The sequence below is a fragment of the Primulina tabacum genome, chromosome 17, assembly GCF_025594145.1.
Source record: "Primulina tabacum isolate GXHZ01 chromosome 17, ASM2559414v2, whole genome shotgun sequence".
Lineage (NCBI taxonomy): Eukaryota > Viridiplantae > Streptophyta > Magnoliopsida > Lamiales > Gesneriaceae > Primulina > Primulina tabacum.
In genome coordinates, this window is record NC_134566.1 from 24,932,870 (window position 1) to 25,004,958 (window position 72,089).

The 72,089-nt window shown below is 36.4% G+C and overlaps 3 protein-coding genes, 2 long non-coding RNA genes and 1 pseudogene across 5 annotated transcripts; all 6 read right to left on the minus strand.

Moving 5' to 3' along the window:
• Positions 1–22,633: 22,633 nt before the first annotated feature.
• On the minus strand, positions 22,634–24,171 carry LOC142530599 (uncharacterized). Its single transcript, XM_075636424.1, has 3 exons — positions 23,960–24,171; positions 23,592–23,866; positions 22,634–23,421 (listed from the first exon to the last, which is right to left on the minus strand). Exons 1-3 carry the CDS (start codon positions 24,169–24,171, stop codon positions 22,634–22,636), a joined length of 1,275 nt encoding a protein of 424 aa, XP_075492539.1.
• A 4,612-nt stretch (positions 24,172–28,783) lies between these two features.
• LOC142530339 (sister chromatid cohesion 1 protein 3-like) lies at positions 28,784–33,953 on the minus strand. The gene is made up of 14 exons (XM_075636142.1): positions 33,704–33,953; positions 32,572–32,830; positions 32,449–32,495; positions 32,310–32,359; positions 32,160–32,224; positions 31,738–32,078; positions 31,540–31,657; positions 31,326–31,462; positions 30,793–31,235; positions 30,095–30,134; positions 29,943–30,024; positions 29,679–29,826; positions 29,100–29,231; positions 28,784–28,999 (listed from the first exon to the last, which is right to left on the minus strand). Exons 1-13 carry the CDS (start codon positions 33,825–33,827, stop codon positions 29,127–29,129), a joined length of 1,959 nt encoding a protein of 652 aa, XP_075492257.1. The 5' UTR covers positions 33,828–33,953; the 3' UTR covers positions 28,784–28,999; positions 29,100–29,126.
• A 1,572-nt stretch (positions 33,954–35,525) lies between these two features.
• Positions 35,526–38,123, minus strand: LOC142530340 (small ribosomal subunit protein cS22-like). Its single transcript, XM_075636143.1, has 4 exons — positions 37,732–38,123; positions 36,524–36,625; positions 36,148–36,447; positions 35,526–35,873 (listed from the first exon to the last, which is right to left on the minus strand). Exons 1-4 carry the CDS (start codon positions 38,035–38,037, stop codon positions 35,835–35,837), a joined length of 747 nt encoding a protein of 248 aa, XP_075492258.1. The 5' UTR covers positions 38,038–38,123; the 3' UTR covers positions 35,526–35,834.
• A 245-nt stretch (positions 38,124–38,368) lies between these two features.
• LOC142530600 (FT-interacting protein 1-like) lies at positions 38,369–58,343 on the minus strand (annotated as a pseudogene).
• On the minus strand, positions 39,521–40,535 carry LOC142530344 (uncharacterized). The gene is made up of 3 exons (XR_012816142.1): positions 40,360–40,535; positions 40,181–40,274; positions 39,521–40,046 (listed from the first exon to the last, which is right to left on the minus strand). It is a non-coding gene; the product is annotated as an uncharacterized LOC142530344 (long non-coding RNA).
• LOC142530342 (uncharacterized) lies at positions 46,286–47,112 on the minus strand. The gene is made up of 3 exons (XR_012816140.1): positions 47,024–47,112; positions 46,846–46,939; positions 46,286–46,711 (listed from the first exon to the last, which is right to left on the minus strand). It is a non-coding gene; the product is annotated as an uncharacterized LOC142530342 (long non-coding RNA).
• Positions 58,344–72,089: the final 13,746 nt, after the last annotated feature.

Genomic DNA, 72,089 nt, shown 5'->3' on the forward strand with positions numbered 1-72,089 from the left:
CCAACTGTAACGTACCGTACTCTTTACTACTTAAAATTTGTGGAATAATTAAAAATTTTCTTGAATACGAAAATAAAATCAATACGGTCGTCACCACATCATCCATTCATCAATATAAAAATCTAGTTTAAGGAAAAGCTTGCTCAGAACATCTCGCATCAAAACATAAAATCAGAGTATCAATATTTTCATGCTTAAAATCTTAAATATAGCGTGGGCGCTCCTCGGGTCTAGCCTTCTGCTCAGTCCAAGCCGGCTCCTTGGTCCCCACCCCTCGTCTCATCATGATCATCATCACCTGCATCGATCAAGTCTAGTGAGTCTAAAGACTCAACACGTATAAACTGAGAATAGCAAGTATTACATAATAAAATCGCATGCAACTTTAAAATAGAACGTGCATACTTGAAGCTTGGATTTGAAATGAGCTTGAACTTGCATACATACATAGACGTGCCATAACTTAAAAGCTTTCATAAACATGCTTGCATACTTGATCATACTTAACATACATTACTTCATTTTGCGTAGAGGATGTTTCAAAGCAAGTGACCCATACATAATAAACGTCTGATCAGACAAACCACAGTACTGGGCTGACAGGGACGTATCCAGTGCCACATACATGAGATCCCCGTTCATAATTTAACGGGCTGGTTGGTCCCCGTTCATAATTTAACGCTTTCCAACCATGATCTAACCCGTTCATAATTTAACGGGGTTGAAAGGTCCTCGGCCACGTTCACCGACTTCCAAACCCATTCAATTTGGTCACAAGACATTTAGCATACCTCAAAAACTTAAAATATTTTCTTGCACGTCAACATACTTACTTGGCGTTGAGGGATTCGTTGGACATCGATTGGGGTCGTTGCTGCTGCACATACTAACATGAAACTGCATACTTAACTTGCATAGCTTAGACGTATCAATCATACTTACTTACAAGTTCAATCAATTCCTTAGGACGTTCTAAAATTCCCTTGACTCGACTTTGTAAATCATTGTACAAAACCTTGACCTCAAACCTCAAAGCATACCATAATTTTCCCAAAATATGAAGGACACGGACCCCATCCCTACCTCCGTGTATGGGTCCGTATAGGTTCGGGTGAGAAGAACTCGAAAGGAAGGTGGACATGGACCCCGTGTCAGCGTCCGTCTGAGGGTCTGTCTAGACTCTGTAAAAAGACACCGAAAAGAAACAAAGGCACAGGACCCCGTGTAGAGGTCCGGGTAAGGGTCCGTGTACATGCACAAATTTGACACCAAGGAGAAAAAAAAGGCACGGACCCCGTGCCAGGGTCGTATGGGGGTCCGGCTAAGCACTGAAGGTCGAAACCTACGAGGAAAATCTTGACCCAATGTTACATTCTCCTCAAACAAATTCGATGGCTACGAATCGACACCGCAAGACACTTCCTAGGACACTAAGGAATTGTATCAAACCCAAGTGAACCATTAAAATTATTCCCGAGAGCAACGACAATCAATGACAACGACACAACCCAAAATTTGCCACTATTTACTTTCCTACGACTCTTGATTCAACTTATTGCCTATCGACACAAAACCAAACGTTAATAACCATCCCAACATCTTAAACAATGAACCTATAAGCAGCAACGATCACCCGTCGATCCCCAACGAAGCCTGCAACATTAAAACTTCAAGAACTCATCAACATCAATAATATCTGAAAACGGAGTTTGAGCAGTCCCACGAAAAACATCATAACTCACTCAATTTCTATCCGAATAACTCTAATTTAATATCAAATCGAAGATATCGAAAAGTTTTACATTTTTTTTATTGAAATTTTTCTCAAAATCACGCCGAAAATTCGCAGTTTTAACAAGAACAGTAAAAACGTGATTTAGATCTAAAAATTTTCCTTCAAAATCGATCCAAACAATTAACCGCTCAAACTATGAACATCATACATGAATTTTACGCATAAAACAACGCAACACATAATATGACATGATCGACGCAGCAAAAGAGAGGTTATACGTGCGTTTTGATGATAAACTTTACCGAAACGGCGATACCGATGCGGGAACGGAGCGAGGCTTGATCCAGGACGAACGTGGCGCGAGAATCTTGGAAGAAAACTCAACAAAACTTGCTGGAAATTGTTAGAGAAGGGGGCGGCTGCTATGGGGAGAAGAACCCTAAAATTTCTTTTCAAAAAAATCTGAATGAATGGAGGTATGTGTGCGTTGTGTAAAAAGCGTGAGTTTTAGTGTGTGTAATCATGTGTGTGTGCGTGCGTTTAGATATAAATTAAGGGGATTAATTTCATTAACTAAAATAATTAACATGCTAACCAATATACTAATTAAATGTTAACACCATTGACAAATAAAAAGGAAAACTATTCCTACTAATCTTAAATAAAATCCTCTACATTAAAATAAAGTGCACCCTTGACAACTTTAAAAGTTTTAAAGTGTTAAAACTCACTAAATAAACAAATTAGGCTTTAAAATACTAACTCTTCATAAATTAATTAAAATGCCCCACTCTTAACTCAAAAATAAAATGTCGCATTAAAATTGCCAAAATCGTCACCGGGTCTTTTCCTCAATCCCGCCTCGAATGATCGCCTGAAACATAAAACTCGAAAAATATTTTAACGTGCATCAACATAAACATGAATAATTTAAAATAATGCATTTTCATAAATCATGTATGGCTAAAACTCATTTAAAATTAATTAAATGATCTAATAATTAAACAGATGCATGGGTTATACGTGTACTGAATTTGGGCACTACAGCTCACTTTTTTGCACACACGCTTACAGCACACGTACACACATTTTTATTCAAATTTTTTCATGGACTGACACGTGTCCCGAATTTGAACAGTCAAGTACAAATGTACTATGCCCGCTTCAATTCAGTTTTCTTTCTTATGAATACAATCAGTTCCTAAAATCATACTAATTCCAGAGCTTATCTTTTACGAATTTCAGATCGTTTTATCTTTTGAAATGGCGAATCAAATCCCAGCTCACGTGTTGAACGCTATGGCCATTGATTTTGACTCAGTTTTATCAGTTCAAGAAGCTGAAGTTAAGAACGTCTTTCTGAAGATTGAATCTACTGGTCTCAGGATGTTTTTGGGACAATCTTCGCAGGAGATATACCCCAAGGGAGTAAATGAATTCTATCTGAAGGGGTTTGTCACTACTGATGGAAGTATCTCTGTAACTGTCAATGATCAGCTGTTGATCCTATCTGAAGAGGCCTTCGGAGAAATTTTCTCTTCGCCAACTGATGGGTACGTCAGCTTCTCTGAAGTCAAAACATCTGACATTGAGGAAATGCAATCTTTGTTGTCTGCTGATAGGCGGAAAATCAAAGTTTCCGATCCAAAGAAGAGCTGAAATCAGAAATTCAGTTATTAGCCGACATTGTGGCGAAGGGCATATTGGCTAAGGCAGGCTCTTATGCTGCCCTTACTCTTGAAAAATTCCAAGTGATGACCATCATCATGGGAGAGAAGAAAGCTAACTGGAGGCATATTATTTTCAATATTCTGAGGAATATGCTTCAATCTACCAAACAATCAAGAGGCTTTGCTATTCCAATTAGTTATCTTCTGAAACTAAAGGGATTGGTAGCTGACAATGCTGGAAAATCATCAAAGTTCAAGGTATTCACTGCCAAGAACATCTTGCCGCCAAAGACCAAACTGGACATTTCTCCCAAACAGTTTTTGAAAACCAAACAGGAGGTTGGGACGCAACCACCTGCTCCAACACCAGTCAAGAAGGCCAAAACTTTGGCCCAATTGAAGACTGCAAAACGAAAACTGATTATCAGTGAATCAGATTCGGAGAAAACTCCTTCTCCTAAGCTTGTCAAGAGACCGAGGACGCAAAGAACTAAACCAATAACAGCGGTGGAATTCATTCCAAATGAGAGATTGACTCAATCACCTGCCCAACAACCTATTCAGGTTATCCCTTTGCAGGTTGTTCCAACTGATGATTCAGTTACTGAAGAAAAGGCACCCGCTAAAGTAATAGCTCCCTTGACTCATGTAAATCGCCCTACCATTTTGCCTCCGGCCAGATATAAAGGCGTTATATTGAGGGAACAAGTGGACATCACTCACTCTGGTTTGGATATTCCTCACATTCTCACTACTGAAAAAGGAAAGGGCATGCTAGTTGAAGAGCCAAGACCATCTAATGCCATCCAAACTCACATTGACCTGGTTTGGGAATAGGTAAATGCATTTGCCACATCGAAACTAAAATCTTTTGATAGTTGGAAGAGTTTTAGGACTGAGATTTTTGCCAAAGAGCTGAAGCACAAATCCCAACGGAAAAAATTTATTAAACTTGAAGCGATTGTGTTGAATATAGTCAAAGCTGCTACTATTGCCCAGGCATTGGAGAGGCAAAAATATTTCTTTGATCAAATTCGAGCCAAAAAGCTGACTAGAATGGTTGAAAAGCCGAAATCCAACTACAATCCCATAGGTCCAACTGCATATCATGATAGAGCTGTGTTCACCCAACTGGACTCAGATCTTAGTGGCCTACAAAGGGAAATCAGATTTTGGGAACAGGATCAGGAATTGGTTCTTCCTGAAAAATCCTCATGTTCAAAAACAGAAGAAGATACATTCTCCTCCCAGCAGAAAGAGCCACCTCCACAACTGGTTGCTGAAGAACCTGTTCAGGATATGCCACAATCATCTGCTGATAAACACATGTATTCCGAGGCTGAATTAACTTTTGCCAATATTGATGAAATCATTCAGACAGTAGCCCTGTAATCTCAGCTAGAAGCAATAAATTCTGAATCAGTTGCTCCTTCAACTGAGAAACCAGAACAAGAGGTTCAGATATCATCTGAAGAACCAGTTGAGCCTCTTGTTGCTGAAGAATTAATTCAGCAAGAAATATCTGCTGAGACTGAAGAACAAACTGAAGTGCCCATCCAAACTTCAGAAAAAGAACTAACTGAATCGGAGGAAACTCAATTAATCATTGAAAGTTTTCCAACTGAAAAGCAAGCCCCATATTTGGTGCAAGAACAACAAGAGGCGCAAATTTTTGTAGTTACAACTCAAACTGCAGAAGAAGTCATTGAATCAGAAGTCCCTGATCTTACAACTGCTGAAACTGAAGTCCAGAACAGGATTCTAGTAATTTCTGATCAAGCCTCTAAAGATCAAACACAGGGAACATCTGATCAGTCACCTCATCTTCAATCCACAGAAATGGATCTTGTCCTTGAAGAAATCCAGAATATGCAGCAGATGATTACTGAAATCAAGAAAATTCAATCCAGACAATTGTCTCATACTGTCAAATTGGATTCTTCAATTGAATTTGATTCAGCAAAACTGAAAGACATTCAAGCAACCATGGAGTCTTTTACCCGAACTATGCTTGAGATGAATAATAATAGATGTCTAGCTCAAAGTCTCTATACAACTCAGGATATAATCAGTCAACGAGTTGAGCGATTGGAAACTACTGTTTCTAATAAAATGGAATTGCTGCAGACTTTTTTACAATATGCTGTCACAAGTATCTCCTCAGATGTCAAAATTCTTTCCACTGACGTTCGAAGATTATCTGTGAAGATAGATTTGTTTGACAAAAAGGGGGAAGAGATCAAAGAGATTCTAGAACAACAAAAGAAATATTCTCGTTGAAGAAAAATCTCTACAGATTCGTGTAGTCCATTATTCAGTTGATCAATCTCTTATTTTATCTCGTTGAAGAAAAATCTCTACAGATTCGTGTAGTCCATTATTCAGTTGATCAATCTCTTATTTTATCTACAATGAGTTCAGACGTTCAGTTATTATTTACTTAGTTTTGTCAAACACCATAAAGGGAGAAATTTTTGGAAACTAAATTCCGGCGTTTGACAAAATATGAACCAATTGATACGCGCAATTCAGTAACTGGACTTAACAACTGAAATCAGTTGATCTAATAAAGAAAACTGATCAGTTGGAAACCGATCAGTTGATACATTCAGCCGTATGCTTTTAAGCTAAGCATCCTTCAACTGAACATGTCTCGGGAAAGAACATTCAACCGACAAAGAGACATACAAGACTGCAACTGAATATGAAACGCCGCACTTCAATCAATACAGCTTAGAACAACGCATTTCGGTTAAAGCAGTTAAGACGCCGCATTACAATAAATGAAGCAAACAATGCCCAAGAAATAATGAAGTGGCAATCAACGGATACAAATATTCAAATATATCTCAAGTTACCGTTGGAAGGGAAGCTTATAAATATGACAGAAGAACAGTTGAATAAAAAAAAAAGATCACTCTATTCAAAGCTTGCTGTTACTCTGCCAAAATCTTAGCTCACTCTTACCTGGTTTATTCGTAGCAGTCAAGGCTACAATTTGAGCTCACTAGCACTTTGTAATAATCAGTTAAATTCGATAGTGCTAAGATCAGCAACGCACTAAGAACATTTTGTAATACTAAGAGTTTCAGCTTTTGGCAGTGATAAGTCCAAACTGAAGTGGGTCAGTAGAAATCTTGTATTCGATCAAAGTCTTTTAGTGGAAATCCTATCCTTGAGATAGAATGGATGACGTAGGAGTAATTGAAATCTCCGAACATCCAGAAACAATCCTTGTGTATTTTATTCCAGTTTTGTATTCTATCTTTCAGTCAGTTACTTTCCGCAACTACTTTAGTTTAACTGATTGTCATTGACCAGCAAGATTCCGAGCATCAATTTGTCACCAAACTGAACTCAAAATTCGAAAAGATCAGTTTTAAATGTGAGTGTTTATTCAACCCTCCTTCTAAACACTCTTGATACGTTAATCGATCCTATCATTACGCCTGAAAAATGAGGCGTCCTGGCAGTACCCTGAATGCTGTAAAATATGTTAAAATGTTTATTTCAAATGTTTATGAAATTTTATGATGAAATGATAACGCTAAAAGACGTGTTGCATGCTTGATTTAAAAGAAAAATGATTTATATGTATATTCATGAATTTTTATAAGTGATGAAAATATGAAACGTTGGAGGAGGTGAAGTTATTGTGACTAATACAATGATAGAATGATATGATTGGAGATAACGTGAGGGAAAAAGCCACAGAGAGAGCCCGTTTCCATGAGAAGGCCCTAAAGGGAGCCTGACGATCGTATTTCCATTGACATGATATGATAGGCCAAGGCTCAGTTGACGGATGAGAGTGTCGCTGATGTCCCCACCGCTCAGTACTGTGGTTACACGTAGATGGATCTATCGACCTTCAGCTGATACGAAAGTCACAATTCACGATCCGAATTCAATAAAAGGGAAACGTATACGTATATGATGAAAAGAAAAATGTTTATGATGAAAGAAAAATTATTTATGTTTATGCATGTTCGTGAAAAGCTATTTTAAGTAAAAGTATTTTCACTGTTACATGTAAATGTATATGTAGTACTTGTTATCATGATTAAGATTTGCTGAATCAATAAACTCACTAGGTATGATCGATGTAGGTGAACTTGATGTTAATGGAAGATTTGATGGTTGAACTAGCTGAACTGAAGGTGCACACAACCCGAGGACCAGCACTAGTTTTTCGCAAATTAAATAAGTTTATGATTTCTTAAAGGTTTTATGATTTATGATTCTTTTGAGTGGTTTTGAGAGGATGTTAGAGTTTAGTCATTTTTGAAATATTGGTAGATTAGGTTGGTTGACGTTTTACGATTTTATATTTTTGAATTAGTTTCCTATGTATTTTTAAATAATAATTGTTTAAATGGTGCAAAAGTACTTTTAAAATATATATGTATGTGTATGGCACTTTGGCCGAATAATGTAGGAAGGAAAAAAAATTTCTAGTATATTTTAAAAAAAAACAAGTAGTGGACGTTTATCAACAGTGGGTGCTCACACCACATGATTGGGTCCATGGAACACCTCATTGACTATGTTGAAATAAGAAGTGGACGTGTAACCTATGGAGGTGGTGCAAAAAGAAAAATTGTCGGCAAGGGAACCTTAAATGTGGATGGACTTCCCAAACTTCACATTGTGCTTCATGTTGAGGGACTCAACTCAAACTTAATAAGCATTAGTCAACTGTGTGATGATGACTTACATGTTAAGTTTAACAAAAGTAACTGTGAAGTCTTTGATAATGTTAATGTCTGTATTATGACATGATCTAGATCTGCAGAAAACTGTAACCAACTAGGTGAATATCATGCTTACCGGAATAGCAAAGTGAGCGAGTTCGATCTATGGCATCAAAAATTGGGACATTCAAACTTCAAAACATTGAAGAATATTAGTAAGTATGATGCAGTACGAGGTATGCCCAATTTAAGCTCAGGAACTGTATACATTTGTGGACCATGTCAAAAAGGTAAGAAAACTCGTGTCGCACACCAAATGTTGCAACAGCTTGGGACAACATGGTGTTTTGAACTCTTACATATGGATCTCATGGGTCCAATGGAGATGGAGAGCCTAGGAGGTAAGAAGTACTCATTTGTTTGCGTTGACGATTTCTCACGTTTCACTTGGATAAGTTTTCTTAGAGAGAAATTAGACACATTTTACGCCTTCAAAAAGCTACATGCAAGGGTAACTAATCTGCATAATATGATTGTTGATAAGATCAGAACTGATCATGGTAAGGAGTTTGAAAATTGTCAATTTGCATCCTTGTGTGACAAGAAGGGTATAACTCATGAATTTTCAGCCCCTAAAGCTCCTCAAAAAAACGGTATAGCTAAAAGAAAAAATCGAATCTTAAAGAAATGGCTCGAGTCATGCTGAGTTCTAAAAATATCTCAAAATGTTTTTGGGCCGAGGAGTTGAACACGGCGTGACATATTTCAAACCGTGTATATTTAAGGAGTGGCTCTACAATGGCTCATATGAGATTATCATCGGAAGAAGACCAAACCTTAAACATTTTCATATCTTTGAATGTGAAGGTTATGTGTTGAATGATAGAGATCATCTAGATAAATTTGATTCCAAAAGTTATAAATATATGTTTCTTGGATATTACACTAATAGCCGCGTTTATCGTGTATTTAATCTAAGAACAAGGACTACTTGCAGATCTGGCAGGTAAAAAACGGGTGTATGATGTAGAAGGTTTGCTGGATACATGCGAGACATTGACTGGTGTTGAGCCAAGTGTTGCAGCATCCAGCACAACATTGTCACTAAACTACACAAAAACAGTGGATAAATCTAATTATGATGATGATGCGGTAACAAATTGTGAAAAAGAAATTCCCAGCAAGATTCAGAAGAATCACCTATCATCTCAAATCATTTGTGAAGTACATGAAGATGCAAACAAGGAAAAAAACAAAGTCAATTATCGAAAGATGATTGGACTAGTATGCATCAGCTCCGTGTACTCCCAGGTAAGTCACTCTTGCTTTGTGTCACACGTTGAACCAAAAAATGTTAATGATGCACTAAAAGACGAATTTTGGATCAATGCTCTGCACGAAGAACTTGAACCTTTTGTGCACAATGATATGTGGGATTTAGTTCCAAGACCTAAAAATGTAAATGTTATTGGAACTAAATGGATCTTTAAGAACAAGACTGGTGAATCTGGTAATATCATCATAAACAAAGCATGATTGGTTGTTTATGGGTATACACAGGTTGAGGGGGTGGATTTGGACGAAACCTTTTGCTCATGTAGCTTGAATTGAGTCTGTCTGATTGTTGTTTACCATAGCATATCACATGCGTATTAAGTTGTATCAAATAGATGTTAAGAGTGCATTTTTTAATGGTATCTTAAATGAGGAGGAATACGTGAGTCAACAAAAAGGATTTGAAGATCCACATCACATAGACTATGTCTACAAGCTGAAGAATGCTCTGTATGAACTGAAACAGGCTCCACGAGCATGGTATGATAGGTTGGCTGATTATTTGATACACTTGGGCTTTAAACGAGGTGAGGTTGATAAAACCCACTTTATTCAAAAATTGAAGCATGATATTTTGATCTTTCAAATGTATGTAGATGACATTATTTTTGGTGTTTCATCACAAAAACTCGTTGATAACTTTGTTGAATGCATGTCATCACAATTTGAAATGAGAATGGTAGGAGAGTTGAATTTCTTCCTTGGATTGCAAATCAAACAACTGTATCATGATATATTTCTGTGTCAATCTAAGTATGCCAATAACTTGATCAAAAAATTCTTAAATGACAATGCCAAACACATTAGAACTCTCATGGGGTCTAGTGAGAAACTATCTAGAGACGATGTTGCTGACGGTGTTGACAACAGCCTCTACCGCAACATCATTGGTAGTCTTTTATATCTAACTGATAGTCGCCCCGACATCATGTTTAATGTCTGTTTATGTGTCAAATACCAAGCCAATCCTAAAATATCACATTTAAAAACTGTCAAACGTATTCTATGAACATAGAAGACAATTTCTGAAAGGTACTCTCTGAGTATTCAAACATCCTATCAAGTATTGAAGAATGAATTATGTTCAATCCAAGAAATCGAGTAGTTGAGGATGTTCATGGAAATCATGATCTTGTCCAATATGCAAAAAGCGACTTGGAAAATATGAGCACAAGGAGAAAAGTAAAAAAGTGGTAAATAAAAAATTATTTATAAGAAAATGGAAAAATTTATCTAGAGAAGTCCATTGAAGATCGTTCTTCTAATGTGAGAGCTACCACTCATAACTCAAATAGTAATAGAAAAAGCTACCTAGAGAATCATTTGAAGACCGTTCTTCTAGTGTGAGATCTATCATTTCTGAATAAAAAAAACTTATAGAAGTTTGACTTAAACTCAATGGTGTTGCCAGGAGGTGTTGTCAACACCATAGTTCAGACACTTCACAATTTGATTCACTGCCTGATTTTTATCCCGTTTCATCATATTTTAGGCATAACCAGGACATGCATCTTGTTTTGTTTTGTGAATTAATCATGGTCAGTGAAGTATCAACTTCCAATCCACAACATTTGAAGAAAAATATTGATTTTCTTAAATTTGAATTTATGTGGTTGCGTACGGTTGGAATATTACAAAGTTTCAGAGTTTAACAAATTAATCCGCCTGAAAACTAAAGAATCTAACTAATAGAACAATCGTGAAATCATAACCGAAAACTTCGGTTGAACTAAACTGGAAAAACCTTATCAATTGAAGTATTCGTAACTGATAGGACATTAGCTACAACTGATAATGCCCAACTGAACTGATCAGTTAATCAGTTGGCCACGTCATCAGTTGAAGTATCTGCAGACAGGCTGACAAGTCGTACCAAAGCAGAACAGTTGAATCAGAACAGAACATTCTGAATACCTTGTACTACTATCAGATAAAGTAACTACGCGACGATTCAATGGATATTTGTCATTAAATTACTATTAAATGCATTAAATACAACCGTTGAGATCGAAGACTACATATTGCTAATCGAATCAGTTGAAGAAGGTTGGTGAGTGAAAACAAGTGAACACACACAAAGCAATCAAACTACAACCTTGAATATTCTGTGATACACTTCACGAGTATATTCTCAGTTTAAAGTTCGCACACTCAAGCACTACATTCATAAAAATCTTTTATTGAGATCATATCCTCATGATAGAAGGAATGACATAGGAGCATTTGAAGTCTCCGAACATCCATAAAAATTCCCTTGTTAATTTTAGTTATCATTTCGGTTTACACTAAATATTCAATCTATATTTCAGTTTGTTAGAATATTTCATGTTCGCAATTTTGATTTTGATGTTAACAAAACTTGTTATTTTGTTACTGATAAATTTACCTAATTGCGCAGAGCTGAGATCAATTACGAGCTGTCAAAATCGCAAACTGATCGCACAAACTGAACCAGTCGAACTGAAATGTCAACGAACAGTTCAACTGATTGTCCAGCTGATAGGTGGTTCAGCAGAAGAACTTCAGAAGCCCGACCAGGTGATGAAGAGTTCAACTGATGAATAGCCCAGCTGACCAGTTCAACTGAAAGGGTGAAATCAGTTCAACTGACGAGTCAACTGATTTCACCAGCCCAACTGAAGATCAGTTCAGATGACCAGTTCAGAGCATCAGTTATAACCAATAAGTTTCAGATCAAGACAAGCTTATCCAAGTGGATTCCAGCTCAGCACAAGGGTACAAATCAAAGGACAAATTATAAACATTGCAGCAGAGCTTAAAGCCAAAATTCTCCAAAATGGTTGTTGGAAAGTACAAGACAAATTTCGAGGAACGAATTCAAAATACAACGAACATATTTGATGAGTCGATGGACGGTCACACTACCTCTATAAATACAAGATCAAGACCATCAACAACAGAAGTATGAAAAACAAAAGGGCACGTATAATGTATATCAGCTTACAAAAGCAATCAGCCCAGATTTGAGGGAACACTTCAACGTGTTATCAGCTTATATTAGAAGCACAATCCTTCAGTGTGTGAGAACACTTTCGTATTGTATTTGAAAGATCGTTTGCTGAGTATTCTTTCGGATGGTTCAAACAAAATATTCTCCAATGAGCTGCAATAGCTCGTGTTCTAAGAATATTAACACTGATGAATTAATCGAGTTTGGTTAAAAATCAAGCGGAAGTAACTTGAAGTAATCCTTCGTGAGGAAAACTGTTATATTAGAAATCGTCTTAAATTATATAAACTGAATAACCGAAAAAGAGTAGATTAGTTTTTGCATTCATCAGTTTAGTTATGGTGACAACTGAACTGACGAATACTCTAACTGATCCAAACAGTTTGAGAACAATAGTTAATCAGTTAACTACACAAGATATGTTTATGGATGTTCGGAGACTTCAACTGCTCCTACGTCACCCCTTCTACCGTCTCGGGTAGGATCCACTAGAAGACTTTGATTTATACAACTCTTTGTACAAACTCACTCAGCTAGGACTTACACTACTGCCTAAACTGAACTCCTAGCTACGATTGAAGGCAACACCTTCCAGCCAACACTTCTTTAACGTCTATGTGTCATAGACTAAAAACACAAGTTTAACGTCTTTGTGCAAGACTGTATTTGAGTGGTTGAGAGAATTTGTGTGTAAGAATTGAACAAGGATGTTCTCACACACTAAGAGAAAATAGCTTCTAAACTAAGCAGATAACACGTTAAAGTGTCCATCTGGGCTGAATGCTTCTGAAAGAAGACGTGCAATGTGCGTGCCCTTTCTTTTCTCTCTTGAAGAAACTTTGTGTATAGAATCTCGTTCTTTTTCTTCAGCTTCTTCTTGTGGTGTATTTCTCTTATATGTGTTTGAGTTTTCACTGATCTTCTCTTTATATAGGCAGGAAAACTGAACGTACAGTGAGACTCATTTATTGTATCTGTTGCATCTTTAATTCATTTCTTGGAATCTGTGTTTCGAATTTTCGATTGCCCTTCTGAAATGTTTTTTCTTTAATGCTCTGATGCAACGTGCATTATTGTCCTTGGGCTGGACAATGGCTTTGTACCTTCACGTACAACTGGACTTCACTGAAAGAGTTTGTCTTCATCCATAACTGAAAGATTCTGATTGATGCTTCGAACTGGTCAATTGAACTGATTTTCAGCTGGGCTGGTGAAATCATTTGACTTTTCAGTTGAATTGATTTCACTCTTGTTCAGTTGGACTGATCAGCTGGGTTTATTCATCAGCTTAACACTACTTCGGCTGGCCAGGCTTATGAGATTCTCCTGCTGAACCACCTATCAACTGGACAATCAGATAGACTGCTCAATTGACGTAACAGTTAGACTGATTCATTTTGTGCGATCAGTTGGGTCTTCAGTTTGCGATGTAACAGCTCGTGAGTGATCCTAGATGCTGCACACTAAGGTAGATTATTAGTAACACAATTAACAAGTTTTGTTATCATCAAAATCAAGATTGCGAACTTGAAAAGTTCCAACAGTATTCATAGATCAGTTCTCACACACGCACACGCACACCCACAATCACTCACATAGACAGAGAGTTGAGCTTATTGACTAGTTGAGTGAGTCTTGCACAAAGACGTAAAAATTGTGTATGTAGTCTTTAACACATAGATGTTAAACAAGTGTTGGCCGAAAGGTGTTGCCTTCAGTCTAAACTAGGAATTCAGTTAGGTAGTAGCGTAAGTCCTAAGCTGAGTAGGTTTGTACAAGGTGTTGTATAAATCAAAGTCTTCTAGTGGATCCTACCCGAGGTGGTAGAAGAGGTGACGTATGAGCAATTGAAGTATCTGAATATTCATAAACATATCTTGTGTTATTTCTGTTTAACTGCTTGTTTTGTTCTTAACTGATTCGATCAGTTCTGTTCTGTCTTAACTAAACTGATATAAGATAGAACTGATCCCATGTAACTTTCAGTTATTCAGTTTCACAAGATATAAAATCGATCAGTTTTCTTAACGAATGATTACTTCGAGTATTTTCAACTTGGTTTGTAACCAAACTCGATTTAATTGATCGGTGATTTCATTATTAGAACACGAGCTATTGCAGCTCATTGATTTATTGTGTTTGAAGCACCTTCAAAGGTGCCCGAACCGATCAATCACAGTCTTATTCCGCAATAATATCAGTTGACTGATCTATATCGACAACAAGATTCTAGGATAAGTTCCTCAAAGAACTTATTCACATTTCTGAAAAGAATACAAAAATCCTAAATATTTATTCAACCCTCATTCTAAACACTTTAACTACCTTAACCGATCCTATCGCGTACTAATCAATGTGCTATGTTTGAAGTGGTGTTACAATTGAATTAACATCTAAGAATAAAGTTTTAACTTAATCTACTGTTGGATGAGGGTGTGACGTGTAAATTAGAAATCAAATCTGAAAAATTGTTACCGTTATTATGCGAGTTGTTCGGAAAGGAAGGGATAAATTGGTATAATTTTTTTATACCGCTGAAATATGAGTATATGTATATTGTTACCGTTGAACCTCATAAAATTACTCTCACTCGCCTTCACAATCTTTCGTTGTTCTCGTGATTTCTTTATGTGATTTCATGAGTAATTCTTGATTTCATTCGTAATCCCCTCTCGCATTTTACATATGGCTGGTTCAGGCTATGAACCGTTGGATATTCGAAGTGAAATGGCTGGAAGGAGTGGTGTTCCACCACCAGTAGCAACACCACCCACAACATCGCCACCAGACCCATCTGCGGAAACTCAGTTTCAATTCATCATCGTTTTCGAGAACCCCACTCCATTAGAAACCATTGCTCCAGGTCAATCGGGTAATGAAATTGATGTCGACAATCCGTCGGATTTCGAATCTTTGAATAGGGAATTTCCGATCCTCCCCCTGAATCAAGGCGCTCCAAACGACATGCAGGGTATGACCCTGACTTTGCATCGGCTAAGAAGCCCTGTTCATCTTCCTTCACTACAAATATTCTAGATCCGGATTTCTCTTCCGGTGATGATGCAAATTTTTAATTGGTCTCAAGACCAAAATCGATTGTTGTTGCACCGAAACCAGCCCCTCTTCAAGAGATGAAGGCACATGACATGTCTGCAGGACAAAGCATCGTTGCTGAGTCTGATGATGAACGATCCTTGGCTGAGATACTTGCTGGACTAAAGGAGGAGCAAATTCTAAAGAAAACCATTCATGTCGAAGAAAAAACCAATGAAGAAATGCTTCAGGAATTACAAGACAATCGCCCTGATTCATCAAGTGGTTCATATTCTGACTTCAATTTTGAGTCCAAAGAACTCACAGATATAGGAAAATCTGAAGACAGTTCTGATGAAGAAGTTGAGGTTGCTGAAGATTGTCGGTGCTGAGCCCGGTGTTGTCAACATTCAGGAAAACACAGACTCTGAAGACTATGATCTAACTGCCTCTTTCTTAACCAAGTTCTACTCCGAATTTTTTGTGTCTCGATTGTCACTCTATTCTCACAGAGAGTTCATCGAAGAAAGGAATATTGAGACCGAGGCATACGAGAGGCAAAATTTGATTGTTTGTGCTACCATACACGAGAAGCCAAGTACTAGAATCTTATTGTAATCTTGTCTCCCACATCGGTGATGGGAGCTCTGTCAAGTATAGGCGCGTGTTTGTGCGAGACACCATCTGTGATTTCTCGCCATATGCCATAAATGAGTTCTAAACACCCGACTAAAGGTGAGGAGGATGATGTTATTGATATTGACACTATCACATTTGTTTTTACTAGTGGTCTAATCACCCAGTTTCCAATTCGCCCCAAGAGTCTCGCCGCGGAAAACTTGACTTCCTTTTACTCTGTCCTGTACAAGACATCCATTCGGAATTGGACCCCTTCTTCAAATACCACTGTGGTTACCCGACCACAAGCCATCACCTTGTTCGCTATTGTTAATGGTCGCCCTTTTAATTTCGGATAGCTGGTGTTCAAAACGGTCTTACAATTTTCCGAAGGAGGGATGAAATCTACGATGCTACCTTTTCCATCCATGATCTTTGGGATACTGGAGTCACAGGGCTTCCTTAAAGAAGATGATGAGAGCTTTTCTGATGTGAGCGAAAACCCTCAAGATCGCTCCGGCCTATTTCAAGGGTAACAAGAAACTGGACCTCCATTGGTCAGTGACTGGTGTTTCCATTGGTGTTGGCAACACGACGTCCTCGTCCACTCAAGCTCCCGAAGACTTCGTCGTGATCTTTGCCTTTCATTTACAAGCCCGAATTGACTTTGGGCTACAGTCGATCCAAAAGGCCAAAGATCTCATTGCCTACTAAGAAAAACATGTGGCTGAGTATATACTATTGTTGGAAGTTGCCCTACATTCTGGCAAAAAAATGGGAGCAGGAGGACCACCAAAAATGACAAAGAAAATGGATGATGTCGAAGCATCTAGAGGAGCTGAGACTGATGAGCTTACGGACACAGAAAAAGATAAAGAATAGATAACTATATGTAATATGTAATGTTATTTTTGCTTTTATATATGTTTGCTCGTATATCTGTTTGCTTTTCAAAGATTTTTTTCATATGTCTTCTTATGTTTTCGTGTGTTCTAAAGTTGATGTTGACAACACAGTAAACAACACCGATACTCTAGCATGTTTAATTCAAGGGGAGTTGAACTTAAACTCAGGGGAGAGATACACTCTAACTCAGAGGGAGCTTAACTGAATGCGAAAATTATCAAGATTATCATTTTTGAACGTTTTGTCCAGAAAGAAAAAAATGGGAGATTGAAAGGAATATTTTGTTCTTTAATTATTTTTTGATATTGATATTATCTATTTAAAATTTTGTCTTTCTAGATTGGTTCAATTTGTCTCTGGATATTAGAGGATGTGTTTTCAATTTAGTATTTATCTCTAAAATATGTTATTCTGCTTAAAAGTGTTCTTTCTTAATAAAACTCTTATGTTTCTATATGTTCTAAGAGTCTTGTACGGAATGAGGAGGAGGTAAAAAAAATGATACACATAGAGAGCTTTGAGGGTGGCGACTTGGTTTTTCAGAGAGAAGAAATTACGAGAGTTAAACACATTTGCTCTGAAGTTTTTCATGTGATCGGTTGATCATTCTGGTGTGATGCTGATACATGTTGAAAACAATCGAAGGACAACACTCGTGTAGAGTGTTGCTTGAAGAGTTCTCGGGGTTTTTGTTTATGTGACATATGATTTGCATATGTGGTTTTATTGATTGGTTTTAGATGAAATTTATTTCCTTGGGTTGTCAAGGAATATAGTTTTTATGCTTTTCACTAGTATTAGTTTTTGTAAATGATTTACAAGTTTTTTAGTGATAATTTTTGTCATGAGGCATTGTACAAGTAAAAATACTTGTACATAATTTAATCTGTCTATTTCTGATTATTACTGTTTATGTGTGTGTTAAATAATTTATTCCGCTGCATGTTGTGAACGGTGTTGACAACACCGACACACAACAATATTGTGGGGACCCGGACGCTAATTCATTTCTTAATCGTCTGTGGGAATAATTAAATCAATTATAATAAACAGGGTCCAAAAATTTTTTTTTAACATACAAGTCTCAAATGCTGAATCTTATCTACAGCAACGTCAAAGTCCGTAATCTCCACTCTAATTACGATCTCTCATCATCTCATCGATCCTGATCCTGTCCCACCTGTTGCCAAGCACACATACAAACACGACAACAGCCGGATAGCTCCGGTGAGAATAAAATCCCAGTATAAGCAATGTATATATGCGATGCATAAAATCATATACAAAATCATAAACCATGTATTAAGAACATGAATCATAATTTATGACACATTAGTGAATATAGATAACACTCTTTAACTCGTCATCTCCGACTCGACTCAACTCTACTCTAGGGATCCCGGTTCCTGGACATTAACACATATATCGAATCTCAGGGATAGGAGTCGATCCGCCCCTAAACAATATCGATATAAGTCAATAATCCAGTGTCTTGGCATATCCGACACAGACTTGGCATATCCGCCAAAGCTATCCTCTGACAATGTGCAATGGGCCAATGACCACTCTATCACTGTCTGGCCCTTCTGTCAATGACTCTCGCTCAATAGCTATCGGCTATTCTCTACTTTCTATAAATTAATAGATTAATCATATCAATGTCACACAATTGCAATAAAATAAAGTATGTGGTTTTAGGGAAACTAGAGTCCAATCTGACTAAAGTTAATTTCCCGGTTAACATCGACTTATACCTTTCTTTTTGTAGTCTCAGTCTGAAGAAATAGAAGTTCTGAATTCAAGGCAGTCAATACAATCTGAAATGTCATATCGAGAAGAACAATATCAATATTCCACTCAATTCAATACTCAATCTGATCAATATCATTCTACTGATGTTTTGACGGCATAACAGCACAATATCGATATCCCCGTCAACTCAACATCACAAATACAATATCATAACTCATAATCAATCAACAAATACAAGTCCAATATCAAATCTGTATATTCTCAATCATATAATCTGAAAATTCATAACAATTTCATCTACTGTCTGTTCTTCGATCTGATTTCGAATATACGATTACTGATATCACCAGAACACATAATGATAATCAAATCACAATTCCTCCAATACATCAATTTCAAACCCTGTTAGAAATCAATGAAACTTACATCCTTGTGTAGCTCTTGGCGAGAGGATCTCAGAATTGTGCTCGGATTAAAAATCAGATCGCCGGTACTTGAAAAATCAAATTTCTAACACATGAAGAAGCTTGAGGGTTTAGGCTATGGTTCTCTCGATTCTCAGTTGCTGGAAATCTGAATTGGATGGATGGGTTTACACGTTTAAGTGCATGGCAAGACATGTGTCCCACTCAAATTCCAATATTATCACTTTAGCCCCTGAATTCTTCACTATTTGCAATTCAGCCCTCAATAACTCTTTTTAATTCCATTTCAATCCTAATTAATTACAAAAACCGTGGAATCTAATTCATCATTCCAAAATTCATAAATTAAATAATCTCGGATTAAAATGATATAATCTCGGGCCTTACAAATATAATCTGATACAAACAATTTACTGTTTCTACACTTTTATGTTAAACAAACCCCTTTCAGTTGCTCCTCGCGACGATGCGTACATGCGCTCTTCGAGATGTGTGTGGCTCGGTCTCAGGCGCAAGCGCGAACTCGGAGTTTAAATTGGTGAGTTACACCTCCTCCAGCCACGGCTGACGTTGGCATTATTGACTTGATCATAGGAGTCACTAACATTATATAATTGTATATGAGAAATGTTTCATTGGATCGATTTTCCAAAGTGGGACAAATACGACACATTCAATTAAATTTTAAAGTTTAATGGGGGCTCAAAACCAGTTTTTTCCAACACTGAGTATTTACTAGTATGAAATAATATTCCAGATAGGAAAACAAAAAATTAAATAGTAATATAGTTTTTTTGTTTTTAAAAATAAGAAAATAATTTCTAAAATATAATTAAATACCAGGTTCGGGGGCAAGGAATTAATAGAATTAATTGATACAATTGATTCGTTGACCAATTAATTAATTAGTTTATATTCTGTTTAAATAATAAACGCCATAATAATATAAACCAACTTGATAGTGAATTAGTTATAAATTAAGCACCATAATCAACTAGCATTAATGGATGTAGATATTCTTTCAGTGCTAAAATTGTTAAACAATCAATAACATAAAATAATTGAAAAAAATTAGTATATATTTCAATAATTTCGCCTATTTAATGGGAAAATCGATATTTGTATGTTGTCAATTTTCGTTATTAATATGCTATCTTTGTTTATTTGTTTTTGTTTTGTTTTTGGTTTTGTTTTTGTTTTTGTTTTTTTTTTTTTTGCAATTGCAATTTTTTTTCAATAATTTCGACTATTTAATGGGAAAATCGATACTTTGCACGATAATGATGATAATTATAATGATGATGATGATGCATCAACACCAAATTGTACAAGGGAAAGCTTCATTCATAGAAATAGGAAAAAAAATGATTTGATCAAGAAAAACATCCACCCCGAATCACCCTGCTGGATTTGTCTTGGATTAAACATGTGGAGGCCGGATAAGTGGGAAAAGTGCCACTTTGAATCCGAGGAGGGTAGACGAAATTCTGAGGTGCCGGCGGATTATTCGGCTTCAAGGGATGCATCGGGTGAGACGGGTGCTTGATCGAGCACGCTGCAGGATAGCATTTTTCGTGGAGGAAGTATCGGCATTGCCAGCACACGTAAACGTAGCCCTGGGCCGGGGTCTTGCAACCGGAGCAATTGGTGTGCTCGTTCACTCGATGTAATACTAGTGGATGGTTGTGGCCAAAACGCTTGAAATCCATCTTTCTTGATGAGTTTGGATTCGTGTTTGGGTTGAATTGGATGTGTTTGATGGGATCAAAATGGTATATATATATAAAGAAATTTCTTGTCAAATAAGTTTATTTAGGCTGGTGGGATTTTACAAGAAATTTCTTGTCAAATAATCGGTGGAATGATTCTGACGTACAAACACAAATTATTGTAATCGGTTTCGATAACATGTTGATCAAAGTTTATTTCAAAAATGCATATGTATCAATGGTAATATAAAATATGATTTTAAAAATTAGAATTTACTTGCAAATTGAGAGTTGACTGACTTTACAAATAGTTTATTTCAAAAATGCATATGTATATATGGTAATATAAAATATGATTTTAAAAATTGGAATTTACTTGCAAATTGAGAGTGGACTGACTTTACAAAGCGTAGTCGTGCTTGAAACATGGATGAGTTTTAAGGGTAAATTTACATTCTTTTAAACTTAAAAATCTTCAAGTTATTTTAAGGGTAAATTTATGAAAATTCATCAATCTATGTTTGAATTAAGATTCAATGTTTAGCCACAACTTTTTAAGAATCAGTACCTAAAAATGATATAATTTTAGTTTTAGCTCTCTACAAACCCAAATTTACATTTTTGTCTTTTTATTATTTAAAAAATAAATATATTATTTTAGCCACAAAAATGACATGTGTCTTCTCTATCTAAAATATAATTTTTAAAAAATATTGTTTATCAATTATCATGGAATAAAAATAAATACTTATTTTGACATACAAAATACCTATTATGGGGTTTCAGATATTTGATTCCCCTATTTGAATAATCCAAATGTATAAAAAAAATACTATATTTTCGAGCAATCACCACAAATTCAGTTATTGTTTGTTTTTCGCGAAAAATACATTAGGATGACTTATTCATGTTATTTTATTTCTTTTAAAAAAAAACATAGTTCATTACTCATCATGAAATAAGATTAAATATTTATTTTGACGTACAAAGTAACTATTTTGGAGTTCCAGATGCTTGATTTGGCTATTTGAATAATCCAAATGTGTAAGAAAATACTATATCTTCGAGCGATCACCATAAATTCAGTAATTGTTTGTCTTTTCGTCGAAAATGCGTTAAAATGACTTATTCATGTCATCTAATATTTGAAAAAAACACAGTTTTTCACTCACCGTGTAACTAGAAAAAGTATTTATTTTGCCCGATAAAGTACTTATTTTGAGGTTCCAAATCTCCGATATGGCTATTTGAATGCTTCAAATGTGTAAGAAAATGCTTGAGTTTCAAGTAATATTAAGTGACTTTTTATGGTGTCATTTGTGAAGTTAAAATGTGATATCTAAATTGGTACAAAGAGTATCTAATTAGATTCTACAAATACATTATTTTACTCCCTAAATACTCATATACAATTATTTGAAAATTCCACAATATAGTTTGAAGTTAATATTGAGTGGCACTGATGACATTGGTGAAATAAAAATGTGATACCTAAATTAATACAAATATGACATAATTCGAGTCAACAAATACTTGATTTTACCATTTAAATACTCAAATTCGATTATTTGAGGATGTCAAAATATATAGTTTGAAGTTAGTATTGAGTGATCTTTGATGATGAAATTTGTGAATTAAAAATGTGGTACCTGAATTGATGCAAATAGTATCTAAATTTTTTTTAACGAAATTAATTCATTAAAAACAGTGGGTAAAAAGTTCAAGTACAAGAAAGACACTCATCGACATGATGAATGCGAAATAAAAAAAAAATAGCCCACGCAATTACTCTACACAATGAAACACATCTACCGACGTAGGAATACGACGCAAAACAATAATTTTAATCCTATGCACTAAAGCCTCCACCTTCGGCTTTTCATCATCAAAAATCATCCTGTTGCGGGAAGTCCAAATGCAATAAACTGTAGCCGCTAGCGATGATAAACGCATCCGAGATATAGTTGAGTTCCCACGGTAACAAGTTCTGAAAGCTTTTAGGACAGTTGCTGGTGAGCGCATCATCTTCATCATACCCAACCAATTTTGTATTTCACCCCACACTGCACTTGAAAACTTGCATAAGAAGAAAAGATGATTGATTGATTCAGCTTCTTCGTTGCATAGGGCGCATGACTTATCCACAACAAATGGCAATCGAACTCTTGTTAGTAGCTTCGCATGAGCCATCATCCATAGTGTGAATCTATGCTTCGGTAAAATGAAAGCTCGATTGAGTAGTGGTTTCCAAGGCCATTTACCTCGCTTGTTTGAGAAGCAATCATAAGCTAAGGAGAGGTTATCATTCTTCCCAAACCACGTCTCCAATGTTACGTCTGCTGCATTCTTTGATCCTGTGCACTCAATAAGCTCATCCCTAATTAAAAGAATTTGCTTGATCAATGGAGACTCATCTTTATGCCAACCCCAATTCCAAACATCACCGAAGCTACTGAAGTAGTGATTAACCCATTTGATCCATAAACTATCTTTCTTCAGGTGTATTTTCCACAGCGTCTTAGCAATCAAAGCCTTGTTCCACGCTCCTAAGTTTTTCAACCCCAAGCCCCCATCTTCCAATGGTTTACACATAATATTCCAAGCTATCGGGGGTGTTTTGTGGGCCAAACAAATTTTCGGCACAGCGAGTAAATGGAATTAATCACACAAAATGTTATCGGCAAAATTGCTAACCAAAAACATTCAATACCCTGAACCACATGTCTGATCAACTCAATCTTACCTGCATAAGAAAGTGAGTGTCTCGGCCAAGAATTAATCTTATTAGCAACCGCATCTACCAGCTTGCAATAATCAGATGATCGCAGTTTTTTTGCCGCTAAGGGAACACCAAGATATCGAAAAGGTAGTGTACCAGGAGCGAAACCAGTGAGTTGAATAATATCCTGTTTACTTCTATCATCCACCCCAGCCATATAGATATTCGATTTTAATAAGTTCACCCTCAACCCAGCCATGTCACCAAAAGCATTCAAACATTTCATCACCAAGCCAACACTATCAACATCACCTCAGGAAAGTAGTAACAAATCATCCGCATAAGCCAAATGAGTAATATGTAGATTATTGGATTTAGGATGGAAACCATACCTCACATTCCTTGACATGCGCTTCAGCGATCGAGAAAGAACTTCAATGCAAAGTGTAAATAGGAATGGAGATAGTGGATCACCTTGTCTTAAGCCACGCTGTCCCTTGAAGTGGCCATGGAATTGTCCATTAAGAGCAATTGAATAGGATGTGGTTGACACGCATTCCATAATCCATTGCACAAATTTGATTGGGAAATTCAGCTCCTTCATAACTTCTTCTAGAAAAGACCAATCCACAGTGTCGTAGGCTTTCTGTATGTCGACCTTCAATATGCAACGGGGAGACACTCTTTTACGAGCATACTTCCTCAAAAGTTCTTGAGCGAGGTGTATATTATCGACGATAGAGCGACCACGAATGAAAGCAGCTTGGGCATCATCAATTAAATCACCTACCACAGCCGCCAATCTGTTGGAAAGTATCTTAGAAATGATTTTGTAGAACACAGTGCAGCAAGAAATCGGTCTGAAATCTGTAACAGTAGATGCACCCACCGATTTTGGGATCAAAGAAATAATCGCATGGTTCCATTGTTTAAGCAACTTGCCCGAAGAGAATAATTCAAACACGGCTGTTATAACATCATCTTGAATGATATCCCATGACTTCTTAAAGAAGAAGGAACCAAAGCCATCGGGACCAGGTGCTTTGTCATCGTCAATATCAAATAAAGCCCTTCTAACTTCATCCGACGTAACATTCGCAATTAGATTACCCCAGTCATCTTTTGACACACATTGCCCTGCGGAAATTGCCTCTCTATCCACAATAGTCGTATGCACCTTCGATCCCAATAAATTAGTGTAATGATCAACAAATAGCATCGCAATTTCCTTTGAATCAGAAATAATATCACCTGCATGGTTCTTGATGGCAATAATACCATTCTTCTTGTTATTTCGCTTAATAAAATCGTGGAAAAATTTAGTGCACCTGTCACCCTGTTGCAAGTAAGTGATCTTAGTTTTTTGGGCAATGTAAGATCTCTTCGCCTCTAAAAGTAATTCGGTGTGATGCCTGCAATCGTTGTAATCGGTAGGTATGATACCCGAGTGAAGCATGTCCTCTTGCATTGATTGTAGTTTCTTTTTTGTTGTACCAGCCCTAGAAGAGATATGACCGAAATCTTTTTTGTTCAACAGCAGAAGTGGCTTTTTCAGATTCTTGAGCTTCTCTTTAAGTTTGAACTGTTCAGTACCATAACCAGAGAACTTCCATCTATCTCGAACTATCTCCAAGAATCGATCACTAAGAGCCCACATATTGAAAAACTTGAATGGTTTCAGTTTCTGCTCAACAAGATGTAAGAATGAAAAAATACTGATAGCATGGTCTGAGATACAACCCAGAGCAACAAATTCAGCTAAACCATTAAAATTCGAAGAAATCCACTTTTGGTTGACTAGGACTATGTCAAGCTTACTACACACTTTAGGGCTACTCCAAGTAAACTTACAGCCAATATAACGCAGATCCAACAAGTCAAGAGATGCAGCACAATCAACAAAATCTTTAGTGTCATAGTCTCTAACCGATAAACCCCCATTTTTCTCATCTTGAGACAATACATTATTAAAATCCCCAAGGATAATCCACGGCATATTACATGCCCCCCCAAAAAGTTTCAAGTCATCCCACATCGGTCTTCTAAGTACAATAGAATTAAGACCATAAACAAATGATGTACAAAACTGGTAGTGGACGACAGACATTCAATGGTAACATGAATCGTTTGTGCAGACATAAAATCCATATTCAAGTCAACTGTAATTGTGTTCCACAGTACAAAGATCATGCCCTTCTTATTCAAACAGAAATTGTGAATAACTTTCATACCTGGAAAGCGAATTCTCATCATCGTATGCAGAGCCTTCTCATCAAATTTGGATTCAAGAACACAAGCAACATCAATCTTACGAGAGTGAATCAAGAATTGAACACTCTTTTGTTTTAGGGGCTTATGGAAGCCCCTAATATTCCAACAAGCAACAATCATTGGGGAACAGAGGCAATTTCGGGTTGCCGCCCCTTTTTCATATTTCCAAAATACCTTGTATTATTATTCAAATTGTTGACATTCACCAGTTCAATATCACCAGAGCTTCCCTCTTGCATATCTTCGAAGAACACGATCATGTCCTTGTTATTTCCTTGTTGATTCTCTACTGGATTTTTACTTTTTTTCTTCATCTTGCTCTTCTTCTTATTGGTAACTGTATGAAAGCCTTCAGAGTCAGCTTCTTTAGCTTTGCTCGTACTTGCTGCATTCATATCAAGCTCAAGCACAGTTTCTTGGCCCTTAGAAGTAGGCTTCGGACAATTTATATCATCAATGCTCACATGAACAGGAACAGGAACACTGTCTTGAAGCTTTTCTTTACCCGAATTATCTTATAGCAAGGAAGATACAGTTTTCTGGCATTCATTATTTACAGCAGCAGAATTACTACGCATAGGTGCATGAGAGTATCGCTTACCCATTCTCGATCTACCTCTGGAACTTCTCTTGTTCCAAATGACACGTCTAGATCTTGGGCGTGGATTATTGCTTGTTGTATTTGGTTCCACTATTGTATCCACATTATTGGTAGCAACCTCACATTCATACATCGCATGGCCTGTTTTTTTGCACTTGACACAGAATTTAACATCTTGTTCATAAAGAAACTTCACCTCTACCTTCCCAATAGGCAATATAACACTAATATTGAGTGACTTTTGATGTGTCATTTGTGAAGTTAAAATGTAATACCTAAATTGATATATTGTCTTTTGATTATTTTGAGATATTAAAAAAATATTTGTCGTCAGGTCATGTCCACTAGATTTTACAGACTGCTCCTCACAGCCTAATCACACAGTTAGCCGATGACTCATGACACAAATGTCTTCAACAACACTTAGTATAACCTCATTTTGTTTCTTACCTCAGAGTATATAGAATAAATATATGGGAGGGCAAAAATTATAAATTTTATTCGAACATACTAAATATTATTATAATAGTCACCTCCTGTAAACGATGAGATAAATTATTTAGCTACTCTTAATAGCCAGAAATACAACACGCATATACTAGAAAGATAATATTACAAATTTATTTTATAAAAAAATGAAGAGTATGATTGATTCCTTCAACTTTCTTCTGTCTTAGTACTTATAGAAGTTTTCTTCGATTTCAAATTAGGATTTGAACTTGTAAATAACTTTTGAATTAGTGCTTGTCAGTTGGCGCTGACAACATCATTTAGTGTATGGTTGAGTGGTCCACTCTTCTATTTGTTAGTGGTCCATTGTTTTATTTATTAGTAGACATATCTTGTGGTAGTGAGTCACATCTCACCTATCTTCTTTATTTCTATCGGGTGAATCTTTTGCTTTTGAGGTCCCCGAGGAAATTATTGTTTGTGTGGTCCCTCGCCACTTGATATTGTTTCTGCAAGATATTTGCGTTCAGTTCTTAGCCGAAAGTCCTTCCCGAATTGTGGCACTTTCTGATTTGGTAACTCCGGGCAGATCCTTTCTCACCATTTCCCAATGTGATCCATGTTACAGAATTTCCGGCGAGTCTCTTTGTTCCCCCGGTTGCTTGATTTTCACATAAGATTTTTTTCTTTTCAAATATTTCTTCTGCAAATCATGTAGTTTTTCTTGTCATTGTATTCAGCAGAAAATATATGTTAACTGATTTGATAAAACTTAAATGAAAACTTAACTTTGTCTATCTTTGTGAAACAGACCCGTATCCCCATACTCTTCTCATGGAAATATCATCTTCGGTAAATGAAACAACAAGAGATGTTTCATTTAGTGGAGGATACTAGATGAATTTTTCGGGCATTCATATCTAGCCTCCTAAGCTAAAAGCAATGGAAAGTCTCATATGAGTCTTTCCCAACAGGTTCTAGTGTTGTATTAAAGTAGTATAACTCCAAAATATCTCATATAGACAAATAATTATTATTTGTCCATTGTTTTATGAATAGCCTTCTGAATCAATATTGTAAATTATGATTTATGCATTGATAAAATCATAATTTAGTTGATTTTTAAGATATTATGTCTTATATACGGCGTTTGGATAGATATATTTTTTTAAAATTTGTTTCAGTTCATTTTGTTATATATATTATATTCATTATAATTTATTATAATACAAAAAATCAATCGTTTGAATTTTAATTTGAGAAACAATTTTAAAATTAAATTTTATAAATTCTTAATTAATTTATTCATCTAACATGATAGAAGATTAAACACAGATAAATAAAATAAGATTCAAAATATATTTTTAGAAAATCAAATTTTAAATTTTATTATATAATTAGTATTTACGTATATCACATATACTTCATGCAATTATGTAATAAATTGCAAAATAATTTATTTGCTTCGCATTACAGGAATTAATAATGCAAAACGAGAACGAATTCGAGGATATTCTCAAATCAAAACTTATTATTATTTATTATTATTAGTTATGATATTAATATTAATATTCGTATTAATAATAATATTTTAAAAATTATTATTATATTATTATTATTATTAATAATATTATTATTTTATTATTAATAATATTTTTCGAGACGAATTCGAAAATGAGGATAGTAATCTCATAACTGCTGCCGAACTATTTTGAGGATTTTAAAAACTTCTCGAACCCAAACTTGAAAAAATCTGGAATCTCCATCCTCGTTTCGGGTTTTACTCCCATGGCTCCAAACCCATCGGAAAAGTTGACATCCTTACCCAAAACCCATAAATCTAAAGTTTATGGCAAATTAGTTGCATGAACAATTACTGCCACCGACAAAAAATTACAAATTGTGCGAAGAAAAATAAATACTTCCCAGCGTACATGGCTAAAAAGGATAGCAGGAATAAACACGTAACAGAGTTCATAAGTTATCTCACACACCTTTAAAAAAAACCGACATGGATTGCCTAAAATTGAACAAGCTTTAACTTGAGTGCTGATTCTGAAACTGCTGATGTCTTTCTGAATCATAGGAATCCGGCTACTATACAAATTAGCTGCATTGCATACAATAAGATGATGATTAGAAAGAATCGATAACAACCGGTCGACTTGAGCATATTCGAGATATAGAAAATTAAAACAAGAATCACGTACCTATTTACACTAACTACCAGGACATTTTCAGCCTGAGAATTGCCCTTTTGAGAGTTTAGGAGTAATCTTCAGAGTGATATCATTATAAGGCTCTTCTTGATGCAAATCCACGAGTCCATAATTCTTCAAAACCTGGGAATAAATTCAAAGACAGCTACGGTAAGTACCAAAATTTATGGGAACATTGTTGAACTTGAGGAAATGGATGGAGTTTAAAGCATATTAAATCCCCTCATTATTGATTTAATTGAATCTAAAACGACAGCAACCAATAAGACATGTGATGTGAATCAAATCTGATCCAATGTTGTGAAGTGAAGAAATGAAAGTAGCCAAGTAAGATTTTAGCCTTTAATATAATCAAGACATAGTTTCCCAGGAAAGCTGAGACAGGTATATTTGTCAATCCTGTGATTTGAAACGTGCTGTCGGAAGATAGCATGATACCCTTTTGTCTGATACAAATTATGTGTAATCAGCACAATGAGACTTGACTCCCTAGATATTGGTTTTATTTGGCATTCAGTTTCAAGTCAAAACCCATTACAGAGATATAGTGTCTGGATTTACAGAACTTACCAAAGTTTCAGAAAACATTCGAGCACATATTTTTCTCGGTTTGCCTTCCAAAATCTTGTTCATACTGAGGTCTCCAGATGATGATTCACCTGATTTGCCTGACAAAGGGGTTGTGGATGACTGCCTCTTCAAATATTGAGCCACAGCCCTGCATTCAAATCCCAAAAAAATTCAATAATTAACAGCTCTATAAATCCATGCAATGCTACTTATATTTTGGGGGCTCAGTTAAATCTTGAGGGATCTAGGAGGCAAATGATGCACCTTGTTCGTGCAGACATTACTCGCAATTCTGGGGTTCCCTGATTTATTGAGGGCAAACCGAATTCTGGTGTTTCTTGGGGTCCTATTCAACCACAGGTAAGTAACCATTTTGATAATCAAGTGCATAAAATAACTTCTGTTTGAAAAATTACCAGCTGGAGAATTATCATCTTGTTCCAAAAAACCAAGTTCCTGCAGAAAAGAATAGAAGCACGTTAGGTAGAATGTCCATGAAGTGCATCCCATCACATCATAATACAAAAAAAATTAGGTGAATGATCTCGATATAAAAAGAAGATTAAGAAGAAGCACGTTAACTCCAGAAGAAGCACGTTAACTCCAGAATCAGATGTGTGAGGGTGATCGACAGAAAGAGTAAATTTCATTAATCCAAACTCATTAAAGTGGGCATAAACCAAATTGTAAGCAACCAAAGATTTTCCATACTTTTCGAAGATACAAACGACTTATTCCTACGGTGAGGTCAAAATGAGGTGAGAATGTAGCATGATAGTAGTTCAAGAGAAAGGTTAAGTAGGTCTTAAAACACTGTTACATAACATAAAGGAACATAGTCTCTGATCGACTATACCAGTGAACCAAGATCGGTAATTCCTGTCTTTCTGGCGTTTTAGCATTTTGCGGGATACACTTTTTAATCCCAGAAATACAGTCACAAAATCAAAATCATGTCAACCTATGACGAAGGTGTTGCTTGTAAAGGAATAATCAAATATTATTAGTGCAATAAGAGATAGCTTCACTAACTACCAAAAGGAAAACACAGCCAAGTCCAAGAAATGAAGTTTAAACTCCAAAGAAAATATTATAAGAGTTATGGGTGGCGTACTCCTGCAGAATTCAACAGCTCTGGAATATCGAAAAGTGCTGTATGCTCATGATGAAGCCCACCCCCGAAGAATGTTTCAGGGGTTCTCATTTCTGAATCAGGAAGTCCAGAAGATAATCCCATTCCTGTGCCTGGCAGCGTTCCAGACCCTTCTGTAGTTTCCAGACGTTCTGATTGGAATTCATGGTTGAAATTTTTGAGAGTGAACTGGCTTCTCCGGCTTCTCCCGGTTGAAGGAGGCATGATACTGGAGAATGGAGGCACACATCTTCCTGGTGATGCATGCTCATTATAACGAAGATGTTCAATTTCTATATCATCGCCATTACCGTTCGTATATTGAGAAACATTTGTCTCCAGGTGTTCTTTCTCGGTGATAAGAAAATGAAGTTTCGAAGTAAAAAAATCTTCTTTATAGATATCTTGAATAGCAGCACAAGATCCTGCAATTGAAGTAAACTGTTTGTTTCACATGAAAAGAAACTCCAAAGCTGACAGATCTAGTGAATATATTTGAGAAAAATGCTACTGACCAGATATTAAGGGCTCAAAAAAGACACTATCCTTCTTTAATCGGTTGTTTAGTTTCCAGATGTCAAGAAAAGAACAAGGACAGTTTTTCTTCTCCCGACGTATACCAGAGGTATCGCTTAATGCATTCTTTATATGCCTATACAACCGGGTAAAAATATTTAAACAGGAACATATGTAAACTGAAAGTGAATAAATCACTTTTAGAAACCATACTGGTTGCTGAATACAGTTGACTCATCGAAAAACTGCTTTCTCTTTCCTTTTCTCCTTTGAACTTTTGGTTGTGCAACAGGTGGAGTTTCTTGTATTTTTATCTCAGGTGTCGGGTGGACTGCAAACGAAAGGATCAGATGTCATTGACAGGTGCAACGTATATCTAAACTTTTATGATCATAGACTTATAACACCCACCAAAATTTATCGAGGTATCCAAGTGCTCGAATGAATGTTCTTCATGCCTATGGGATGAAGGAGAAAGCCCTTCTGGAAACACTGCATCTGCTCTAACTGGAGTATAGGTTTCTTTATCTTTCAAGATTTGCTCCTCGAGGTATTTGTCTGGATCAGCACAATCAGGCAGAATGGGAGAACTACTGAAATGAAATTCTTGTTTAGCATTACGCATTATTTCAATGCTTGGCGGATCTTGTGGGCTGCGATTTCCGATAGTTCTTTCATCAATGCCAATTGGACTTTGTCGGGACCGGTGCTTATGACCAGCATCTGTATCCAGTTGAACTGGAGGGGTAACACTGTAAGAATAATGAAGAGATTCATAACTTATTCAAGAAGGTAATGAATTGTTAAATTTTGAAAATTTGCTTTATTCTTACTCCTCCAAAGGCACAGCCTCTGCTGCTAAATTTTCTTGTGTGAATGATGAATCTCTGAGGTCATCCTATAAGAACATCGTTTTTGTAATGAAAATAATATAAAATTTAAATGCATCAATTCACAAACTAAAGGATGCACAAAATTGGCACCTCATTAAAAGAGACAACAATGTAAGGATCTTTTCCAGTTGGAACTTGATCTGTTGGATACAAATCAAGAGGCTCACTATCAGTACGAATAGGAGAAAAAAGATAATAAACAAGAGAGCAGCCATTTAAACATCAATACCCATCAACGTTATATCGTCCTGGCTCTTAATGTGTGGATCTTGGCCCCTAAAAGACAAATTCCTGAATCTATCAGCATATTTTTCTAACAGAGGACAATGTAGGCAATTTCATCAAAACATACCAGTCTTTATAAAAATCATCTACATCCATAGCATCAAGATCAAAAGTTTGCGGTAAAGTGACAGAATGATATGGAGCATGATTCGCATCTTCTGGCAGATTGACATTGACAGATGTAAAGACTCTATTTATTGTAATCCTTACATCATTACAATAGTCATAGAGATAGTCAACTTGCTTTGAATATATCCGTACGACTCCGAGCAAAAGATGTCCTGACATTCTTAGAGCTAAGGGCACCTCAGGGTACATGATTCGTTCTGTAAAATAAGCAGCAAACACTTGTTTCATCAACAAAGATCAAAACTATCGACAGATACAATTTGAAAAGAAGGGAATGGACATATGATGTAAGGAATAAAGCCGAGCATCATCCCTTTTTGCACATAAGTAAACCGAGCATCGTCCCATTTTGCACATAAGTAACTAACTGCAGACTGAATAACCAAAATAATGCTCTTAAAGACTAAGCACCAAGCATCAACTACAAGGAAACTTGAAATAATAATAATTCAGTAGGCTCAGTCATATAATTGACCAACATACAAAATACATTCTATCTAGACAAAGGAACCGAAAAATTAATTCTCAATTATTCAGAGGCTTCAAAAATGTAGAGGTACGGGATCAAACTCTACTTGGAGCTTCCAAACGACAAGAAATTACAAAGAAATAATGCTGTGATACCGAAATATATATCTAATCACGGGAAAATATAATCTTTATGGAACACTTGTAGGCATAAGAAATATAAACCAACCAAAATGTAATATTTAAAAGAATATTCTAATCTTACCACACACAAAAAAAGTGAAAGTAAAAAATAGTAAATTCTAGAAACCATCGGCGTTCAGGATTAGCAAAATGAAACTAAAACAGTGAATCTTTGTCAATGTATAAAAGATTCCGAAGCCCATTGAATTAAAAATCGATCATTTCTTTAATCTTCATTCAGTTCAATAAAAAATATTAAATCTTTCGAGAAAGCCAGTGCATCAGATATTACATCCAAAAAAAAAGTCAGCTTTTATTATCAAAGTTCGATAGATTTCAATCAAGACCGACGGATGACAATTGCAAATCGACCATAATAAATGGAGAAAATCAGAGAAAATGCACAGATGGGGACGGACCAACAGTCGATGGAATGTCAGTTGAGGTGTAATGAGATTTCTTGAGCTTGTGCTGCAAATGGGCCGCGCACCAAACCGTTCCCAACGGCCCCTTCCTGGCCAAGAATGTATGCGAGAAAAACATCGTCTTTTCCGACTACCCTCTTCGATTTCGCATGTATCTAAACATATATACACAGGCCTGTGTATGTCTATATATATATATATATCTCGTAGCTTGTGTGTCGAACTTGCGGGTGGGTTTTACAGGGGAGGGAGAGGCGGGAAGGGGAAGAGGCGCGAAATGGGTAAAATATCAATAAATTCCGAAATTGTCAATACAAAACAGGGCTGCTTATTTCGGTTATTTACGTAACTGCCACCCAAATTTTTTAGTCATATAAAATATGGAAAAAAATTGTTTTTAATATAAACTCTAACTATATATAAAAAATATATATATAGATTATTATATTTAGCGAGCACGAGATTCTATCGTATGAATAAAAATTATATTTGGATGGATGAATTTTAGAAATTCATATTTTATTTATGAGTAAGTCTCTTGTGACACGATTTCACGAATTTTTATTTGTGAGACGGATCAACCCTACTGATATTCACAATAAAAAGTAATACTCTTAGAATAAAAAGTAATACTCTTAGCATGAATGACACAAATAAGAGATCTGTCTCACAAAATACGACTCATAAGACCGTCTCACACAAGTTTTTGCCCTTATTTATTTACATATTAGTTACACAGAATATGATGAATTTCAAATAACTTTATCATTTGGTGAACTTTAAATCAATGCTAATTAATATTAAATATTATATAAAAATGAAAAATGTGTATTTGAAATTTATGATATTTCTTATCTATCTACAAAATATGTTTGAATATATTTGAAATCCATATATTTAAAATGTTTTAATCCAAACACGAATATTTAATGTAATTTTAAGGTTTTAATATTTTATTTTATTGAAGAAAATATTGATATTGACACTATAAATTTGAAATTTCTGCATGTGCAATAAGTTTGCTTGGCTGACCCTTTTTCTCACTTTAGATCAAATCATAAAATTTTCTCAAAGAAGAATCTTCCATTTATGCCAGATAAGATTGTTAGGAAAAATCTAGAAATTCAAATTTTCGTTTGAAATTATTAAATTTGATCTGGTAAACTAGATTTATATTTCACGGGTTTTTTATAAATCCAGGTAAAATAAAACTTTTGTTTATTTAATTATTTCCTCAATAGATTTTTTTATACAAAAACTTGTATGAGACGATCTCACGGATCGTATTTTGTAAGACGGATCTCTTATTTGAGTCGTCTACGAAAAAATATTACTTTTTATGTTAAGAGTATTACTTTTTATTGTAACTATTGATAGGATTGACCCGTCTCACAGAGAAAGATTCGTTAGACGTCTCACAAAAGACCTACTCTTTTTTTTATGCATTTGTGAGGTAAATAGAACTACTTGTTTATTTATTTAAAACTTTCTAATTTTTATTGTTTTTCCTATTTTTTTAATACATATAATAAGGTAAATTGGGTTAACCTACACTTGATTCATGGCTTGATCACAATTCAAATACATTAAAATCCAATTTTATATAATTGGTCGTTCCTATTTTTTCCATTTATTGAATAATATTTGTTCGGAAAATAAAACACACATTGCATGGAGAAGCCATGATGACTTTGTGCGCACACCTTAACCGAAAAACTGAACAAAACTTGCTCCAAGAACCAAGATACACTATGCAAACGCATGTGCACCATGCTCAAAAGTTGCAGCAACAAGGCGTGTTGCACGGGCTCGCGCATTAAATCGTAAAATCTGTTTCATGAAATTTCCTTCAAAAACAGATTATTAAAACCAATCTCAACAATTCAAATCCAACTCGGCATTGTCAACTATTATGACTATAAGATATACTTTCGATGATCTTAGTTGGCGAAACTGACAGATAATTCGGGCCCTTACAGCATCCAACAACACATAAACTTTACCTTGTCTGCTGATTATCAAAATGTAGCCTTGACTCTTGATTCTTACAAAGTTAAATATCTAAATCTCTATAGCATAATCAAATGCAATTGCAGATACAGAATGCTACGATCCACCGGCAATCCTATGCTTTATTAACCCGAATCTTCTGTCCCTCGAGAACCTGCAAACAAACTAGGATATAAGAGAGAATACGAGAATTTCAAAGATGTGATGAGCTATCTCTTGGACGGTTGTAAACAATTCATAAAATTTCGATAATTTTTTTTGCAGTACGAGTATCCCCTTAAACATAGGACATTAAAATGGAGTGGGGATGCACGACTAGTAAAGCTTTAAAATTATCAAACACTACAACATGATGTTTGCTAGCGTGTCACGTGTGCGAATAACTGGAATGCCATAAGCTCGTCCTAAAAATTCATATGACCACCCACCGTATTATTTAGAACAGATATGGCAGTTTCCACGTCCTCTTCTGAAGAGAAGGTAACAAAGCCATATCCACTGGATTTTGAGGTCACTGGAAGTCGGGATACCTTTGCACTGAGAACTTTCCCCTTTTCTGAGAAAAAGTCTTTCAGTGTTTCTGTAGTTACATTCTTTGCAAGATTGCCCACATAAACTTTGTAGGGACTGTCAATGAATTTGGAATCATCCACTTGAAGAAAAGACACATCTGAGGATGTCAACGGTTTTTCTGTTGCGTTGACTTTGATTGTACGTCCTCCAATTTCCTAACAGAAAAGAGTGTGCGGTCGATAATTATTGTTCAATGTGTTCTCTTGAAACTTTTAAAACAGATAATCTTACTGTCCCATTAAGCTTTTCAATAGTAGCAATTGCCTCCTCGGCTGACTTCATAGTTACAAATGCAAATCTCCTGCTCCTTCCAGAGTACTTATCATACATGACCTACAAACACAGCATTGTAAATGTTATGTTATTTGGACCGGAATGTAGTGATCCAAGTAAAGATCTTGAACCGCCTAAAGTCGTAAATACTGAAAACTTCCCACTTTGTGCTCAACCATATCTTTTTAAAATTGTGCTTCTTAATAAGTTCACCCAAATTGTGCAAGTTGGTGATGTTTATACACTGCTGGAATATAATTTCCAGAATATTTACCCTTCTTTTGTCTATTTATTTCCATTAGCATCAAATTCTGTCAAACAAGAATCTAAAATTAAATAAGAACACAAATTGAAGGCTCTAGAAACTTATAGAAGAGTCTGATGACTTTCTGTCAATATATTAAACTAAACATCATTGTCAAACTTTAATTCAATGATGGCAAAAAAGATCTTCAAACTTATTTTGACACCCCCAGATGAAATTGAAAAACCGATCCCAAAACAATGAATGATAAATCACTTGTATCAATACAGTCCAAAAAAGGGCTCTCGTGCTTAACTCGATAGTTATGCAATAACTAATTTCTCACTAAGCTCCTTTGCTAGTCGTTCAAACTACCAAAAAGAAAAAAAATTATCGAGAATGGAATTGTAATGGTGCATCTTGAATGAAGACTCAATATCCACCTTCACCTGCTGAAGAATTCAAGAATTTGATTCAATTATTATGACTAAACTCAATTCAAACTTGTTCAAAGTTCTCAAAAGGTAATCTATACCTACCAACAACAAATTGCGACTCGAATGTCAGAATAAAATTGCATATCCTGTGACTCCTTCTAGAGCATCATTTCATTCAACTCTTTATACTCCAAAATAAATCAAAACTAATCCTCAACACAAGCTCATTATGAACAAGACTACACGACACTCCAACTACTAAACTGACCCCAAAATAATAGGGATGGGAGGACGGGCGCCACAGTGTCGGCTCCTCTAACGAAGAAAGGCAGCCCAATCCGAATTCTTGAGTACATATATAACTCAATTCGAGCACGAAAAGCCAAAACTTGAGCCCGAAATCCAAAAGACCACCCATTCGTTGAATACATGTACAAATAACGATAATCAACTCAACATTCAGCGGAAAGAAAACAAAAAAGTACCTCAGCCTTCTCAACAGCACCATGCTTTTCAACAATTTTGCGGAGCTCGTCAGTGGTAATAGTACGCGGAATGTTTCCAACGTACAATCTTCTGTCAGCCTCAGACGACGGCTCCGCTGTAGAAACTTGGGCGATAACCGAATACAGCCTTCTGGGATTTGAAATGTGGATGAGCTCCTTCAAAGGGGGGAATTGGTGTCTGGGAAGCTGGAAATTGTGCTTCGGGAGATGGGATTTGAAGGGTTTCGTGGGGTTTTGCAGGAAAGTTGAAGATAGTAGAGACGAAGACGATGCAATAGTGGCCATTCCTCACTGAATTGGGTTTCAAACGTAGTCTTATGTGAAAAGAGCTTTCACAGCTTTATCCGTGAAATATTTATCCCCTCTTTTTTTTTTTGGGCTTTCTTTCCTCCTTTTTTATTACCCTTTCATTTTTTATTTCATTCCACAAATCAAAGTTGATTTATTCTTTTTTTTTACAGATTCAAAATATAGAAAAAAAGATAAAAGAACTATTCTACAAATTATAAGGTTTTGAGAAAAAGGATATAATAGTTATAAATGATTTTATTAGTTTATTAATAAATAAATTTTAACAAACAAGACTCATCAGGAAAATCTCAAGCGAAAGACATCATCAACAAACTTTAATCACATTAATTTCCGTCACTAAATTACTAATAATTACTATTAAAAGCTTGAGCGAAACGTTGATAGAGAGAACCACAGCTGCACAAAGACAGAACACTACGAATAGACTTGTAGCTCTTGGATCCCTCCAGCTTAAAAGAGACTGGAATCTCTCCACTTGTGTTGCAAGGCTGCCCGCGACGCTTCTTAGGCTGCCGTACCTCGTTCGAACACGTCTTGTGGTGTCGAAGTTGGAAATGTATCGAACTCTTCATCGAGTTCGTCTTTATAGGCTGCTTTTGCCCATGAAAATTTCGTATCCATATGGGCGGATGCTTTGGTCGGTACCTGTAGTTCCATATACCGATAAGGAACGTGTATAAAAAGAGTGTTGGAAGTAGCAACTCAGGATACCAGATCGGTGTCAGAAACAGGACATGGACTAGGATTGAGTTGATGGGGTTCTTCCATTGGCCAACATCGGCAAACCAATGGTTAGCAGATATGATACCGGATAGAAGTGCCATGACTCGAAAGAAATTTGCTTTGCTTCGTCTCATACTCCACATGTGGGATTCGACACCTAGCATGTACTCTACTACCTCTTTTCCGAGAGCTGGTTCAACGCGACTAAGCCTCGTGGCAACGATATTCATTGTCAGGGTCCGTGCACTTAGTTAATATTTAATTACCACACAACAAGGATTAAATGGTGTAAACAGCGAAAACGAGTTTAAAATGTTCATCAGAGCCTACAGAAATTTCGGCATGACCTCCATGTAAGTAGGACATCCCAAAAATTTCAAAACACAACAATAACAATATACGCTCGAAAATACCAACAAGTTCACAATCAACCAAACAAATATCCTACAGCCGCACTGGCCAGGACTAGACACAACATACCACAAATAAAATCCAAACAATATAAAAACATAACCATACAGCTACACAGGGCATCTCCCTGGCAAATGTATCAAACCAGCATAATATATATGAATATCTGGGAACTCTGACACCAACCATCCAACTACTGGGTACCACTCGCTGACGCTCCACCAGACGCGTCAAAACCCCTGGAATGACCTGCTAAGTCATCAAAAACAACCACAACATCAAAATAAAACAGGGGTCGGACCCCAGTACGACAAACCAGTAAAATCATGACGTAAATGAAGGACATGTAATAATATCAAGTAAATGCAATGCTATGCGATGCATGAATGGTAACAATGGAATAACGGATAGCAAATAGAGTCCAAACGAATAGCATCATCAACAGTAACAGTGGCCACCCGTGCCAGGAATGCAGCATCAAATCGCCGCTCGTCCATGCACGTAGCATCGGGAATGCGAGTAGCTAAGTAGCTCGTCCCTAGCTGTCATCTGGGAATGTGGCTAATCCTAACCCACTCGTCCCTCTGATGACTCAATAAATCTCAACAGAATCAACATAAATAGCCGTAAAAGGAGTCAAGGCTCAATATGTTATGCCAATACAATTTATGCATGAATGCAACAAAATAAACATTCAATGCACATAATAGCAAACAACATTCACCGAATATTCTTACACGCCAATATAAGCGTCATAATGATATAGGTTTGAACGTACCTCAATTGCAACTTACAATACCACGGCAAATTCTTAAGGATTATCGACTGAACTCGCCCAACAATAAAACCTACAATATAAATTCGCTATACACTTCAATACAATGCATACCAAACGACTAAACCAAAATAAATCATCTCGATTAAAATTCGAAATCCGGGCAGCCTATATAACCTTTCAAAATCTGGAATTCAAGCTTAATACCTCAATACTCGAGGCTAGAATGCACAACGGTAATTTCGCAAAGGTGGCTCGCCGGAACAAGTTGCCGGAAATACTGTTCACGCCGGAAACCTAGCTGGAAATTACGGAAAAAAGCTCAATTCTTCACTTTTATAAACTAATACACCAAGAACAACCAAAATTCGAAGCCAAAAGATTACCTAAATCCGAATCGAAGCTCACGCACTGTGCTGAAAAACAGGACCGATCGAGCATGCAACCTTCCGATACAAGGCAAGAAGGAAGCTAATAGAATGGAGGAAGAAAGTTTGCTAAGCTGCTGCACTATTCTCCGACCATCGGTGGCGCTACGCGACTGAAACAGAACCAAGAGAGGAGCGACGAGTTGCAAAGCTGGGGGAAAAGCTTTCTGGAATTGAGCGATTCTGATTTCTCAAATGGGTTGGGGTTATTATAATAAAAATGGGAAATGGGCTGGGCTTATTTTAAGTATTGGGCCTCACATTCTCCCCTACTAATAAAAGATTTCGTCCTCGAAATCTAACAAACACAACACTGATATCCACAACATTACATCTGATAATACATATGAAATTCAGAATACATCGCGTAATTCATTACATTCTCAAACAAATGAGGCCATTCTTGTCGCATCTTTGCCTCTAATTTCCATGTAGATTCTTCTCTTCCATGTCTACTCCATTGTACCAAAACCAATGGAATCTTCTTGCTCCTGAGCTGTCTTTCCTTACGGTCCAAAATTTGCACTGGATGTTCAACATAGCTAAGGGAACTGTCCAACTCCACATCCTCGACATTCAAGATATGAGACGGATCTGGCTCATACTTCCGCAACATAGATACATGAAACACATTATGTATCAAAGACAAACTCTGCGGCAAATCTAAACGATACGCCAATGTGCCAATCCTTTCAACAATCATATACGGACCAATATAACGCGGAGCTAACTTCCCTTTATGTCCGAATCTCATGGTACCCCGGAATGGTGATACTTTCAAGAAAACATAATCGTCCACTTGGAACTCTAAAGGTCTACGCCTTTTATTAGCATAACTGGCTTGACGATCTTGGGCTGCTTTCATCCTTTTCCTGATCAATTCAACTTTATCTTTCATCTCTTGAATAAATTCTGGTCTTGACATCTGTCTTTCTTCTACATCTTCCCAACATATCGGCGATCTGCACTTTCTTCCATACAAAGCTTCAAATGGTGCCATACCGATTGTTGCCTGAAAACTATTATTGTAAGAGAATTCAACCAAAGACAATGATTCTTGCCAACCACCTTTGAAATCCATCACTACTGCTCGTAACATATCCTCTAGAGTCTGGATGGTTCTTTCTGACTGACCATCTGTCTGCGGGTGATAGGCGGTGCTCATAGTCAACTTTGAACCCAAAGCTGATTGCAAACTTCCCCAAAACTTCGAAGCAAACCTTGGATCACGATCAGATACTATGGTTACTGTCACACCATGCAATCTCACTATATGATCAATGTACAGCTTCGCCATTTTCATGTAAGTACAAGTACGATCATAGGGAATAAAATGAGCTGATTTAGACAATCTATCGACAATCATCCAAATCGCATCACAACCCCGGTTAGAACGAGGTAAATGAGTCACAAAATCCATAGCAATGTGATCCCAGTTCCACTGCGGTACTTCAAGACTATGTAACATTCCACCAGGTCTCATTCTCTCGGCTTTAACTTGTTGACACGTTAAGCATTTAGCCACAAAATGAGAAATATCTTTCTTCATACCTTCCCACCAATAATGAGCTCTCAAGGTATGATACATCTTTCGAATTCCTGGGTGAATACTGTGTCGACTACAACGTGCTTCCCTTAGTATGGCTTCTTTCAGATCTATCAAATTAGGAACCACAAGTCTACCATTAAAGCGCAGACTGCCATCTGAAGCAACACTAAACTTTTCTGTCTGACCTGCTCGAGACAATTCTTTCAATCTATGAATATGCGGATCGGTCTTATGTGCTGCTTTGATTCTGGACAAAATCAGTGGCTCAACTTGAATAGATGACATTATGAAGTAGTCTCCACTGATCTGATAAGTCCATCCTGAAGTTCCCAAGTGCTCGTGAACTTTAGAGATAGTCAAAGATGTCAGCATAGCATTATGAACTTTCCTGCTGAGAGCATCTGCAACAAGATTCATTCGCCCTGGTTGATACTGAATCTCACAATCAAAGTCTTTAAGTAACTCCATCCATCGACGTTGTCTCATGTTCAAGTCAGGCTGTGAGAAAAGATATTTAAGGCTCTTGTGATCCGAATAAATCACAAACTGCTCACCGTACAGATAATGACGCCATAACTTCAATGCAAACACAATGGCAGCCAACTCTAAGTCATGAACTGGATATCGGGTTTCATGCGGCTTCAACTGACGAGAAGCATATGCAATCACTCGCCCATTTTGCATTAGAACACATCCAAGTCCATTTAGAGATGCATCTGAACAAACAACATATCCACCTGAGCCTGATGGCAAAGCTAGCACTGGAGCTGTTGTCAAATTTTCCTTCAAATTCTGAAAACTTGACTCACATTCATCAGTCCACACAAAACGTCGATCTTTTTGCGTTAATTGAGTCATAGGCCTTGCTATAATAGAAAATCCTTCAATGAAACGCCTATAGTATCCTGCCAATCCCAAGAAACTGTGAATATCGGATATATTCGTCGGTGTTGGCCAATTGACAGCTTCCACTTTACTAGGATCCACTGATACTCTTTGAGCTGATATAACATGACCCAGAAATACAACTCTGTCCAGCTAGAATTCACATTTAGAAAATTTTGCATACAATTGCGCTGCTCTGAGTGTCTGGAGGACCAACCTTAAATGTTCTCGATGCTCCTTCTTTGTTTTCGAATAAATCAGAATGTCATCTATGAAGACAATAACAAATCTGTCTAAAAATTCTCGAAAAACACGATTCATCAAATCCATAAAAAACGCAGGAGCATTAGTCAATCCAAAAGGCATAACTAGAAATTCATAATGCCCATAACGTGTTCGAAATGCTGTCATCGGAACATCTTTCTCTCGAACTCTAAGCTGATGGTAGCCAGAACGGAGATCGATCTTTGAATACACTGATGTACCTTGCAACTGATCAAACAAGTCATCGATACGCGGCAGGGGATACTTATTCTTCACAGTAGCTTTGTTCAACTGCCTGTAATCAATGCACATTCTCATCATTCCGTCTTTATTCTTGACAAACAATACCGGAGCTCCCCAAGGTGACATACTTGGTCTAATATAGCCTTTTTCTAGTAAGTCGTGTAATTGTTCTTTGAGCTCTTTCAATTCCGCTGGAGCCAAACGGTATGGTGCCCTCGAAATAGGATTTGTCCCGGACACCAACTCAATGCTAAAATCAATTTCCCTCTGGGGTGGAAATCCAGGAATTTCATCGGGAAATACATCAGGAATTCCTTGACAACAGGAATATCAGAAACTTCAAATCTTTTTCCCTGTGTCGCATCAACTGCATAGATCATGAATCCTTCATTTCCTGTCGACAAGATTCTAAACATCTCCATTGCTGACACTAATGGAATACATGATTGCGAATCACTACCGTAAAAATTCCATTTACTGCCATAATACGGTCTGAATCTGACAACTCCATGGAAATAATCGACGGTAGCTCGATAATTAGACAGAGTATCCATTCCCAGAATACAGTCGAAGTCAGACATATCCAGCTTGATGAGATTAGTTATCATAATATTATCATCGAATCTAATAACACAATTCAGAATTATCTCATGAGACATCAAACATACACCAGCAGGTGTAGAGACTGACACAATATCTATCAACGGAGTAGCAGCAATCTCATGCTCATCAACAAATACAACAGATACAAATGAATGAGATGCTCCTGTGTCTATCAGTATACGAGCGGGATGATCAAAAATAAGACAGATACCTGCGATAACTCCATCCGGTGCGTCTTGAACTTGATCCTGGGTTAAAGCATGAACTCGAGCCTGCTGTGGCCCTGGGAAACGCTGCTGTGCAGAACCTCTAGGCTGAGGATAGCTAGACTGCTGAAAAGACTGAGTCAGAACAAAAGGCCTAGTTGCTTGTCCTCTAAAACCCTGACCAAACTGAGGTTGCTGAAATTGTTGTCTCACTGCATTCGGACATACTCTAGCATAATGTCCAACTTGCCCACAAATATTACAAGATCCGTGAACTCCCGTACACTGAGTGCTGAAATGCTTACCACCACAACGATCACAAAATACTCCACCTAGGGACCCAACTGAACTTCCACGCTGATTGCCAGAACTAGAAGAACTACTACGAGTCTGTTTCTTGAATTGTTTTCCTTTGGACTTAAAATTTTGCTGCTTTGGTTGTTGATAAGACTGCGTAGGCTGGTACGGCAGTAAAGGACGGTATAATGGTGCACCCACTGGCATCGACACATTACCTCCGAAACTCTGAGGAAAACCTGGTTGAACTGACTGTGGTTCTGCCAAAAGTAAACTCGCCTCCACATTCTTGGCTTTCTCAACGGCATCGGCATAATTGACAGGTTCTCCAGCGACTACTAAAGTACAAATGGTTCGATTCAATCCTTGCATAAAATGCGATAGCTTGTTCCGATCACTGCTAGCAACATAAGGAACATAGGCAAGAAGCGCTGAAAATTGAGAGGCATACTCCACTACAGTCATATTACCTTGAGTCAATCTATTGAATTCAGCTTCCTTGGCCGAATAGTACGAAGGCGGTGAATACTCTCGAGCAAACTGAGCGCAAAATACATCCCAAGTAACTCTTTCACCTGATTCTTTCAAAGCTTCCTCAGTAGTTTCCCACCATAACTGGGCTCGGTCTTTTAATTGACAAATAGCCAACTTAAGCTGCAAGTCAGGAGTGTACTCCAACATATTGAACAAACGCTTCATACTTTTTAACCATGCTATAGCTTTCTCACCATCTTCATTCCCAAAGAATCGAGGAGGACGCATGTTCTGAAATCGGGATATCACTAGTTCCATTTCACCCATTCCTCTAGTCAACTGATCCACTTCATGTTCAACGTTAGCATTTCGTGCTTCACCACGAGGACGACGACCTCGTCTTCCCCAATCAGTCTCGATAGTCCTCTAACATTAGGAGCTTCAGATTCCTAAACAACTTCCTTTCCTTTTCTGCCCTTACGACCAGGTGCCATCTACAAGACACAAGTATTTAATCCACAGGCAGAAACAAAATAATCGGTTGATTACAAGAGCATAAACTTAAACTAATAGGAAATTCTAAATTAAATGACAACTTAATCAACTATACGCTCTAGTCATGCTGATACAATTAAGTCAAAACATAGAAACAAGTAAGAGCAAATAATCGAACACATGCACAATCATTTTATTTGTGCCTCAACTCGAGTGTCCTAGACTCTAGTTCGAGCGTATCCCAGTTACGCTCTGATACCAAACTGTCAGGGCCCGTGCACTTAGTTAATATTTAATTACCACACAACAAGGATTAAATGGTGTAAACAGCGAAAACGAGTTTAAAATGTTCATTAGGGCCTACAGAAATTTCGGCATGACCTCCATGTAAGTAGGACATCCCAAAAATTTCAAAACACAACAATAACAATATACGCTCGAAAATACCAACAAGTTCACAATCAACCAAACAAATATCCTACAGCCGCACTGGCCAGGACTAGATACAACATACCACAAATAAAATCCAAACAACATAAAAACATAACCATACAGCTACACAGGGCATGTGACTGGCAAATGTATCAAACCAGCATAATATATATGAATATCTGGGAACTCTGACACCAACCATCCAACTACTGGGTACCACTCGCTGACGCTCCACCAGACGCGTCAAAACCCCTGGAATGACCTGCTAAGTCATCAAAAACAACCACAACATCAAAAGAAAACAGGGGTCGGACCCCAGTACGACAAACCAGTAAAATCATGACGTAAATGAAGGACATGTAATAATATCAAGTAAATGCAATGCTATGCGATGCATGAATGGTAACAATGGAATAACGGATAGCAAATAGAGTCCAAACGAATAGCAATCATCAACAGTAACAGTGGCCACCCGTGCCAGGAATGCAGCATCAAATCGCCGCTCGTCCATGCACGTAGCATCGGGAATGCGAGTAGCTAAGTCGCTCGTCCCTAGCTGTCATCTGGGAATGTGGCTAATCCTAACCCACTCGTCCCTCTGATGACTCAATAAATCTCAACAGAATCAACATAAATAGCCGTAAAAGGAGTCAAGGCTCAATATGTTATGCCAATACAATTTATGCATGAATGCAACAAAATAAACATTCAATGCACATAATAGCAAACAACATTCACCGAATATTCTTACACGCCAATATAAGCGTCATAATGATATAGGTTTGAACGTACCTCAATTGCAACTTACAATACCACGGCAAATTCTTAAGGATTATCGACTGAACTCGCCCAACAATAAAACCTACAATATAAATTCGCTATACACTTCAATACAATGCATACCAAACGACTAAACCAAAATAAATCATCTCGGTTAAAATTCGAAATCCGAGCAGCCTATATAACCTTTCAAAATCTGGAATTCAAGCTTAATACCTCAATACTCGAGGCTAGAATGCACAACGGTAATTTCGCAAAGGTGGCTCGCCGGAACAAGTTGCCGGAAATACTGTTCACGCCGGAAACCTAGCTGGAAATTAGGGAAAAAAGCTCAATTCTTCACTTTTATAAACTAATACACCAAGAACAACCAAAATTCGAAGCCAAAGATTACCTAAATCCGAATCGAAGCTCACGCACCGTGCTGAAAAACAGGACCGATCGAGCATGCAACCTTCCGATACAAGGCAAGAAGGAAGCTAATAGAATGGAGGAAGAAATTTTGCTAAGCTGCTGCACTATTCTCCGACCATCGGTGGCGCTACGCGACTGAAACAGAACCAAGAGAGGAGCGACGAGTTGCAAAGCTGGGGGAAAAGCTTTCTGGAACTGAGCGATTCTGATTTCTCAAATGGGTTGGGGTTATTATAATAAAAATGGGAAATGGGCTGGGCTTATTTTAAGTATTGGGCCTCACATTCATGGCTTGGTATCTCAAAATTTTGACTTGTTTTACGGTAAAGGGATGCAGGTAATGCATTTTTGGGAGTAGAGAATGGCCATAAATATATATGATAAGGAGATGCTGGTGAATGTAACTGCTAGTTGAAGTTCACCAATTTTCTTGACTGGGTAGGGTGTAAAACAAGAAGGGGGTAAGAACTTGTGTAGATACGATGAGATTCGAGGGTCGATAATCTTATACGAACTTTTCCAATCCGCGAGTCGCGTGCTGCACCAGATGCACCAGGCTTCTTAGTTCCTAAGTGACAATTGTCAAAGACTCCCAATGTTATGACAGTGCTTGGATCGTAGATCTCCCACATGTATTGCTCGTTCCATATTGGACTAAAACTGTTGAGAATGGTCCTTGTTCGAACCCACTTTTGGCCGTCTTTGGCACAGTAGGCATTTGTGCTTCTCCTACCATGCTTCATCTTCATTGGGAGAAGTACCTTGTGCATTTAATATTCCTACTTCAAGTATTCCCACAGGAGGCTTCCAAAGCTGTTTTGTTGTTGGCTATTGATCGCTTATGCACATCGTTGATTCATCCAGTACATGATATCCACCTTCAAGGCACACCCTTAAGTGTATTCTGTTAGAAAATTTAAGTTCATTCCTCCCATCAGCTTCAATCGCACCAAACCCAAACTTTTCGAGGTTGAACCAACGAGAATGCACAGGTCGGTGATCCAACATCTTCTCAATCGTGCTGAGAGAAAAGAATTATTCTTCCCAACACATCGTCTTTCGAAGAGTGCACCCAATCCTCCACATTCAGAAGAAGCTGCTCTTCAAATGGCTCAGCGGCTACAAAAACTAAGTCTTCGTTCCACATAGGATTTGCGGTACGAGCTAGGAATATCCCGGTTTTGAGCACTTGACTACCCACATCGACTTTCACGGAGACCTCTGGGAGACGACTCCAGCCGTTTGGAATGATATCCTGAGCTTCAATGACATTCATCTCAGCAAAGAAATTAATGACAATACATGAAATACATTAAATTTATTGATGGTGGTGGTTGGATGCCATCATTATTGAGCAAAATAATTCGATAGTTTTGTGTATTAAATTTGAAAATAGAAGCATTCAGATGGGAATACGTGTTTTCAAAATGACGAAGAGCTCTTTATAGGGAGAGGATTGGTGGTGGTGGTGGTGGTGGTTGGATGCCAACATTATTTAGAAAAATAATTCGGTAGGTTTGTGTATCAAATTTGACAACAGAAGCATTCATATGAGAATACGTTGATGGATCGGTTCGGGCACTTTTGAGGGTGCTTCAAACACAATATTCTCAATGAGCTGCAATAGCTCGTGTTCTAAGAATGTAAACACCGATGAATTAGATCAGATTTGGTTTTAAACCTAGCGAAAAATACCTGAAATAATCATTCGTTAAGAAAACTAATCGGTTTTTAGCTTGTGTAAATTGTTAAATGAAATAAGAGGAATCAGTTCGAGCTTGTATCAGTTCAGTTATGGTGAGAACTGAACTGATCAAATCAGTTTAGAACAAAATTGAAGCAGTTAAATACACAATATATGTTTATAGATGTTCGGAGAGTTCAACTGCTCCTACTTTACCCCTTCTACCACCTCGAGTAGGATCCACAAGAAGACTTTGATTTATACAACACCTTGTACAAACCCACTCAGCTTAGGACTTACTTTACTGCCTAACTGAACTCCTAGGCTAGACTGAAGGCAACACCTTCCAGCTAACACTTGTTTAATGTCTGTGTGTTAAATACGACATTCACAAGTTTATTGTCTTTGTGCAAGACTCATTCAACTGATTCTGTAAGCTCAACTCTCTGTATATGTGAGTGATAGTGTGTGAACTGAACAATGAATACATGGGGAAGGTGTTCTCACACACTAAGGGAAAATGACTTCTATACTAAGCTGATAACACGTTGAAGTGTTCCCTCACAACTGGGCTGATTGCTTCTAATAAGCTGATAAAGCTTTTTGAGTGCCCTTCTTCTTCACCCACTCGTGTTGTTGTATTGCTTGTTATTTTATCTCATCTTCACTGATCTTCATCTTCTATTAATAAGAATGAAGATTGATCGTATAGTGAAACTCAATTATTGTATCAGTTGCATTTTGAATCTGTTCCTCAAAATATGTATGTACTTTCCGACAGCTGTTCTGGAACATTTTGGCTTTAACCATTGATGCAACGTCTATTATTGTCCTTTGACTGGACAATTGCTTTTGTACCTTTAGTGTACAACTGGATTCCATTGAATAAGCATGTCGAGTTCTGTAACTGATTGGTTCTAACTGATGCTCTGAACTGGTCTTCAGTTGGGCTGGTGAATCAGTTGACTCGTCAGTTGAACTGATTTCACTCTTTCAGTTGAATTGGTCAGCTGAGCTCTTCATCAGTTGAAATCTTCATCAGCTGGCCGGGCTCTTGAAGGTCTTCTGTTGAACAGCCTATCAGCTAGACAATCAGTTGAACTGGTTTACGATATATCAGTTGAACTTATTCAGTTTGGACGATCAGTTGGCGCTATCAGTTTGCGTCTCGATAGCTTCAGTTTTGGCTTGATAATTGATCATTTCGAATCCTTATCAATTCCAGTTTATGCGCTTTTAGGTAAAATAATTAGTAACAAAATAACAAGTTTTGTTAACATCAAAATCAAGCAAGATTGCGAACATGAAATGTTCCAACATAAGTGTTTTCATACAAGTTTTCACACTGACGAATAGCTCTTTATGGGGCTCCCTCTTCTCATTAGAAATCATCTCATTTGATTTTTTCTTTCATCCATATCATTTGAGTGCTTATTTCTATAATATTTGCGAGATGTTTGTTCTCATGTATTAAGAGAATGTGTGTTCTCTTCGGAAACACTAGTGAGTGGTTTTATACCATAAAAATATTATAGTGGAATTCTTTTCATCTTACCCGTGGTTTTTACAATATTAATTTTTCGGGGTTTTTCACGTAAATCTTGGTGTCCAGTTTTATACTTTTTTTCATATTATTATCTCAAGTTGTCGTATGTGGGACCAACAAGTGGTATCAGAGTCTTAGTTTAAAATTTCTTAAAATTCTGATTATGCTCTGTGGTTGCAGCCTAGACTAATCTTTCAAATCAAAAATTTTTTTTGATATATTTTTTATTAAGGTGAGATTATTTTGTCCAGTCTACTAAATTGTTTTAGACATAATGACGGGTAAGTACGAGATAACAAAGTTCAATTGAAGAAACTTTATGCTGTGGAAAATAAAGATACAAGAAGTTTTAAGGAAAAGAAAATTGCTTGGCGACTATTAGAGATAGACCGGTAGGAAATGACAGACGATGGAAAGTAGAATGAGATGAATGATAATGTTGTTGCCAATTTACACTTGGCTATTACACACGAAGTACTGTCAAGTATCACTGAGATAAAAAATTTCAGAAGTTATATGTGATGCTCTGACAAAGATGTATGAGGTCAAGTCACTACACAACAAGATTTTCCTAAAGAGAAAGCTTTATGCTCTTTGCATGGCGGAATCCTCATCGATGACAGATCATATCAACATATTAAATACTCTATTTTCCCAACTCACTTCTACGGAGCATAAAATATAGTAAAATGTATGTTCATAGTTTATACTTTAAAGTCTACCAGATTCATATGATCAACTTATCATCGACTTAAACAATAATCTTATGGACTCTCTAAAATTCAACGATATCTTAACTGAGGTTCTCAAAGAAAAAATCTGGCACAATAATAAGGAAAATAGATTGATAACTTTGAAGCAGGTAGAGGCTTTATCGATGATAAGAAGAAGATTTATGGACCGTGACTCCAATGGAAGCCAAAGACGAGGTAGATCAAAGTCGAGAAGTAAGAAGAAAAATATTTACTGCTTTAAATATGACTGTAAAGGACACTTCAAGAAAAAGTTTAAGAGTATGGAGAAGATTTCTCAAGGAAATGTGGCCAGTACTTCAGACGGGGGTGAAATATTATTCAGCGAAACGACAACAGTTGCAGAAAGGCAGGCACAAATTTTGTGACATGGATTATCGATTCAGGAGCGACGTGGCACATGATGTCTCGGAGAGAATGGTTTGATCAATATGAACCAATCTCAGGAGGATTTGTATTCTTGAAAAATCATGCCTTGGAAATCGCTGGTGTCAGTGATATCAAAATAAAAATGTTTAATGGCACCATTTGTATTATACAGGAGGTACAACATGTGAAGAAAACTGACAAAAAATATTTTGTCCTTGAGACAATTGGATTATATCGGGTACAAAACCCGTATTGAGAACGAGATCATGGTTGCTATAAATCTATGTGTACTTTTGGGAGAAACACACAAAGAGGCAGAACTAGCTATTGCATCAATTGGTTCATGAGAAAAATTAAATGTGTTGTGCAATAAAAAGCTCGGGCATATGTCAGAACGAGGATTGAAAATTCTTTCAGAAAGGAAGCTATTTCCGGGACTTACAAAAGTGTGTTGTGAGTATTTTGTTATCAATAAACAACTCATATTAAAATTTGGGACTTTCACTACCAAAAGTAAAATCATACTGGAGCTGATTAATTCGGATGAATGGCAAGCACCAGTTGTATCCCTAGGAGAAGAGAGATACTTTGTCTCATTCATTGATGATTTTTTAGGAGAGATTGAGTATATCTAATCAAGAAAAAATCAGATATTATTTTGATCTTCAAAGATTTAAAAGTGCAGGTTGAACTTGATTCTGAAAAGAAAATGAAGTGTCTGAAGACTGACAATGGAGAATAATATACCTGTGATGAATTTGTTACATTTTTCCAACATGAAGGCATCAAAAGAAAGTTCACGACGGTTTACACACTCGACAGAATGGAGTGGCAGGGTGGATGAATAGAACCTTGTTGGACAGAACAAGAGCTATGTTGAGGATAGTGGGGCTAGACAAATCATGTTGGGCGGAAGCAGTTAAAAGCGCTTGTTATATTATCAATCATTCTTCTTCAGTGGCGATTGATCTAAAGACTCCGATGAAGATGTGGACCAGGAAGCTGATAGATTATTACCATTTGCATACATTTGGAAGTCCTGTGTACGTTCTGTACAATTAGCAAGAAAGATCGAAGTTGGATTTGAAATCCAAAAAATGTATCTTCTTGGGTTACGCTGATTGAGTAAAGGGGTTTTGCTTGAGGGATCCTACTGTCCACAAGCTTGTCATAAGAAAAATGTTATCTTCGAGGAAGATAAAGTAAAGGGAGACAAAGGCCCGATGAATTCAAAAAAGACTATATTTCAGATGGAAAATAAGACGGACGAATGTCAAATTTCTTGTGAAGCAGTACCAGAACACGAAGAACAAGAACATGTTGAGTCTGAGGTTTTCAATGTGAGTTAGTCAATTCGAGACAGAAGACCACCAGGTTGGCTATCAGATTATGTCACTAAAAGCAATATTGCATATTGTCAATTATCATAGGATAGTGAGCCATCGAGTTTCCACGAGGTTACTCAAAAGTCGGATGTATCCTTGTGGATGATAGCAATGCAAGAAGAGTTGGAGGCATTGGACAAGAATAAAACTTGAGATCTTGTTACACTACCACGAGGGAGGAAAGCTATTGGTAAAAGATGGGTCTTTAAGATCTAACGTGATTGTAATAACCAAGTGGAGCGGTATCGTGCTAGATTGGTGGTAAAAAGGTATGCTCATAAAGAAGGCATTAACTTCAATAAGATATATTTTCCAGTGGTTTGACTTACAACAGTCACAGTAGTGCTGGCATATGTGCAATATTTGACCTACATCTAAAACAGCTAGATGTGAAAACGGTATTTTTTCACGGAGATCTTGAATAAGAAATCTATATGCTCCAGCCAGAAGATTTTGCGAAAAAAATGCAAAAAGAACTTGGTTTGCAGGTTGAACAAATCTTTGTATGGTCTCAAACAGGCGCTGAGGTGTTGGTACAAGATATTTGATTCTTTTATCACAAGCCTAGTATACAACAAACTAAGTGCAGACCATTGTACATATTTCAAGAGGTATGGTGATGATTATATCATTTTGTTGTTGTATGTGGATGACATGTTGGTAGCAAGATCCAACAAAGATCAAATCCGAGGATTGAAGGGGCAATTGGCTAGGGAATTTGATATGAAGGACTTGAGACCAGCAAATAAGATTCTAGACATTCAATTTCACCGAGACAGAAGTAACAGAATGATTTGGCTTTCCCAGAAAACTTATCTGAAGAAAGTCTTGCAACGCTTCAACATGCAAGATAGTAAGTCAATCTTGACCCCTATTTCTGTTAACTTCAATTTATCCTCCGAGATGTGTCCTAGCAGTGAAGCAGAGAGGATGAAGATGTTTCGAGTACCATATGCATCAGCAGTGGGAAGTTTGATGTTTTTCATGATCTGTACAAGATCGGAAATTGATCAAGCAGTGGGAGCAGTTAGTCGATATATGACGAATCCTGGACGAGAGCATTGGAGCATTGTTAAGAGGATCCTTAGATACATCAAGGGTACCTCAAATGCTGCATTATGTTATGGAGGGTCAGATTTTACACTAAGAGGTTATGTCGATCAGATTATGCAGGTGATCCTGATAAGAGGAAATCTACTACTGGTTATGTGTTTACACTTGCGGGGGGAGCAGTAAACTGGGTTCCAAAAAATGCAAACAGTTGTGGTGTTATCTACGACAGAAGCATAATATAAGGCAGCTACTCAATCTTGCAAGGAGGCAATATGGATTAAAAGGTTATTGGAGGATATCGGGCACAAACAAGAAAAAGTTCCTTTGTTTAGTGATAGTCAAAGTTCCTTGCACATCCCAAGGAACCCAGCCTGGATCATTGGAGTTCAATTTCACTTTGTGCGAGAAATAATAGAAGAATGAAGTGTGGATATGCAGAAAATTCATACAAAGAACAATGTATCTGATTTTTTGACCAATCGAGTGAATACAGATAAGTTTGAGTAGTGCAGATCCTAAAGTGGTTTAGCGGAAATGTAAGCAGCATGTAATGGCAAGATTGAAAGGATGTGTGGAGATATGTTTGATTATCAATCAAATCTCCAAGTGGGAAAAATGTGGCAAAAAAATGAATGACAATACAAGAAATGGATTGACGGTGGTGGTTGGATGCCATCATTATTGAGAAAAATGATTCGGTAGTTTTGTGTATCAAATTTGTCAACAGAAGCATTCAGATGGGAAAACGTATTTTCATACGTATTTTCACATGGACGAGGAGACAAAGCTCCCTCTCCTCATTCAGAAATCATCTCATTCTAGTTTTTCGCTCATCTCAAAACATTTGAGTACTTAATTCTAAAATATTTGTGAGATGTTTGTTCTTCTGTATTGAGAGAGTGTGTATTCTCTTTTGAAAGACAATGAATGGTTGTACAGCATTTTCAATGTGAGTTAGTCAATTCGAGACAGAAGACCACCAGGTTGGCTATCAGATTATGTCACTAAAAGCAATATTGCATATTGTCAATTATCATAGGATAGTGAGCCATCGAGTTTCCACGAGGTTACTCAAAAGTCGGATGTATCCTTGTGGATGATAGCAATGCAAGAAGAGTTGGAGGCATTGGACAAGAATAAAACTTGAGATCTTGTTACACTACCACGAGGGAGGAAAGCTATTGGTAAAAGATGGGTCTTTAAGATCTAACGTGATTGTAATAACCAAGTGGAGCGGTATCGTGCTAGATTGGTGGTAAAAAGGTATGCTCATAAAGAAGGCATTGACTTCAATAAGATATATTTTCCAGTGGTTTGACTTACAACAGTCAGAGTAGTGCTGGCATATGTGCAATATTTGACCTACATCTAAAACAGCTAGATGTGAAAACGGTATTTTTTCACGGAGATCTTGAATAAGAAATCTATATGCTCCAGCCAGAAGATTTTGCGAAAAAATGCAAAGAGAACTTGGTTTGCAGGTTGAACAAATCTTTGTATGGTCTCAAACAGGCGCTGAGGTGTTGGTACAAGATATTTGATTCTTTTATCACAAGCCTAGTATACAACAAACTAAGTGCAGACCATTGTACATATTTCAAGAGGTATGGTGATGATTATATCATTTTGTTGTTGTATGTGGATGACATGTTGGTAGCAAGATCCAACAAAGATCAAATCCGAGGATTGAAGGCGCAATTGATTAGGGAATTTGATATGAAGGACTTGAGACCAGCAAATAAGATTCTAGACATTCAATTTCACCGAGACAGAAGTAACAGAAAGATTTGGCTTTCCCAGAAAACTTATCTGAAGAAAGTCTTGCAACGCTTCAACATGCAAGATAGTAAGTCAATCTTGACCCCTATTTCTGTTAACTTCAATTTATCCTCCGAGATGTGTCCTAGCAGTGAAGCAGAGAGGATGAAGATGTTTCGAGTACCATATGCATCAGCAGTGGGAAGTTTGATGTTTTTCATGATCTGTACAAGATCGGAAATTGATCAAGCAGTGGGAGCAGTTAGTCGATATATGACGAATCCTGGACGAGAGCATTGGAGCATTGTTAAGAGGATCCTTAGATACATCAAGGGTACCTCAAATGCTGCATTATGTTATGGAGGGTCAGATTTTACACTAAGAGGTTATGTCGATCAGATTATGCAGGTGATCCTGATAAGAGGAAATCTACTACTGGTTATGTGTTTACACTTGCGGGGGGAGCAGTAAACTGGGTTCCAAAAAATGCAAACAGTTGTGGTGTTATCTACGACAGAAGCATAATATAAGGCAGCTACTCAATCTTGCAAGGAGGCAATATGGATTAAAAGGTTATTGGAGGATATCGGGCACAAACAAGAAAAAGTTCCTTTGTTTAGTGATAGTCAAAGTTCCTTGCACATCCCAAGGAACCCAGCCTGGATCATTGGAGTTCAATTTCACTTTGTGCGAGAAATAATAGAAGAATGAAGTGTGGATATGCAGAAAATTCATACAAAGAACAATGTATCTGATTTTTTGACCAATCGAGTGAATACAGATAAGTTTGAGTAGTGCAGATCCTAAAGTGGTTTAGCGGAAATGTAAGCAGCATGTAATGGCAAGATTGAAAGGATGTGTGGAGATATGTTTGATTATCAATCAAATCTCCAAGTGGGAAAAATGTGGCAAAAAAATGAATGACAATACAAGAAATGGATTGACGGTGGTGGTTGGATGCCATCATTATTGAGAAAAATGATTCGGTAGTTTTGTGTATCAAATTTGTCAACAGAAGCATTCAGATGGGAAAACGTATTTTCATACGTATTTTCACATGGACGAGGAGACAAAGCTCCCTCTCCTCATTCAGAAATCATCTCATTCTAGTTTTTTCGCTCATCTCAAAACATTTGAGTACTTAATTCTAAAATATTTGTGAGATGTTTGTTCTTCTGTATTGAGAGAGTGTGTATTCTCTTTTGAAAGACAATGAATGGTTGTACAGCATAAAAATATTATAGTGGAATTTTTTTTATCTTATCTGTGGTTTTTACTTAATAATTTTAGGGGTTTTCTACGTAAATCTCGGTGTCCAGTTTTATACTTTATTTTCATATTATTATCTCAATTTGTCGTACGTGGGACTAACAATTCATTCTTAATTACCAAAGTTTGGAGTGACATCTATCTTGGACTTAATGTTGAAAACTTCCTCTCCAAAAATAGATGCAACATCAGCATGCCAAAAATCTGGAAATGATTCATCAGCTTGAGTTCCCATCAAAACAGCAACCATGATTTCTCCCCTCATCTTCCCTTCTCCGCGCCGGTCCTCAAGTCTATATCATTGAGGTGTGAGAGGGCTATCACGTGGAACCTTTGTTGGGATCTCATTCAAATCAAAAACCACCATTCCAAGATATTCATCTCTTCCCACCATTTCTTTATCCTTCGTGAAAACTTCCAAACTCGATGATTGGATCTGCTCCTTAGAGAAAGCGAATACTTGGTTCCATTTAGTTCATCTTCTTTACGAAAAGTTTTGTTATTTCCTTTATAGTTACCAAGTTTCACTTCCACGTAAGGGTCACAACTACCAATAATAGAGATAGGTGGAAGATCTTTGGCTTTATTTACTCTAACATATAAAGATAAAACATCTGCTCAACAAGATCAAATGTGTTTGTCATTCTTTCACCACTCATCCACCCCCTTCCACCGTATGATTTGCCAACCGTCCAACATTCACCAAGATTGGGATTCACTTCTTTCACCTCATACTCATCTTCTTCATGACAAATATGACGAGCTTGTGTATTAACTTGATGATGATGCATAGTTGATTCGAATTCTTTTGGTGATCTTTTCCGCAATATGATGGCTGGATGCTGCATAACTTGACGCTTTTTATTAGAATCAGTAGTTTTTTGTCTAATTTCAATGCTCTCTTAAATAAATTTCTTAGTTTCCTCTGCTAGAACCTTGCTGCTGACCACAGTTTCCGAGTGCTCAGTCAATTGAAGAGCTGCATGTTTCAACTTTTCTGTGACGGAAAAATTGTTGGAACCCGGGATTTGAGGACGAGGAAGACAAGGATGGTCAGTATATACGGTTTGTAGTATCTGAAAAAGGTAAGGTATAAATTTTGAGGCCAATTTTACCTTTGAGAGATGAAAGAAAAGACTTGTTTTCCAACTTGAAACTTTGGTAAACTTCATCCCCTTGCTTAAATACCGAACAATATTTAAGTAAGGGAATCTAACTTTTCCAAGAAAATCTCTCTCTGGAACTGGTCTTTTTTCACTATACACAGAAACATCAATAAATTTGTGATGGAAGCTTTTGGTTTTGACAAAATCAAAGAAAATTCTCTGATTCCAAACGGGTTGAAGGTTTTTGGGGTTTTTGGGGATTGTTTTGGTTCGGCTTGTTTGGTTTTCGAAATCAACTTCTACACATGGACTTGATGATCCTTCTCCATCTTTTGGAATACGATCAGGTGCATCTATAACTTCTACCACTAATTTCATGCTATTTCTCTGGTTACAAGTAACAGGCTCCTTCACGAAACTGTTAACTCAATTTGGAAGCAAACCAATTCATGTTAAAAAAAGCAATAGCCCAAAATAAAAGAAATTTTTTTGCTGAAGAAGCTCAAGTTTAAGACAAAAATGGAGGAATGTATTATCTCATTGCTAAAGTTAACAAAAGTATCGTGAATCCATGTGATAAGCCAAAAAAAGGCACTGCTTTGGATTTATGGTTCATTGTTCACAGATTGAGCATCGTCCCTAAAATTTTTCGAACACCATTTGTTATTTTGGTTTCGATTATTTTTAAAGTTTTATAATTCTTCACATATCTCATACGATCGATCTGTAAGAAAAATAGCCCATATCCAAAGAAAAATAAAGGTGTAGAAAATGGAGACGAGCATAAGCCTCCATTTTTTGACAAATGATACATGCACCGCTTCAACTTTAGAATATTGAGACACGCATACGCCTCTTCTTTCTCGAGCTCCCGATCAATTCATTGATGGTATGAGAAATGCCTAAAAATAGCGGTGATTGAGGTCCCTAAGCACGCACCTCATAAAAATCAAAATACACAATGTAGAGAGAGTTGGAGTGTTTAGAAGGCTTCAATCGGAGGAATACAAAATCCTTACAAATTATTCGATGGCCGGAGGTAACACTCGATCCGCTTCCAGCATATTGTTTATCATGTACATAGATGTGTAGAAACATGATTTTGTTGAAAAATTCTAAAATTTGATATCAAAGCCTTGATACATCTGTCTTGAATATGTTTTTTTTCATTTTTCTGAAAAATCCTATATAATGAACTCTTTAAAAAACTCATTACTAGAACTTTGTGTAAGAAATAAGAAACTTAAAGTTTGAATTCAGATAAAATAATATTAATAAATTTACTTGAGATTTATTCTGAGTATAACAGGTTACCCTTTGAAGTTCTCGTTTGAAATCTTGAAACTTGTAGATTTGTTTATGAAATTTTTTTATAGGAGACGAACAAACAATTTTGAGAGTATGGTAAGGATTGTAAATGAAACGTTGCTCAAGGTTGAAGATGAAGTTTTAATTGCTTCAAATAATGCATTCCGAATTGAGTTATGTAGACATTTAATAATTCTTTCTGATAAGACATGTGAAGTTTGGTATAAAATATAATGGACATGGCTTACCCACTTGAAAGAAGACCAAAGAAGTTGTCGATCATATAATGGACATGGCCCACCCACCATGAAAATGAAGGACATAGAAATATCTGAAAATTTTCTTGTGCACTACATTTTATGCACTCTTCCATAACAATATGGACCATTCAAAATTTCCTACAACACACACAAAGATAAGTGGTCAATAAATGAATTAATAGCCATGTGTGTTCAAGAGAAGGAAGGTTGTTAATGGAAACAAGTTATAATGTTTTTATGACTATACAAGGAAATTATAAGAAGCAAGCCAAAATCAAGAGAAAAGGGAAAGGAATAACTTCACCTCAACCTGACATCAAGAAAGAATACCAATATTTCTTCTGTAAAAAAGACGGGACACATGAAGAAAGATTGCACTAAATTTAAAGATTGACTTGAAAATAAAGGTACTCTTATTTCATTTGTCTGTTATGAATATAATATGGTTAATATGATTTATAACACATGGTGGATAGATTATGATTCTACGATCCATGTTACAAATACCTTGCAATGTATGCAAAACCTAAGAAAACCTCTAGGAAATTAGTTGAACATCTATTCAGGAAACAAGATGTCTTCACACGTGGAGGCTATTGGGACTTGCTGCCTTATGTTGGATAGTGGTTTTATTTTAAAGTTGGAAAAGATATTTTATGTTCCTTGTTTTTCTATGAATTTAATTTCAGTTTCAAATCTTGTACTCCTTGGTCATTCATTTTAGTTATATGATAAATCAATAAATTTATTTTATAAATCAAATATTGTTGGAAATGGTACAACGATTGCTGGTCTTTTCTCTATTTTTTTACAAAATAATAATATCACTATACATGTTCAAGGAGGTATTAAAAATATGTTATAAATGAAGATTATTCTAAATTATGGTACCGGAGATTGGGACACAACTCCATATAGAGCATTAAAAGATTAGTGAATGATGTAGTACTCAGTACTTTAGATTTTACTGATTTTGAGACTTTTTGTGGACTGCATAAAGAGAAAGCAGGACAATAAGTCTAAAAAGGGTGTCAAGAGGAATACATAAATATTAGATATCATACATTCAGATATTTGTTGTCCAGATATGGACATGCAAAGCCCGAAATACTTTATCTCCTTCATTGATTATTACTCACGATACATATATATACATACTTTATAACAAAAACGAAGCACTTGAATCCTTTAAGGTTTTCAAGGCTGAAGTGGAGAAGCAATGTGAAAAACAAAATAATATCGTGAGAACCGATAGAGGTGGAGAATATAATGGTAGATACACTGAAAATGGACAGACACCTGGTCCGTTTGCGAAGTTTCTCCAAGAGCATGGGATTGTTACCCAATATACTATGCATGGTTCTCCAGACCAAAATGGCATAGCTGAGAGGAGAAACCGAACATTGTTGAACCTGGTGAGGAGCATGTTTAATAGCTCTAAACTTCCTAAATCCTTGTGGACTGAAGCTCTTAAGACAAATGTGTATATATTAAATCAAACTCCAAATAAGGTTATCCCAAAGATGCCATTTGAATTATTTAAAGGTTGGAAACCGAGCACATATAAGCATTTGGGGTTGTCATTCAGAAATAAGAGTTTACAACCCACATGAAAAGAAACTAGACCCAAGAACTATAAGTGGATATTTCATCTGGTATGCCGAAAAATCCAAAGGGTACATATTTTGTTGTCCGTCTCACATCACTAGAATTGTGGAATGAAGAAATGCAAAATTTCTTGAGAATGACTTGATTAGTGGGAGTGATCACTAAAATGACATAGTTATCGAGAAAGATCACATTAATTCACAACCCTCTTATTCAAATGATAGATTGATCGTTATTCACAATCCTAAAGTGAAACGTCCACTACTCGATTTTCATTAAAATGCACTAGAATTTTTTTCTCTCAGGTATTCGACCGAAATTACTATGTATATACATATATATGTTTTTAAAATATTTTGCACCATTTAAAATAAATCAACCACTATTATTGAAAATCCAAAAGAAAGTGATTCAAAGTATGAAATCGTAAAATGTCAACCAACTATAAACTAACATTATTTCAAAAAAAAAAAACTTAACTCTAACATTTTCTCAAAAACCTCTCAAAAGCCTCATAAGTAATAAAAATCTTTAAGTAATCATAAATCATAAGCATAGTTTTATTAGCGGAAAACTAGCGACGGTCCTTGGGTTGTGTGCACCTTTAGTCCAGCAAGATCAACCATCAACACCTCCATTAACATCAATCTCATGTTTACCTGCATCGATCACACCTAGTGAATTTATTGACTCGGCAAATCTTAATCATGATAACCAGTAATACATATACATTCGCAAGCAACAGTGAAAATACTTTTAATAAAATAGTTTTTCATGAACATAAACTTTAACATTTTCTTTTCAAAATATCATATCATATTTCCTTTCATCATATACATATACATTTCCCTTTCTATTGAATTCATATCCTCAATTGTGACCTTCGTATTAGCTATAGGTCGATGGATCCATCAACGTATTACCATGGTATCGGACGGCGAGACATCAGCGACACTCTCACCCGTCAACTGAGCCTTGGTACATATTATCATATTATCGTATCATCGTGACAAAATTAATTAAGAGACAATTGCGACGAAAGTTAATTAAAGAGACAATTGGAAAATGCAAATTGAAAGTGAGAGACGCGTTTTTTTATTATGTCCATATGTATATATATACATATACATATATATATTTATATATAACTAAATTGAAAATGAAATTAATAATAAACCATTGACAAGTGTCCCTTTAGAATTTCGTTTTCTATATATAATTGTTAATATATATACATATATATATATATATATATATATATATATATAAAGAGAGGATATGTTTTATGCATTTAATAAAAAAACAATCTCATTTTTAATTTCCATTTTAGCAAGTTACATTTTCTATTTAGTTATATATATACCTCGTCCCTATTTATGTGAATTGTTTGTTGTATAAATATACTTGGTTTAAGAAACAAGATTGAGGCAGTGGAATTCTGAAGATTTCTTGTGATCTTTTTTATTAATAATAACCTTGTATCAAAATTTGTAATATAAAAAAAAGAAACAGAAGAACAGAATACCAGATAAATTTTGCTCCTTTAGAAAATAGAATTCTCTTCTCTCCTCCCTCATCCTACACACAGGGGACCAGAGATGGCAAAATGATGCAAAATTAGTTTTTCCTACGCTAATATTGTTTCAAAACTTGAATTTTTTTTTTTCAGATTCCCGTGGCAGCTCGCAAATTTTTGTTCATTGTGCATAATGTTCTCTTGAATGTGCAGACTACTTCAGATAATTTATTGGTTTGAACAATTACTTTCTTCGACTATAGGTTTATTCTTCGTACATTAGTTTATTCATTCTCAATTGCAGGGCAACCACATTGGTGTGTTACAATGCCTCTTATCCCGCTACAGGCGGTTCTCAAAGAACTACAAAATATAAGCTTCAATGGCAAAGAAAGTTCTTGTTTTGATATCAAACAGAATGGCCGATGTTTCTTAGGAGGGGGTTATTATAGGCGTGCTTCGTACGTCTTCAATTCAATTTTTTAGAAGGATCTGTCCCCTGATAATTGCACCTTTGGGGGCCTTGGTTTTCTAATAAAAGTAGAGCAAAGTAAGTTTATTGTTATTATTTTTAATATTTTTCTATAGGGTGGAATTTAGATGTTTAATGTTTATAACGCATGTGTTGGATCTTGTGTTTTCCCATCCAAGATGGATGTGTCATCTGCCCCTCCTGCCACCCCCACCTCCAACTCCACCCTTTTTAGATTTTGGATCTCCTTTGCTGGAATTGTAACTGCATTCGTAACTCTGTGTTGGGATATCGGTTTTCTCGTGTCCAAATCGCAGCTGAAGTTAAAAATTTTTATTTTCAAATTCAAAATTTTATTTGGACACTCGTATGGTTTATATTAAATAAACATTCATAAATAGTCAGAAAATTTTACCTTTGGCGAAATTTTCACTTGGCTCAAACTACTCCGGTATTAGTGGACGTAGCTGTTGTCGTAAATCCTTACGAACGTTTTTCGATTTACTAATACGGTCCATGATTGGAATATTTATTCATCTTCTAAATTGCGTTAGAAAAATAAAAGATATTTCGCGTAGATGGCAAAATGATGTAAAAACTAGTTTTTCCTAAGCTAATATTGTTTCAAAACTTGAAATTTTTTTTTTCAGATTCCCGTGGCTAATTTTTGTTCATTGTGTTCCTTGTGCATAATGTTTTCTTTAATGTGCAGACTACTTCAGGTAATTTATTTGTTTGTAAAGTTACTTTCTTGGACTATTGGTTTATTTTCGTACATTAGTTTATTCCTTCTCAATTGCAGGGCAGCCACATTGGTGTGTTACAATGCCTCCTATCCTGCTACAGGCGGTTCTCAAAGAACTGCAAAATATATGCTTCAATGGTAAAGAAAGTTCTTGTTTTGATATCCAACAGAATGGACGATGTTTCTTGGGGGGGGATTGAATTTTTTAGAAGGATCCGTCCCCTGATAATTGCACCTTTGGGGGCCTTTGTTTTCTATCAAAAGTAGAGCCAAGTAAGTTTATTGTTATTATTTTTAATAATTTGCTATATAGTGGAATTTAGATGTTTAATGTTTATAACGCAGGTGATAGATCTTGTGTTTTCCTATCCAAGACGAACGTGTCATTTGCCCCTCCTGCCACCCCGCCTCCAACTCCAATCCTTTTACATTTTGGATCTCCATTGCTGGAATTGTAACTGCATTCGTAACTCTGTATTATGATATCGATTTTCTCACGTCCAAATCGCAGCTGAAACTAAAAATTTTTATTTTCAAATTCAAAATTTTATTTGGTAAATCGTATGGTTTAAATGAAATAAAATTCATAGGTAGTTAGAAAATTTTACCTTTAGCAAAATTTTCACTTGACTCAAACTACTCTGGTATTAGTGGACGTAGCTCTTGTAGAAAATTCCTACGAACGTTGTTCGATTTACTAATACAGTCCACGACTGGAATATTTATTCATCTTCTAAATTGCGCTAGAAAAATAGAAGAATTTTGCGTAGATGGCAAAATGATGCAAAAACTAGTTTTTCCTAGGCTAATATTGTTTCAAAACTTGAAATTTTTTTTTTCAGATTCACGTGGCAGATTTTTGTTCATTGTGCTTTTTGTGCAGAATGTTTCTTGAATTTGCAGACTACTTCAGGTAATTTATTGCTTTGTAAGTTAGTTTCTTGGACTATTGGATTATTTTCGTACATTAGTTTGTTCCTTCTCAATTGCAGGGCAGCCACATTGGTGCGTTACAATGCCTCCTATCCCGCTACAGGCGGTTCTCAAAGAACTGCAAAATATATGCTTCAATGGTAAAGAATTTTCTTGTTTTGATATCCAACAGAATGGACGATATTTCTTGGGGAGGGGGGAATTCAATTTTTTAGAAGGATCCGTCCCCTGATAATTGCACCTTTGGGGGCCTTTGTTTTCTATCAAAAGTAGAGCAGAGTAAGTTTATTGTTATTATTTTTATTATTTGCTATATGGTGGAATTTAGATGTTTAATATTTATAACGCAGGTGATAGATCTTTTGTTTTCCTATCTAAGATGGACGTGTCATTTGCTCCTCCTGCCACCCCCGCCTCCAACTCCAATCCTTTTACATTTTGGATCTCCGTTGCTGGAATTGTAACTGCATTCGTAACTCTGCATTGGGATATCGATATTCTCGCGTCCAAATCGCAGCTGAAATTGAAAATTTTTATTTTCAAATTCAAAATTTTCTTTGGTAACTCGTATGGTTTAAATTAAATAAAATTCATAGGTAGTTAGAAAATTTTACCTTTAGCAAAATTTTCACTTGACTCAAACTACTCTGGTATTAGCGGACGTAGCTCTTGTAGAAAATCCTCCTACGAACGTTGTTCGATTTACTAATACAGTCCACGACTGGTAATATTTTATTCATCTCTAAATTGCGCTAGAAAAATAGAAGATATTTTGCGTAGATGGCAAAATGATGCAAAAACTAGTTTTTCCTAGGCTAATATTGTTTCAAAACTTGAAATTTTTTTTTTCAGATTCACGTGGCAGATTTTTGTTCATTGTGTTCTTTTTTGCAGAATGTTTCTTGAATTTGCAGACTACTTCAGGTAATTTATTGCTTTGTAAGTTAGTTTCTTGGACTATTGGATTATTTTCGTACATTAGTTTATTCCTTCTCAATTGCAGGGCTGCCACATTGGTGCGTTACAATGCATCCTATCCCGCTACAGGCGGTTCTCAAAGAACTTCCAAATATATTCTTCAATAGCAAAGAAATTTCTTGTTTTGATATCCAACAGAATGGACGATGTTTCTTGGGGAGGCGGGGGTTATTATAGACGTGCTTTGTACGTCTTCAATTGAAGGATCAGTCCCCTGATAATTGCACCTTTGTGGGCCTTGGTTTTCTATCAAGAATAGAGCCAAGTAAGTTTATTATTATTATTTTTAATAATTTGCTATATGGTGGAATTTAGATGTTTAATGTTTATAACGCATGTGTTGGATCTTGTGTTTTACCACCCAAGATGAATGTGGCATCTGCCCTTCCAGCCACCCCCACCTCCAACTCCACCCTTTTTACATTTCGGATCTCCGTTGCTGGAATTGTAACTGCATTCGTAACTCTGTGTTGGGATATCGGTTTTCTCGTGTCCAAATCGCAGCTGATGTTAAAAATTTTTATTTTCAAATTCAAAATTTTCTTTAGTAACTCGTATAGGTTTAAATTAAATAAACATTCACAGGCAGTTAGAAAATTTTACATGTTGCGAAATTTTCACTTGACTCAAACTACTCCTAAATTAGCGGACGTAGCTCTTGTAGTAAATTTCTAGGAACGTTGTTCGATCTACTAATACGGTCCATGACCGATATATTTTTCTTCATCTAAATTGCTCTAGAAAAATAGAAGATATTTTGCGTAGATGCGAAAATGATGAAAAACCTAGTTTTTCCAAGCTAATATTGTTTCAAAACTTGAAATTTTATTTTTCAGATTCCCATAGCAGATTTTTGTTAATTGTGTTCCTTGTGCAGAATTTTTTCTTGAATGTGCAGACTACTTCAGGTAATTTATTGGTTTGTAAAGTTACTTTCTTGGACTATTGGTTTATTTTCGTACATTAGTTTATTCCTTCTCAATTGCAAGGCAGCCAAATTGGTGTGTTACAATGCCTCCTATCCCGCTACAGGCGGTTCTCAAAGAACTTCCAAATATATTCTTCAATAGCAAAGAAATTTCTTGTTTTGATATCCAACAGAATGGACGATGTTTCTTGGGGAGGCGGGGGTTATTATAGACGTGCTTTGTATGTCTTCAATTCAATTTTTTAGAAGGATCTGTCCCCTGATAATTGCACCTTTGGGGGCCTTGATTTTCTATTAAGAGTAGAGCCAAGTAAGTTTATTGTTATTATTTTTAATAATTTGCTATATGGTGGAATTTAGATGTTTAATATTTATAACGCATGTGTTGGATCTTGTGTTTTCCTATCCTAGATGGACGTGGCATCTGCCCCTCCTGCCACCCCCACCTACAACTCCACCCTTTTTACATTTTGGATCCCCGTTGCTGGAATTGTAACTGCATTCGTAACTCTGTGTTGAGATATCGATTTTCTTGTGTCCAAATCGCACCTGAAGTTAAAAATTTTTATTTTCAAATTCAAAATTTTCTTTGATAACTCGTATGGTTTAAATTAAATAAAATTCATAGGGATTTAAAAATTTTAGCCTTTAGCGAAATTTTCACTTGACTCAAACTACTCCGGTATTACCGGACGTAGCTCTTGTAGTAAATCCCTCCCTACGAACGTTGTTCGATCTACTAATACGGTCCATGACTGGTATATTTTTTTTTCATCTAAATTGCTCTAGAAAAATTGAAGATATTTTGCGTAGATGGCAAAATGATGCAAAAACTAGTTTTTCCAAGGCTAATATTGTTTCAAAACTTGAAATTTTATTTTTCAGATTCCCGTGGCAGATTTTTGTTCATTGTGTTCCTTGTGCAGAATGTTTTTTTGAATGTGCAGACTACTTCAGGTAATTTATTGGTTTGTAAAGTTACTTTCTTGGACTATTGGTTATTTTCGTACATTAGTTTATTCCTTCTCAATTGCAGGGCAGCCACATTGGTGTGTTACAATGCCTTCTATCTCGCTACAAGCGGTTCTCAAAGAACTGCAAAATATATGCTTCAATGACAAAGAACGTTCTTGTTTTATCCAACAGAATGGACGATGTTTCTTGGGGAGGGGGGGTTATTATAAACGTGCTTTGTACGTCTTCAATTCAATTTTTTAGAAGGATCCGTCCCCTGATAATTGCACCTTTGTGGGCCTTGGTTTTCTATCAAGAGTAGAGCCAAGTAAGTTTATTGTTATTATTTTTAATAATTTGCTATATGGTGGAATTTAGATGTTTAATGATTATAATAACTCATGTGTTGGATCTTGTGTTTTCCCATGCAAGATGGACGTGACATCTGCCCCTCCTGCCACCCCCACCTCCAAATCCACCATTTTACATTTTGGATCTCCGTTGCTGGAATTGTATCTGCATTCGTAACTCTGTGTTGGGATATCGGTTTTCTCGTGTCCAAATCGCAGCTGAAGTTAAAAATTTTTATTTTCAAATTCAAAATGTTCTTTGGACACTCATATGGCTTAAATTAAATAAACATTCACAGGCAGTTAGAAAATTTTACCTTTAACGAAATTTTCACTTGACTTCAAACTACTCCGGTATTAGCGGACGTAGCTCATGTAGTAAGCCCCTACGAACGTTGTTCGATCTACTAATATGATCCATGACTGGTATATTTTTCCTCATCTAAATTGCTCTAGAAAAATTGAAGATATTTTGCGTAGATGGCAAAATGATGCAAAAACTAGTTTTTCCTAGGCTAATATTATTTCAAAACATGAAATTTTATTTTTCAGATTCCCGTGGAAGATTTTTGTTCATTGTGTTCCTTGTGCAGAATGTTTTCTCGAATGTGCAGACTACTTCAGGTAATTTATTGGTTAGTAAAGTTACTTTCTTGGATTATTGGTTTATTTTCGTACATTAGTTTATTCCTTCTCAATTGCAGAGCAGCCACATTGGTGTGTTACAATACCTCCTATCCCGCTACAAGCTATTCTCAAAGAACTGCAAAATATATGCTTCAATGGCAAAGACAGTTCTTGTTTTGATATCCAACAGAATGGACGAGTTACCAAAGAAAATTTTGAATTTGAAAATAAAAATTTTTAACTTCAGCTGTGATTTGGACACGAGAAAACCGATATCTCAACACAGAGTTACGAATGCAGTTACGATTCCAGCAACGGAGATCCAAAATGTAAAAAGGGTGGAGTTTGAGGTGGGGGTGGCAGGAGGGGCAGATGCCACGTCCATCTTGGATGGGAAAACACAATATCCAACACATGCGTTATAAACATTAAACATCTAAATTCCACCATATAGCAAATTATTAAAAATAATAACAATAAACTTACTTGGCTCGACTCTTGATAGAAAACCAAGGCCCACATAAGTGCAATTATCAGGGGATTGTTTAAATGAAATAAACATTCATAGGTAGTTAGAAAATTTTACCTTTAGCGAAATTTTCATTTGACTCAAACTATTCCGGTATTAGCGGACGTAGCTCTTGTAGTAAATTACTACGAACATTGTTCGATTTACTAATACGGTTTATGACTGGAATATTTATTCATCTTCTAAATTGCGCTAGAAAAATAGAAGATATTTTGCGTAGATAGCAAAATGATGTAAAAACTAGTTTTTCCTAAGCTAATATTGTTCAAAACTTGAAATTTTTTTTACAGATTCTCGTGCAAGATTTTTGTTAATTGTGTTCCTTGTGCAGAATGTTTTCTTGAATATGCAGACTACTTCAGGTAATTTATTGGTTTGTAAAGTTACTTTCTTGGACTATTGGTTTATTTTCGTACATTAGTTTATTCCTTCTCAATTGCAGGGCAGCCACATTGGTGTGCTACAATGCCTCCTATCCCGCTACAGGCGGTTCTCAAGAACTGCAAAATATATGCTTCAATTGCAAAGAAAGTTCTTGTTTTGATATCCAACAGAATGGACGATAATTCTTGGGGAGGGGGGGTTATTATAAACGTGCTTTGTACGTCTTCAATTCAATTTTTTAGAAGGATCCGTCCCCTGATAATTGCACCTTTGTGGGCCTTGGTTTTCTATCAAGAGTAGAGCCAAGTAAGTTTATTGTTATTATTTTTAATAATTTGCTATAAGGTGGAATTTAGATGTTTAATGTTTATAACAAATGTGTTGGATATTGTGTTTTTCCATCCAAGATGGACGTGGCATCTGCGCCACCTGCCACCCCCACCTCCAACTCCACCCTTTTTACATTTTGGATCTCCGTTAGGGGTGGGTATGGTACTGTATACCGTACCGATCTACGGTACTGTATACCTTACCGAAAATATCGGTATGGAATTTTTCCATACCGATACCGAAATTTCGGTATACCGAATTTTCGGTATTTTCGGTACCGAATTTTCGGTATTTTCGGTATACCGACATTTTTTCGGTATACCGAACTTAAATTTTAAAAAATAATAATAAAAAATTATTTTCGGTATTTCGGTATATACAGAAATACCGAAAAAAAATATATTTCATACTGATATCGATACCAAACATTTCGGTACGGTATCATACCAAAATGTTCGGTATACTGATTTTTTCGGTAAAATCGGTATTTTTTTCGGTACGGTATTTCGGTATTCGGTATTTTTTCCCACCCCTAATCTCCGTTGCTGGAATTGTAACTTTATTCGTAACTCTTTGTTGGGATATCGGTTTTCTCGTGTCCAAATCGCAGCTGAAGTTAAAAATTTTTATTTTCAAATTAAAAATTTTCTTTGGTAACTCGTATTGTTTAAATTAAATAAAATTCATAGGGATTTAAAAAATTTTGCCTTTAGCGAAATTTTCACTTGACTCAAACTACTCTGGTGTTACCGGACGTAGCTCTTGTAGTAAATCCCTCCCTACGAACGTTGTTCGATCTACTAATACGGTCCATGACTGGTATATTTTTTTCATCTAAATTGCTCTAGAAAAATTGAAGATATTTTGCGTAGATGGCAAAATGATGCAAAAACTAGTTTTTCCAAGGCTAATATTGTTTAAAAACTTGAAATTTTATTTTTCAGATTCCCGTGGAAGATTTTTGTTCATTGTGTTCCTTGTGCAGAATGTTTTTTTGAATGTGCAGACTACTTCAGGTAATTTATTGGTTTGTAAAGTTACTTTCTTGGACTATTGGTTTATTTTCGTACATTAGTTTATTCCTTCTCAATTGCAGGGCAGCCACATTGGTGTGTTACAATGCCTCCTATCTCGCTACAGGCGGTTCTCAAAGAACTGCAAAATATATGCTTCAATGACAAAGAAAGTTCTTGTTTTATCCAACAGAATGGACGATGTTTCTTAGGGAGGGGGGGTTATTATAGACGTGCTTTGTATGTTTTCAATTCAATTTTTTAGAAGGATCCGTCCCCTAATAATTGCACCTTTGGGGGCCTTTGTTTTCTATCAAGAAGAGAGCCAAGTAAGTTTATTGTTATTATTTTTAATAATTTGCTATATGGTGGAATTTAGATGTTTAATGATTATAACTCATGTGTTGGATCTTGTGTTTTCCCATGCAAGATGGACGTGACATCTGCCCCTCCTGCCACCCCCACCTCCAAATCCACCCTTTTTACATTTTGGATCTCCGTTGCTGGAATTGTATCTGCATTCGTAACTCTGTGTTGGGATATCGGTTTTTTCGTGTCCAAATCGCAGCTGAAGTTAAAAATTTTTATTTTCAAATTTAAAATGTTCTTTGGACACTCATATGGCTTAAATTAAATAAACATTCACAGGCAGTTAGAAAATTTTACCTTTAACGAAATTTTCACTTGACTCAAACTACTCCGGTATTAGCGGACGTAGCTCATGTAGTAAGCCCCTACGAACGTTGTTCGATCTACTAATACGATCCATGACTGGTATATTTTTCCTCATCTAAATTGCTCTAGAAAAATTGAAGATATTTTGCGTAGATGGCAAAATGATGCAAAAACTAGTTTTTCCTAGGCTAATATTATTTCAAAACATGAAATTTTACCCGTGGAAGATTTTTGTTCATTGTGTTCCTTGTGCAGAATGTTTTCTCGAATGTGCAGACTACTTCAGGTAATTTATTGGTTTGTAAAGTTACTTTCTTGGATTATTGGTTTATTTTCGTACATTAGTTTATTCCTTCTCAATTGCAGAGCAGCCACATTGGTGTGTTACAATACCTCCTATCCTGCTACAAGCTATTCTCAAAGAACTGCAAAATATATGCTTCAATGGCAAAGACAGTTCTTGTTTTGATATCCAACAGAATGGACGATTTTTCTTGGGGAGGGGGGGGGGGGG

Coding starts and splice junctions, on each gene's coding strand:
- LOC142530339 (XM_075636142.1), bottom strand. CDS start 33,827: ATGTTTTTCTCGCATACATTCTTGGCCAGGAAGGGGCCGTTGGGAACG. Junction 32,831..33,703: donor TGACATTCCATCGACTGTTG/GTCCGTCCCCAT, acceptor CTTATTTTACAG/AACGAATCATGTACCCTGAG. Junction 32,225..32,309: donor TTGTTGTCTCTTTTAATGAG/GTGCCAATTTTG, acceptor ATGTTCTTATAG/GATGACCTCAGAGATTCATC.
- LOC142530599 (XM_075636424.1), bottom strand. CDS start 24,171: ATGAAGGAGCTGAATTTCCCAATCAAATTTGTGCAATGGATTATGGAA. Junction 23,867..23,959: donor CGCATGTCAAGGAATGTGAG/GTATGGTTTCCA, acceptor TGATGTTGATAG/TGTTGGCTTGGTGATGAAAT. Junction 23,422..23,591: donor ACACTCACTTTCTTATGCAG/GTAAGATTGAGT, acceptor AACCATTGGAAG/ATGGGGGCTTGGGGTTGAAA.
- LOC142530340 (XM_075636143.1), bottom strand. CDS start 38,037: ATGGCCACTATTGCATCGTCTTCGTCTCTACTATCTTCAACTTTCCTG. Junction 36,626..37,731: donor GTGCTGTTGAGAAGGCTGAG/GTACTTTTTTGT, acceptor CTGTGTTTGTAG/GTCATGTATGATAAGTACTC. Junction 36,448..36,523: donor TTGAAAAGCTTAATGGGACA/GTAAGATTATCT, acceptor CTTTTCTGTTAG/GAAATTGGAGGACGTACAAT.